This window comes from Corylus avellana, chromosome 10, assembly GCF_965113065.1.
Source record: "Corylus avellana chromosome 10, dhCorAvel1.hap1.2, whole genome shotgun sequence".
Taxonomy (NCBI): Eukaryota; Viridiplantae; Streptophyta; class Magnoliopsida; order Fagales; family Betulaceae; genus Corylus; species Corylus avellana.
In genome coordinates, this window is record NC_142499.1 from 18,778,515 (window position 1) to 18,848,823 (window position 70,309).

Genomic DNA, 70,309 nt, shown 5'->3' on the forward strand with positions numbered 1-70,309 from the left:
ATGTAATTTCAAAACGTAAAAATGCAAATTAAAAAAATATAGCTAAGCGTATGATAAAATCGTGGTTTGACATTTAACTTTAAAAATCGTATATTTTTTAAAATAAACTCTTTTACATATAATTTGAAAAGGTGCATTTTTCACCCTTTTTTTATTTATGTATTTTTTGTCAAATGCACCTTCATAGGTAATACTTTTCACAATTTTAATTGTAACAAGGTATTCTCCAAAGTACTACCATCTAATTGACAATTATTTTTCTAATTTTTTGATAATTTAGGGAAATATTGTCAAAAGTTTATGAGACATTACCAATTGAGTATTAATTTAAAAGAAGTACATGGACCTTTTCACTAAAGAAAAAAAAAATCACGACAAGCGACGTCGTTTGTTATTACAATATTTAGCCGACTCCACTCTAGAGCGAGCCGACTCATATAAATTGCGGAGACGGAGACCACCACCTGTCGTATGTAATGGAAACGTGGCGTCACTCCATTGGGCCAACGGTAATCCACACGCTCCTATCGTAGTCGTATGCCACGATACTAATCTTTAGTACACAGAGATCGCTGCCAAATTGGAGTTGGGAGATTATAAAGGGCTTCAGCGTATTTAGGAGAGAGCCTTCGTTGGAGGGGTCTCTTTGCCTATATCTTCTTCTCCTCGTTCTCGATCGTGCTCTCTATCAAGTGCGCCCAAAAGAGACGAACAAAATGGTCAGTCTTCTACTCTATCATCTTCATTTTGCTCTGCTAGGGTTTTTGACTTCACTTATACACTCCGTTTGGTTGCTTAGAAATCTCGGGAAATTGGAAAGAGAACTCCGATTTCTGCGATTATATCTTCCGAGTCTTCTTTTTACTGTTCTTGCGGTTTCTTATCTACCAAACGGATCTTCATTTTTTCTTGAAAAGTTTTCGTAGTCGGTGTTTGATCGATGGTTGATCTGATTATCGGAACTGAATTGGTTCGAATTTTTGAAATCTGTGTAGATTTATACTTCGTCACGTGTTTGGTTGTGCGTCTTTAGCTTGCAGATCTGATTTGTTGCGATGTTTACGCTACGAATCGCGATTTCTGTGCGGATTGTGGATCTGCTGCCATTAGCCAATGGATCGTGCTGACTTTGCTGTGCATTTTGTTTGTATATTCTTACTAGATTAGAGTCTTCTATGTTTGTTATCCTGGGACAAAGTACTACGGCTGACTTTGAGTGCGTGTTAGATTTTATTACTGTTATGGATTTTGGATGATTAGAGTATTTTAGTGATTGTTATGGAACTAAATGCTTGTTTAATTTTAATTTTACGTCTGTTTCCGGGGTTTTCTACCTTAAGCGCAACTAGGCTGCTTAGGAAATGTAAAAGGACAAGGAGGCCAATTTTTTATTGTTGGAACTGTCCATTTCCGCATGGTCGAGTTGATTTCTTCTTCTTCTTCTTCTGGGGGTTGAAAAGGATGGATCAAGTTAGGCTAGAATTATTTGTATTGTGATTGATCGTGTTAACTATCAATGGGTTATTTTATTGTGTTAACTATTTTATCACTATGATGGTCATGCGATTCGTCAGGCCAACGCAGCTTCTGGTATGGCTGTGCATGATGAATGCAAGTTGAAGTTTTTGGAGCTTAAGGCAAAAAGGACGCATCGGTCCATAGTTTTCAAGATTGAGGAGAAGCAAAAGCAAGTTATTGTGGAGAAGGTTGGTGAGCCAGCCCAAAGTTACGAGGATTTCACTGCAAGCCTTCCTGCTGATGAGTGTCGTTATGCTGTCTATGATTTTGATTTTGTCACCGCAGAGAATTGCCAAAAGAGCAGGATTTTCTTCATTGCTTGGTAGTCTTAATTATCTAGTCGTTAATTGATCTTCTGTGGTGCCATGTTGTTGGTTTTTATATCTACTTATGACTTTCATGTTCCATGAAGGTCTCCTGATACAGCAAGAGTTAGAAGCAAGATGATTTATGCAAGCTCCAAAGATAGATTCAAGAGAGAGCTTGATGGAATTCAGATCGAGTTGCAAGCAACCGATCCAACTGAGATGGGTCTCGATGTCATTAAGAGCCGCGCCACCTGAATTCAAATCATGGGCCTTGCATCAGGGAGTTCCTCCCTTCAGCCCTTCTTTACTCCAGTGAATTGTTTATAGTTTGTGGGATGGTGAACTTGGCTAATTATGGTATCAATTTCCAAGTTTTGCCGCAGAGTCTTTTGTTCATCTTGGACAATAGTCTCTGGTTTCTGGTATATCATGCGATTTGTTATCTATGGAACTTATGTACTGTTGAGTGGCTTTTTACAGTTCTATTTCTAGCCGCTAATATGTAACTGCATGTGGGGGGTTAGACGGCGCCTTTAGTTCATTTCAAGTTATAAATTGATCCTGGTCATTTAACTTTGAAGTGCTAAAGGGAAATGCTTTTAAGACTTTTGAAGTTGATCATTTACTGGCTTGTTTTTGTATCACATAGATAAATATATCAAGAGAACTGATATTTTTTTCTTGCAAACCTGTTGAGTTTTTTGATGAGTTCTATATTCTACTTGGTAAATTTTCTTAAGAGTTATTGTAGTTAGCAAAACAGGATTTGGTTACTTGTACACCCTTTATGAACTAAATCCACAGTTTTCATTAAGGGGCTAAGATGTTTATGTTCATGCACCAGTCAATTCCTAAATGATGGGGTGCTTGTCTGTGTCTCTGGGTGTCCACCGCTTATACTATTTCCGTAACCAGGCAAAATGATTTTGATGATGACCTGGCCATGGTGAACAAATTTACCTTAGTAGGAATGAGGCTAGGAGCCCCTATTCTTCATCATCGTCTTTGTCTTATTGTCTGAGTTGTGTTGTACTAGTAATGTCGGTTTATTTGTTTCTAGTCTTTCTAGGTTTTTCTCCACTTCAGTTTGTTGCCTCTTTAATGAGCAAATCGAGTTGTGCGTCGGCAGTGATGCTTTGCCTAGGTAGGTGTCTTCGTGATACTTGAGCTTTCATAGCTAGTGCTTGAATGCAAAAACTTGTATAATTTATGAAGGCGTGGAAGCCTCAAGGATGTGGTCTTTAAAAGCCAGTGGAATTGGTCACGTTATTAGCAATCTTCCCTTTAATGATCCGTATGCTTGAATGTACTAAAGTTACCGTATTCATTCTTCCCAGGGAAAAAATAAACAAGTGAGCATGTTTTTGTGCGGTCAGTAGTCAATGTTAACCAAAGAAAAATGCAAGGAAAAGATGCTTGGAAGAGGAAGTATAAACGTAAGAAACACATGTCAAGGGTTTAGATATTAATAGAAGATATCATCATGATTAGCAGTCCATGGTAACTGTCGAACTGTGGTATTCATTTATTTGAAAACTAGCATGGTTATCAACTGAAATTTAGCCTTTTCTTTTGATTAGAATGTCTAACTTGAAGTTGAATAGAATGTCTAACTTGAAGTTGAAGCCATGTTAATTGCATAACACCTGAGATTTAAGTTGTTTCAGTTATTTAGTTATATTTTACTTGATTTCCAAAATAAAAAACAAAATATGTGTAATTGTTTTTGCAAAAATTATTAAAATTCAAAATAAATGAAATGCTTGATAGCAAAGCAAGTTGATCACTATGGGAATGGTGAGAAAGATATATTTTACGTCTTAGAAGGGGTATAATTGGAGATATCATTAGAAGGGCTATAATCGGAGATATCATTGTTTCTAGTAAAAAAATTCCTATAAAAATGAAAAATGCCATTCCTTTAAATTTGGTTTGAACTATTGATTGTCTATAATTGATTTATTCTATTTTATAATAATTGATAGGGCCTCATTGGTAAGTGCTATAAAATCTAGTACATTAGAATCTATGGACCCGAATCCATTAGCATGAAACATTTTATTTTTCAAGTGAAATTCCCTAGTAAATGAAAGAGTGAACAAATGCTTTTGTTGTTGTGGAATAAGAAGCTTATTGCATGTATTTAATTTATTCGGAGCTAGTAGAGTGGGATATGCTTTTTGGGAATATGGGTCGAAGAATAACAATAATATTGCTAGTAGAATGTCTTTCATAATTCTTGGAGAGATAATTCACTAATATCCTGAGGATTAAGTAATTCGACTTAATTACATCTAGATCATGAATGCTTTGGAAATTGGGATCCATTTTATGTGAGGAAAATCTCTGTTTTTAGAAAAGATAAAGCATTGAAACCATAAAAAGAGGATACACTCAGATTCTACTAGCTACTAATTAAACACATTCTCTTCTCTCTCACGTTCTCTATTCCATTTTTTTCAAAGAATCCTTACTGATACTATTTTTTTGTTTTTGTTTTACAAGTGAGTTATTGTTCGTTTGACCGTTTAAAACTGTGCTTCAATAAATAATGTAAATATGAGGTTTTATTAAGAATTTTATAAAAAAAGACATTTTATATATACATTTTTTGTTCATCTCTCATGCATCTCTTTTTTTGAATAACTATTGGGTTGTATATCCAACGGTTAATTTGAAAAAGAAATGTACGAAGATGTACCAAAAATGTACGTATAGAAGCTGAAAAACATATACAAAGAAACTGGGCAATTCTCTTTTAAAAGCCGTATGTCGCTTATGTCATCTTTGATCACAAAATCATCTGAGCTGTGGAAACGATGGGTCGTTTAGTACCTACCTTGTCAATCACAAGGGATTTGCCTATTCTCTAGCTTGAGATGCTCTAAACAGTGAATCCTATCTGCTCTTTCACCCGCCTCTGAAAAACTCACTCGCACCTTCACATGTTTGTCAAAAATTGCCCAAATGGCTTTCTCCTCCTGTCTGAAATGCTATCCTTACTCTCTCCCGCATACCATAAACCACCAACACCACCACCACCCACTGCCTCACTCTTTTTCTCACAAACCCACCTCCAATATCTTCAAATCCTGCGCCTCCACGCAACGCCATGACCAGCTCACAGCCGCATCTCCACTCTCCAAATCAAATCCAACAAATCAGCTCCTTCCAGACTTCACCGCAAACCAACTCCTCGACACGCTTCGTCGTCAGAACGACGAGTCTTCAGCACTTCGCATATTCGAATGGGCCTCAAAGCAACCCAATTTCGCACCCAATTCGTCGATATACGAAGAAGTTCTTCGCAAGCTTGGAAAGGTGGGGTCTTTTGAATCGATGAGGAGTGTCTTGGAAGAGATGAAGCTCGCGGGCTGTGAGATTAGTACAGGTACTTTCTTGATTTTTGTTGAGAGCTACGCCGAGTTTGAATTATATGATGAAGTTCTTGGTGTTGTGGAAACGATGCAAGATGAATTTGGCTTGAAACCCAACACGCATTTTTGTAATTTCTTGTTGAATGTTCTTGTTGATGGTAACAAGCTTAAACTTGTTGAAGACCTGCATTCAAGTATGGTGAGTAGAGGAATTAAGCCGGACGTTTCGACATTTAATATATTGATAAAGGCTCTCTGTAAAGCCCATCAAATTAGGCCGGCCATTTTGATGATGGAAGAGATGCCAAGCTATGGTTTGTCGCCCGATGAGAAAACTTTCACTACGCTAATGCAAGGGTATATTGAGGAAGGTAATATGAGTGGTGCATTGAGAATTAGAGAACAGATGGTAGAATCTGGGTGCCCATGTACTAGTGTGACGGTTAATGTTTTAATTAATGGGTTTTGTAAAGAGGGTAGGATAGAAGAAGCATTGAGTTTTATACAGGAGATGTCCAATCAGGGCTTCAATCCTGATCAGTTTACGTTCAATACATTGGTTAACGGTTTGTGCAGGGCGGGGCATGTCAAGCATGCTTTAGAGGTTATGGATTTAATGCTCGAGGAGGGGTTCGATCCAGATATATTTACATATAACTCTTTGATTTCTGGGTTGTGTAAATTGGGTGAAGCTGAAGAGGCAGTGGAAGTTCTCAATCAGATGATTTCAAGGGATTGTTCCCCTAACACTGTCACTTACAACACTCTAATTAGCACCTTGTGTAAGGAGAACAAAATTGAAGAGGCCACTGAACTTGCTCGTGTTCTCACAAGCAAGGGAATTTTACCTGATGTGTGTACGTTTAACTCTCTTATACAAGGTCTCTGCTTGACCAGTAATCATAGAATTGCCATGGAGCTGTTTGAGGAGATGAAGAACAAAGGATGTAAACCTGATGAGTTTACTTACAGTATTTTGATTGACAGCCTTTGTTCTAGAAGGAAACTTGAGAAAGCTTTGAGCCTGCTGAAAGAAATGGAGTCGAGTGGCTGTGCACGGAATGTAGTTGTATACAATACTTTGATAGCTGGGTTTTGCAAAAACAAGAGAATTGAGGACGCAGAGGAGATTTTTGACCAGATGGAACTCCTAGGGGTTTCAAGAAATTCGGTGACCTACAATAGCCTTATTGATGGTCTTTGTAAGAGCAGGAGGGTGGAAGAGGCTGCTCAGCTTATGGACCAGATGATAATGGAAGGACTGAAGCCTGACAAGTTCACGTACAATTCCCTGCTCACACACTTCTGCAGGGCAGGGGATATAAAAAAGGCAGCAGATATAGTTCAAAGTATGACTTCAAATGGGTGTGAACCAGACATTGTCACCTATGGGACTCTTATTGGGGGCCTTTGTAGGGCTGGTAGAATTGAGGTTGCAAATAGGCTCCTCAGAACTGTTCAGATGAAAGGAATGGTCCTGACTCCTCAGGCTTATAATCCTGTACTTCAAGCACTATTTAAGCGAAAGAGAACAAAAGAAGGCATGATGCTTTTTAGAGAAATGATGGAGAAGGCTGATCCTCCAGATGCTTTATCGTATAAAATTGTTTGTCGTGGGCTTTGCAATGGTGGAGGACCAATTGGAGAAGCTGTAGATTTTACGGTTGAGATGATGGAGAGAGGATTTGTTCCGGAATTCTCATCATTTGTATTTCTGGCTGAAGGACTTTGTGCTTTATCCATGGAGGACACCCTAATTAAGCTTGTTGATATGGTCATGGAGAAAGCTGGCTCCTCAGACAGCGAAGTTTCCATGATAAGGGGTTTTCTCAGGATCCGTAAATTTCAAGATGCATTGGCTACTCTTGGTAATATCTTAGATAGGCAACAGCCCAGAAAAGCCTACAGGTTAAGATGAAATTAGAATGCTGTTGTGTTAATTGGCAAGAGGCTATAGACCACGCTTCCTGGTTGCTAATATGAAGCTTTTGGATCACCCTTCAGTCCAGCGGATGATGCAGTGCAAAGGTATGGAAGATTATTAAGGGATTTTAGAAGGTGCTATGCTTGAGTCAATAGTTTATAGTAATATTGGTTCCCTTTGGCTTGCCTTGTGTAGGAGATTCCCTCATACAACTCTTAGTGTCAATATTTGCAGAGGAAGAGGACCTAGGGATTTTTGTTGTGTAAGATGGCATCTGTTTCATTTCTTAACGGATAGCATTGTTTCTGGCACTGAATTTCTAGTAATGATATATGAGTGCATTCAGGCTGCAGGATTAACTTGGATTATTTTTCAACTAAACTGCCCACCAACAGGGTCGAGCTTCTATTATTTTTTTATTTTTTTATTTTTTATGTCGGGGAACCTCTCTAAGGCAGGGCCCTTCGGACCTACCCCTGCAAAGTAAACCCCAGTCTTGTGCACCGCACCCACGAAAGTTTTCCGACACGGAATTGGTTAAATCGCTGACTTTTCACTAGGAGGTGTGGCCCCAAGAGATTGTTTACACCCATGAAGTGTTGAACCTTGAACTTTGAAGGGAGCAAACTTTAAGACCAAGGCTTCCTCTACTTGGGCTAACCCCAAGGGGTTCGAGCTTCTATTTACACCTTCATTAGGGTGTTTATATGTAAATTAGACATGGAGAATAAAATAGAATGAATTTAGCAATCTTGACATGGGAAGACTTCCTAAGCATGTTGTATGTATAAGGCATTAGTCCCTTCTCTTCTATGCCTAGGTTGTTAGTTGCTAACTGTTTATAGTTAGGAAAAAAATGGTTCAGGGTCCTAAGGTGTGACTTTTTATCGAATCACTTTTAGCCAAAATTTGGTTAAATTTTACAAAAAAAAAAACAAGCTCTCTATTCCCTTCTCCATTTCAGGGCTTGTCAAACTTTTCTCAACATTTGGAGAACAAAATCCATTCTCTACTCTATTTTTTTTATGTTTTTATATTTCTCCTCACACATTCTCTCTCTTACTTTTATGGGTTTGTGGGGTGCTCTTGAGAATAAAAAATGAATGAAGATGGAATAAAAATTATATTAGAGTTTATTATTTATTACTCTTAAGGTTCAAAGTGTTATCAAATAGATCCTTCCATTTAAAAATTATTACTCTATTCTATTTAAAAATTATATTTAAATAGAATAGAGTAAAATTTAGAGAGTTTATTATTATTACTTTTGCATAGTTGTTAGTTAAACTAGAAAAAGTGGAGTTTATTGCCAGATTTTAGCTAAAAAATAGAGAGGTCATTGAGGATGCTCTTAAGGTTCAAAGTGTTATCAAATAGATCCTTCCATCTACCTGTCATTCGAAGGCGAACCTTGAAAAAAAAACAAAGGTGGGGTTGGATGCGTGAGCCACGCAAGCGGCTACCCCATGCTTGGGTTGGGCCCCCACCTATATATATATATAATTTTGACAAATCCACACTATTGAATTGCCACTTTCTTTTTTGTCATGCTTGCATTTTTAAAATCCATTAGAGATTTGGATGCTTTCCTCACAAGTTGGGTAAGGTGACTAAACAACCCCCCATACATCACATAATTTATCCTGAATCACAAATTTCTAGCCCCAACCGCCATGAGTTCAACATCTTCATCGTCTAATATATATCTTGCACCTCCATGATGTGAATAAATTTCTCATTCTCCAAGTAGCTTTTTTGTAGATTCCTCCCGCACATACTTTATGCATCCCTTGCCGCGAGCAACTCTACAATATATGCCCGGTAGTCTCTACTTCTAAGCCACATATAGGGCATAGCGGATTCCTTTGACTATTTTCCTTTTGAGCAAATTTGGTTTTGTGGGCAACACATCATTACAATCCTTCAACATAAACATCTTTATTATTGTATTAAGAACATTCATCTTTCATAGTCTTTTCCATTCACTGCTTTGCTTTCTTGCATAAGAGCATTCCCCTTTATTATTAATTTGTTGCGATAGTCTTATCTAAGTGATAGGCGCTCCTCACTTAGAATTCATCATTCTCTGTGCATCTCCTAATTTGTTGGTCCCTACTATTAAAAGTGCTAATAGGGATATGACAAATTTATGTTGTTTCGTCCTCTGCAAACACGTCTTTAATTAGAGAGGTATTCCACAATCTAATATCATTGTCTATAATATCAGCCACAACATCTCTTAATAGAACACTTCATGTACATATCCAAATATATCCTTCCATATTTTATGTTGGTCCCTACTATTAAATGTGCTAGCAGGGATTTGACAGATTTATGTTGCTTCATGCTACGCAAACAACTCTTTAATTAGAGATGTATTCCACCATCGAATATCATTGTCTATAGTATTAGCCACAACAACATTTTTTTTTTTAATACAACACTTGGCGACCGGGCAAGATAGGATGTAGATTTTGAAAGCCATATATCCTTCCATATTTTAGGTTGCATTTGGTACGCATAATGATTATTCTATTATAAAAAATAAATAAGTTTTATTAGGAATAGAATAGCCATGGAGAATTTATGATAAGGATAGAATCTCACGAAAATAGCTATTCTAATACTATTTTATTTTTATTCCACTTTCTTCCATTCCCAATAAAAACTATTAATTTTCCTAATAAGACCAAACTTACCCTTTATATTTTCTCCATTCCCTACCCGTCACATAAGTCCTCCTTTAATAAATCCCTAGTTGTCCATATGTATAGCAGGGTCTTTTCTCAAGTTCACGTCGGTGATAGAGTCATGAGGGTAGTATTTAGAATCTTGGCAAACCAAACACTTGGGCTCAGTTGGTTAAACATCGCCTTTCTTTAAATGCTATTCACTTCATTTTTTTCAAAAAAAATTAATATAAAAATATTTTCACTTTTATCCACCTCAGTGTTTTGAAGTACTTTTTCAGCAGTGTCGCCAACAATGCTTTATTAAAACTTTTTAGATCATGAAATTCTAGGCCCCATTTGCATTTTGAATTTTCCATTTTCACCCAGTTTACCCAATTGATCTTTACTTTCCTTTTATTTTATTTTATTTATTGTTCCCACCACAATCTCTACATCATAGAGTTAATATCACTGCACAATCTTTAGGCAACTTAAAAATGTTTATAGTATAAGTAGGGATGACTTGGAATACTGCTTCCAATAATATGTCTTTCCCTGCTTGTGAGAAAAACTTCACCTTACAGTTGCTAATCTTATTCCAAATTATGTATTTAATGCCCCTGAAAGTTAGGCATTGTTTGTTAAATAACATGGCAACATGGCATTGCTCATTTTGATTAAATTAAATAATAATAATAATGATTGGTATAGAAAAGTGAAAAAGTAGTATTGAAAAATGGTAAAATTTTGTTTTATAGTAATTTTTTTATTTGAATAATAGTAAAAAGTAAATTATATAATATAAAAAATAAATGATGTGATATAAAAAGTGATAATATTTTGATGTTTATTTTAAAAAAAAAAAATTGAAATAAATATTGTTTAGTGAAATTGTGGTGTTTTTTATTTTCCCACCATTACTAGTAGACTGAAATATTTTTCATTGCATTCGGTAGTTTAGACTCCTCGTGGCTCGTATAGTGGAGAAGGCATTCATTATTTTATTTTATTTTTTATTTTTTGACATGTCCACACAAGGGAGGGGGATTCGAACTAGTGACCTCCGCTTCATGAGACGTGGTTCACAATTGATTGAGCTACCTCTTAAGAACAAAGACTTTCATTATTAAGTACTTTCTTTGTGACAAAAGGTCAACTTGACCTAAAATTAAATAAACTTCATTGTCTCACTTTTAATATTTAAAATATTTCTGCAAAAAAAAAGAAAAGAATAAAGTTTAAAATCTGACGAAGGAGTTCAAATTAACTGCAATTAAAAGTTCATTAGTTCAGATTGAGAGGTTTTGAAGTTCAGGAAGTGCTTATTAAATCGCGTGGTAATTCAGGGGTCTAAAATGAAGTTGCTCAAAAAAGAAAGAAAAATTATTTTTATAATTAAAAAGATGCGAATGACTCAATTGGACCAATGTTATCCAAGAAAGCCAGTAATAACCTGCGAAAGTTGTGACTTATGAGAGCAGGACAAGGATCCTCTCCAGTCCAAAATGAACTGGAGAGGATCCAGTTCATGACTAGGATCTATTCTTAGAGATCCTAAGGCTATCGACCTGCCATGTGGCACATTAAAAAAATATTATTATTTTATTATTTTACTTTTAAAAATAAATAAAAAAACAAAATAATAAAAAATTAAAAACAAATATAAAAAAAAAGAAGGCTCGCTGACCACCCCATGATGGCCACAGGGGGTGGCCGGCCACCACATTTTCGTGCATGGGGGTGGCGTCGAAGGGCCGGTCGAAGCCACCCCCATGGCCCTTGGGGGTGGCTCGGTAAAATAATAAAATAATATTATTTTTTTTAATACCCCACATGGCGGGTTGATGGCCTTAGGATCTCTTCTTATAGATCCTAGCCATGAACTGGATCCTCTCCGGTTCATTTTGGACCGGAGAGGATCCTTGTCCATGAGAGCTAAGGTGGAGGCATGAATGAGAATTAGTTTACAATTTTTGTGCCGTATTCGATATTACACAATTGAGGGGGTCACCAAAGAAATAAAAAAGAAGAACGGATTTTTTCATTATTTCAGTTGCACCCTGACTCTAACTCTTTTCCAAGTTTGATTTGGATACGCTGATTATATAATAAGTAAGGCTCAAGAGCTCCATTCATTTCGTCATCTTCGGCTTCTAGGGCATTCTCGGCTGACAGATCCTGTGCTCAACGAGCAGCGTAAGCCCAGGTCTCTCTCTCAAACTCTCTTTCTCTCTCTGTGTCTTTCTGTCTCTGGAGAACTAACGTGAATGAACAGATCCGATGGTTATGAAAAAAATATTAAAAAAATGGTACCCAATTGGAGGCTTCGATTATAACTCTGCAATATCATAATCGATACGTATTTCGAATTTGTAGGAATTGAAATTTTTCTTAGAATCTGATTCTGCGAAACCCAACATAGGCTAATCGCAATTGATAAGAGGAGAAGAGATATTGGTTTTGTTTTCAACTACGATAAAGTTGCGAGCTTTCTATTCCGTGCTGAACGTTAAGTCACAGTTCTTGGGAAAAGGGATTTTGTTTTTGTTTTGTTTGTTTGTTTGTTTGTTTATTTTTGAAGTTTTCTTCACAAGTGTTTCCTAATCACTTAGCGAGTTGAGCTCCAGGTTTACGAATTTTAGGCATATTTACTCACAATCTGCACTACCGGAAGCTATGATTTGATTCCGGATAGGGACCCAAGTACTGGAGTGCAATTTGCCCACCTTAAATGAACTTAATATACCTCATAAACTACAGTGTGGGTAATGATATAAGATTTGAAGTCAGGCTTTTCTTTGATGTGCTGATGGTTTTTTCAAGCTGCAGCCATCTGTGGGTTGACTACTGCAGGCTTTGAAAGTGTGGCCTTCCTCCGGTTTTAATGCAATGTTCTATGGTCGTTAGTACAAATAACTGGACAGAGTCGTTTCTCTATTTGTTACTTTTATGGCACTTCAAAAAGTTAACGGTTTGTCGTGGGAAATCATTGTGGCAGTTACATGTTTTCTGCGCTTTAGCACTATATAGACCCTGAATTTTCCTGTGTCGGGGCTGGCATATGCACAATGCTTTCTGCAGAAATCTTCTATATGGATTCTTTCTTATCTCTATATTAGCCCTTTAGGTAGGATCCTGAGTTTTTACGACCTGTTTTAGTTAGGCTGAATAAGTTTTTATAAAATAAACCAAGAAAGAGATACTCTAATTACGATCAATTTTCCAAACTATGCTTAGCCAGCAATCAAGAAGTTTTTCATTGACACTGAAGTAGTCTCATGACTCTCATTACTTCACTGATTTTAGTTAAAGAAATAGTATTATCCTTTAATGTCAAAGAAGGGGGTAAATGTGCCACGTAAATCAATTATCATAAGTGAATTGTGTTTCAGCTGATATTGAGAATGCTTTCTTCCTTTCTCTTGGATGTGAGTATGCATCAACTTGGCCTTTGTAACTAAGAATTTATTTCCTTTCTCGGGGTAATACAGTACACCTGCTTTTGTTTTTTTGTTTTTGTTTTTTTTTTCTTTCTTTGGCTGCTCTTGAGTTTAGGCCGAGAAGTAATACTACTTTATAAATAATATAGATGTCTTATTAATTTGACATTTCATGCTGTCCTTTGAGCAGGCAAGGGTCTGATTTGGTCGAATTGGTGGATATGGCAAGTTTTGCCAAGCCAGAAAATGCTTTGAAACGAGCCGAAGGTAAGTGACAGATATTTTCTGCTTTTGCTGTTGGGTGGTACTTTCTTTTGAGCTATAGTTGCTTAAAATGGTAACCTATGTCTTGAAGCATTACCGCATTTTCTTGAAACTATGGTTAAATACTTAAGGTCAATGAAATGAGAATATTAAGCTTATTTTTTATGATGTTATTCATGAGGGATCATGTTTTTATCCTTAGAACATTTATGTACCCTTTCTTTTGGCTTGGCAAGAAATTTCGAGTTGATTGAGGCTTAAAATCAGTGTTCCTTGTGGTTCTGAATACCAGATGGGTTGAGTGGCTCTTTTATTTAGTTGATAGATTCTTTGGCTCTCTTTTGTCATGTGGCTGTAGGTTGACATTGGAGATATACGTCTTTTGTTCTTCTCTAGTGCTTGAATTCTTCAGCCTTATTTATTTTAGCTTTTGATGTAGTTCATTCAACTTGTTTTGCCTGAATTTGACTTGGTCATATATTATGTTCTCAAACTGACACACTGTGTCATTCATGATGCAGAGTTGATTAATGTTGGGCAGAAGCAAGATGCTTTGCAAACGCTTCATGACCTTTTCACCTCAAGGAGACACAGAGCCTGGCAAAAGGCACTTGAGAGGAGTATGTTTAAGTATATAGAGCTGTGTGTGGACTTGCGGAGAGGTAGGTATGCCAAGGATGGACTCATTCAGTATCGTATCATATGTCAGCAAGTAAATGTTAGTTCTTTGGAGGAGGTGATCAAGCACTTCATGCATCTATCCACCGAGCGAGCCGAACAAGCTCGTAGCCAGGCACAAGCCTTAGAAGAAGCTCTTGATGTTGAAGATCTGGAAGCAGATAAAAGGCCGGAAGACTTAATGCTAAGCTATGTGAGTGGAGAGAAAGGAAAAGATAGATCTGATCGGGAGCTTGTTACCCCGTGGTTTAAATTTCTATGGGAAACGTATAGAACAGTGCTTGAAATCTTACGGAACAACTCAAAATTAGAAGCACTATATGCGGTTAGTAATAAAATCCTTCTTTTTGTCAATGTTGTTGCTGGTAGTTGTGTTTCAGCTCATTATATTTTTAACTACCTTCTGTGGATTATCATATCTTGCATGTATCTTGTGTCTATGGTCTTGCTTTGTTGTGAACTCGTGATGTCACAGTTATTTATCACGGCCCAAAGTAGATAATAATAATAATTGAACTTTTTAAAGTATCTTCAGTACATGCAAAGATTGGTCTTGTTTGTTGTTATTCTAAACCTTTTGTTTACTTTGGCTTAAGGAATAATGCTTTTCAAGTGATGAGTTTTACAGCCTGAAGGCCAGTCCAAGTGGAGTATGATTGCTTATTATTATTTTTATTTGGTTCTTGTGATTATATTGTTTAGGCATTAGACAAGGCAATGGCCTTGTGTGTGTTACATCTCACAGTAAAAAAAAATGTCTTCTTGATAACGCGGGTTAACAGTGATGACCCAAAACACTTAAAAGGCCAAAAGCCCATATAAAAAAAGCGGTTATAAAACCGCCGGTTATTGGTTTGAATAACCACTAACTGCCCAAGGTGGTTGCGGTTATTAAAAATCGATAACCGCCCAAGGCGGTTGCGGTTAGCGGTTATAGCCAATAACTGCTAACCGTAACCGCTTGTGCAGCCCTAAGCCAAACTTCCCCTTGACCTTATGTGGAAAAGAAAATTTGATATTTGAATTAAGTACTGCTTTTTCTTTCACAAACTATAATTATTGCATTGGTATATATGAAGCCTTATTTAACTGCAAATATTATGTGTAGATGACAGCACATCGAGCTTTCCAGTTTTGTAAGCAATACAAACGAACAACAGAGTTTCGCAGACTGTGTGAGATCATACGGAATCATTTGGCAAATCTCAACAAATATCGTGACCAGAGGGACCGGCCTGATCTGTCAACTCCTGAAAGCATGCAACTGTATCTTGACACAAGATTTGAGCAGCTAAAAGTTGCCACTGAACTCGAACTCTGGCAGGTTTGCTGTTTTTATTTTTTTACCATTCTGTGTATTTATACAGGCTTCTTATATGTAAACAAACAAGTGAGAGCACAGATTGCCTATTTGCCATGGTCAAAACTTCATATCTTTTTTTATTAACTTTTCTGGTCATTTTCTGCAGGAAGCATTTCGATCAATTGAAGATATCCATGGACTGATGTGCATGGTTAAAAAGACGCCCAAGTCATCCTTGATGGCTGTTTATTATGCTAAGCTAACTGAAATATTTTGGATTTCTGGTAGCCATCTATATCATGCTTATGCATGGTTCAAGCTTTTCTTATTACAGAAAAGTTTCAATAAGAACCTGAGCCAGAAGGATTTGCAATTGATAGCATCATCTGTAGTTTTGGCTGCACTTTCAGTGACCCCTTATGATCACACCCACGGTGCATCTCATTTGGATCTAGAGAATGAGAGAGAAAGAAACTTGAGGATGGCTAATCTCATAGGATTTAATCTCGAGTCTAAACTTGAGAGCAAAGAAGTGGTAATCTAAATTTTTGAACTGGATCTTGTCTCATGTTGGTTGATACATTCAGTTTTACAGTTCTGACTTCTTGCCTTCTACTCCTTTGTTCTTTTTTTTCTCCCAGCTTTCGAGGTCATCCCTTCTCTCTGAACTGGTAGGAATTCTTCTTTACTATGCTAAGCTTTTCTTTGTTCCTTTTTAATAATTAGTTGTCATGATTGTGGTAAATATGCATACTTTCTGATGTGGATGAAGTATAATATATGCTTGTATACTGTGGACTAGACTATTTTGTTTTAGATTATTGACATTCAGCTTAATTATGTCAGCTTAATTGGACTAGACGATACTGTTTAGTATTATTATTTTGGATTTCTTTCCTCTTTTTTTGGTCTTTTTCTTGGATTTCCCTTCTTGTTATCAATCAATGCCCTGTTTGTGGTAGAGTGTAATAAATTACCTTTTTATTTTATTCTTTTGGCATAGTCGTAGTTCCTCTTCATAGAATTGTGGACAAATCTCTTGACCAAAAAGTTATTCATAAAAGTTTATAATGTACTTCAGAAGTGTGGCAATGAGAGCTCCAGCTGACCTTGATAAAAAAAATGGCTATCCAAGTTGAATTAGGATTCTCTCCAGTTCATAAGTGAACTGGGATAATATCCAGTTAGTTATATTGGAGGGGTATTTTTTGTCCTATCAAAAAGTGAAAAGACAAAAATACCCCTCAAATATAACTAATTGGATATTATCCAGTTCAAATCAACTGGAGAGGATCCTGTTCCATCCAAATTATCCTTGTTTTTTTGGGATAAGTAGCCATATTATCTTATACATCTTGATCCTCTATGGGAGTCCTATTTTATGATCTTTATTTCTTTTTTCAGTGGGTTGGACATACTTGTACTTACTAATATGGCTATGCGATCATGCTTGAATATATCATATGATATTCTTATTAGTTGTGTTCTCTAACATCACTTCTCTGACATCTCTTTTTCTTTAGAATTGTTGTTTGCTCTGGTACATCCTTTTAGTTATAAAGAGACCCTTAATCTATAAGTTTTATAGGGAAGAGATCTAGGCTGTAATTTACTAATAAGAACTTTCCACGCATTCTTTTCAATTATTTTTCACATTATTTTGTCCTAAAATTAATTTTTTTATTCTGGGTGGTGCAGGTGGCCAAAGGTGTAATGTCTTGTGTAATTCAAGAAGTGAAAGATATTTACCATCTTTTAGAACATGAGTTTTCCCCTCTAGATCTTGCATCAAAAGTCCTGCCCTTGTTAACCAAAATTTCGAAATGTGGGGGCAAACTTTCTTCAGCTCCGTCTGTCCCAGAAGTACAATTGTCTCAATATGTTCCTGCCCTGGAAAAGCTTACTACCTTGAGATTGTTGCAGCAGGTTCATTTTTGTCTTTGTCTTGATTATTAATATTTTTTGGATACAAGTTTTCCACTTAAGCGCATTTCATCTTCTTGTCAATTTGCTGCTGTTTCGCTTTCCAGGTTTCCCAGGTGTACCAGACAATGAAGATTGAGAGTTTATCTAGGATGATCCCGTTTTTTGATTTTTCTGTTGCGGAAAAGATATTTGTGGATGCAGTCAAGCATAATTTTGTGGCCTTGAAAATTGACCATATGAAGGGTGTTGTTATTTTTGGTAATATGGTAAGCCTTATACTTGTGACTTTGAATTTTGTGCTTTTGATTGCCTCCCCAAACAGTTGTTTCCAAATTTTAATTTTTTGATAATAGGAGAAAATAATGAATTAATTAATGTGGCTGGGCTGAAATTTCTTAAAATGGTACAAATAAAGATGTTTATTTGTTTGATAGGTGGTAATTTGGGTAAATTTATTCATTTTCATTTTTCTTGAACATGAATCTCTGCTGGGAAAAATTGATGCTAATCAATGTTTTCTAAAGTGGATAGGACTTGGTCAACCCGTTGATGGGGGCCTGTACTTAATGGCCTAGTTCACCAAGAGTTTTGGTTTATTTGGGAACTTGGTGTGATTTTGTAAGAAATATTGTGGATCAGATGGTTTTGCTGATATTTGTACCCCCCCTTCCCTCCTATCCACCTATCCACTGCACGGTTGGTCTTGTATTTTCTTGCTCATATTATGGGGCTGCATGTATAACTCTTGCGTTAAGTTATATAGCTGGGAGTACTGATCAAATCCAATTGTCCTCAATGGGACTATTTCACGTTATATCTTACTGTCTTAATATGGAAAGCATGTTAGTTAGGCCATTTCAAGTTTAATTGTTGATTATACCATTAGATGCCTCAATTCACAGGTCATTGCTGTATCAAATGCATCTATTTAGGCCCTTTTTGGTGGGGCTCTTATTTAGGCTCCTCCTATGCTTCAGCTTTTAGAAAACAGTAGCACCTTGCATTTCTTTTGGTTAACCAAAGGAGCTTCAGCTTTTTGCCAGTTTTGCAAAGTGGCTTGTGCCTTTTTTAGGCGGCTTTTGAAAGCAGCGCAAAGGTTTGCTTCTCAAAGCAGCTGAATTTCTCATATTTTTTAAGAGCTGTAGTGTCCCACCTGGCCTTCGGTCTTGAGTTCGACATGGATCTTTTCTGAAGTCCAATAATTAGTTTGGTGGGTCAATCAGTATGGAATTCTTGAAAAACTGATGTTGAGCCCTATGCTTTTGCATGCATAAGTTTCAACATTCAGACCACGTTTCCATGTATCTACATCTTCAGCTGAGCTACTCCAGCTATTTTGCTATTATTTTTTTGTCTTTGTGTCGGGATGGATTTTGTTCTGCAATCTGATCACATTTCCCAACCATTGTTTGAGCTGCAATCTGAGCTATGGTCCTCCTGGCTTTGATTGACCTGAGAAAAAACTGATTCTATTTACTGAATAAAACCAATTTTACTCAAGTAATTAACATTCTGGAATTTTTATTGGCATAAAATTTATCGTTCCCATCAAAATCTCTTATAGGTGAATCATTCACTAGGAAAATAGATAAGCTTAACACAAAGGCGGAAAAATACTAGTCTGTTGGTCATGGATCTACTGTTAGGTAGGTACATTACGATTGGCATTGCTGAAGGCACTAAACTGATAAACAGGGTGTGCTCCCTAATTAGCAGATTTGAAGGCTATGGAAGAAGTGTAATGGAAACAATGTTTAAACAATTGTTTTTCAATTAGAGGTTTCAGGGGCCCCTCTAGAAGAGATGATACAAAAATTTCTACTTTTACCTCCTTAAATGAAGGTGGCTTTGTATTGTTCATAATGTGGATGCAGCTTACATGTGGCTGTTTTTGTTTCAGGGTCTTGAGTCTGAGATTTTGAGGGTTCACTTGACCAGCCTTGCAGCAAATTTGAATAAAGCTAGAGCAATGATTTATCCTCCTGCTAGAAATGCCTCAAAACTTGATGAATTGCTTCCCAGTTTACCTGAGGTTGTGGATAAGGAACATAAGAGACTGCTTGCTCGAAAATCCATAATTGAGAAACGCAAAGAAGATGAGGAGCGCAAGCTTCTGGAGAGGGTACTTTTTAAACTAATATTCTGGCGTATAGAACACAGCTTGATGTTTTAGTAATCTTTGAGGTAAATATATCGTTTCCTGTTGAACTGTTCTTTTTTTTTCTTGAAGGAACGCATGGAAGAGTCGAAGAGGGTAGAACTACAGAAGATAACTGAGGAAGCAGAAAAAAAAAGACTGGCTTCTGAGTATGAGGAGAGGAAGAATGAAAGGATCCGTAGGGAAATAGAGGAGCGTGAACTTGCAGAAGCCCAAGCTTTGCTTCAGGAAGCTGCACAACGTATTAAATGGAAAGGAAAGAAGCCGGTCATAGAGGGAGTGAGTTGGATTTTTTTGTTTTTTCATATTTCATTAGGATTGGAAAGGAAAGTATTGACAGTTTCTATATGCAGGACAAACTTACCAAGCAAACCGTGATGGAGTTGACTTTGAGCGAGCAACTCCGAGAAAGGCAGGAAATGGAAAAAAAATTACAGAAACTTGCAAAAACTATGGATTATTTGGAGAGAGCAAAAAGAGAAGAGGCTGCTCCCTTGGTTGAAGCTGCATATCAACAGCGTTTAGTAGAAGAGAAGGCCCTCCATGAACACGAGCAACAGGTATTTTTAAGATTTTGCTAGTGTCTGAACTGATTGCTTATGGAGATGTTTTTTTTTTTTCCTGGAGAAGTTCCATCTTGTATCTTTCCCTTTTTTTTTTTTTTTTTTTTTTTTCTGATAAGAAAAAAAGTAACATTGTATCATGTCCTTTGAATTGACTGCCCCTTTTTGTGTAAAATTTACTTGCCGCCCCTTCCACCTCTCTCCCTTCAAAATTTTATATTGAACCTGAGATGTTTGCACACTATGCTTACTGGGTGTCCCATGCTACTCTGCAGCAAGAGATTGAGCTTAGCAGACTGCGCCATGACACAGAGCTAAAGGAGAAGGAGAGGCTGGCTCGGATTAAGAACAATAAGGTCAGTACCCAGTTTTGTCTGTATTTGATTTAGGTCTGTTTTGTTGTCAGAAATTTTAGTGTTTTGCTGTAACTTGTAGTCACTCGCCAAATTCATGAGTGCATTATGCTGATGGTTATCAGAGAAAACCTAGAGCAAAATACAGAAAATGACACATCTGGGGAACATTAGACATTCAAAGACTGTTCAGTATATTGATTATAAATCGAGTGGGTCTCGATGTTTTTCAGAATTTACTGTGGTGTTCCTTTAGTTTTTCCAGATCATTCTTCTGATTTCTTACTTGATGTTGTGTTTTATGACTTTACCCACAATGTGTCTGGACATCATGAGTTTTTCATGGCTTTTGGCTGTACCTTGACAAACTATGGATTTCTTGATTTGTTTGTGCAGGAAATATTTCAAGAAAGGGTTGTCAGTCGTCGGGAAGAAGAATTTACCAGATTGAGAAGGGAGAGGGAGGAGAGACTCTCACAAATCCTGCAGTCCAGGAGACAAGAAAGAGAAAAGTTGAGGAAGTTGAAGTTTTATTTGAGTTCAGAAGAGGAGAGGCAGAGGAAATTGCAAGAGCAGGAGGAAGCACGGAAACTTGAAGGTAAATTTTTTTAATCTTTTTTTTCCAGCCATAAGCTGTTAAAAAAAGAAAGGGATATTTTTCTTAACCCCCCTAAACTTCCTTCACATGGAAGTTCAGGGAATTAAGTAAAGTTTTTTTTTTTTTTCAAAAAAAAAAGTTTCATCGCAGTCAGATTGAATACTCATTTGCTGATGCGAAAGCTTATTGGATCCTGCATTTCCTTGTTTTGTGCAAATGTGAGTCGTCTTTCTTAGTCTATTTAAAATGGTACATATCTTGTGGTTTTGGAACTTGCAGAAGCTGAGAGGCAAAAGAAAGAGCAGGCTGAACGCAAAGCAAAACTGGACGAGATTGCTGAAAAGCAGAGGCAAAGAGAACGAGAGCTGGAAGAAAAAGAGAGGCAAAGAAGAGAAGCGCTTTTGGGGAGATCCACTGTGGGATCTTTGAAGCCTTCTGAACCTCTTGTTGCGGCCCGCCCATTGGAGTCGGTATCTGCTGTTCCAGTTGCTGTTGCATCAGGAGCGGCAGGAGCCGGAGCTGCTGCACCATCATCCGGAAAGTATGTCCCGAGGTTCAGGCGGGAGAGAACTGAGAGCTCAGGGAAGGCTCCACCTCCAGAATCTGATCGGTGGGGTAGCAGCAGGCAGGATGATCGACCTGGTGACAAGTGGCATAGCGATGACCGCAGATCCTCTGGTGGGTCCTCATTTGGTGGTTCAAGGTCGGCTTCAACATGGTCTTCTCAAGGATCCGCGGTGGGTCTGAAACGTTGATTTTAAATTGAAGTAGAGCCAGCATTGGAGGTAGCTATAGGGCTTTGCTGCAGAAATGTGGTTGTGGTTTTTTGCCGGATTTGCTTCTTTATTTATTCTGCTTCCTTTTCCTGACTTTTCTGATTGAATTTTTTCTGTTTGTTTCCTTCCCATCATTTCTGTATTTGGATTTTTTTGTTTTCATGAAGACTTTACTTGATGGGGTTCTATGAATGTACAAGATGTCAAGATGGATTGGGAATGAACGTAGAAAGGGAAGGGGAATTGCTATTTTGTGTTCTCATCCATCTCTTTTATACCATTGGATTTTTAACCTGTTGAAACTTGCCTAACATGTGGGATTGTATCTAAAGGGGAGTGTCAGAAAAAAAAAAGAAAAAGAAAAAAAAGGGACTTTCTATTTTGTATTTTCTCATCTTTTCTGTTTTTTTTTTTTTTTTTTTTTTTTTTTTTTTAAATAAATAAATAAACCATTGAATTTGTAAGATGTATCTTCACTCATGTGGATATTACAGATCCAATGGTTAATTTAATTTATTATTATTATTATTTTTTTTTTAAAAAAAAAAAAAAAAAAGAAGAAGAAGAAGAATAAGATAACACAAAATGACTATCCTAAAAAAAATACAAAAAAGATGCAATGTTGCTGCTAATTGAATAGTTGAAAAAGGCCCTTGGGTACTAAAAGTTTATTTTCATAAGAAAAAAAAAAAAATCAACAAAAAAGTAAAAATAAATTAGAAGGGAAAATTTAGAAAGAAAAAGTGAAAGGATCAACAGTTCCCAACTTCCTGTGATTGATCTTATAACTGTAAAAAAGTTTGAAAAAAATAACAATTAGATAATTGTAACTTTAATGGATATGATTTATTTTATGGTTCATATTAAATTTTATATATATATATTAAATTGTAAAAATATTTTCATATTATTTAAAATTTATAAATAATATGTTACGTGTTTTTTTTTTTGGTGATTTAATTTTAAAAATAATACTTTTATTCTGTCTACCTTTATCTCACGGCCAACGTAACCATGTCAATGAGCCATGGCTGACCTGTCACCGAGCAGAGGGGAAGAAATTAGAATTGTGGCTAGAGTTAACCATCAAAATTACTCGAAGTTTTTGCCTCTAACGACAAACTCCCTTTCCCTAATGTCAGCAACGAATCGAATTATGAGATTCCATTGACTAAAATAATCGAAACTCCTACCCTTTCTTATATGTCTTGTGATGGTCGATTCGAAGCCGGCACTCGTCGTGTTCTACCTCACTCTTTTGAGACACATTTCTGGGCTCTTATATAGCGCTCTGATTCTGCAATCAATTGGGTCGACAGTCCCAAGGCCACGATGGATTCCCACGACGAGGAGTCGCCGTTGGTTGCGGATAGTTCGCCGGTTCAAACCCCAAAGCAAAACCACGCCAGAGATGTTCATATTCTCAGCTCTGCCTTCCTCTTGATCTTTCTTGCCTATGGAGCCGCTCAGAATTTGGAGAGTACCCTCAACACGGTGAGTCTCCGTCCTGTGTTTGGCATTACCCAGTTGGAATTTTTGTCATTCTATTTTTGGTTTGGCAGTTTGCTGAGAAAATAGAGGAAAAACAGAGGAAGATTGAAAGTTCTGTATCTCGTTCTTGACATCTTGGTTATCTTTTCTCTGTTTTTGTTTCTGAGAGAGCTGGAAAGAATGGGAAACAAAAAGTTGTGAATATGACGATGCTCCTTTTTCTTTTTTTTTTTGGTTGAATTTGGTAATGTTTTGGCTGAGTTTGATGGTTTTTGAGTATGAATTTCAAATCAGGAAGAGGATTTGGGTATGACTTCGCTTGGGATATTGTATTTGTCATTCACATTTTTCTCATTAGTGGCTTCTGTGGTGGTTAGAAGACTGGGGACAAAGAATGCTTTGGTTCTTGGGACTACTGGTTACTGGTTGTTCATAGCTGCTAATTTGAAGCCAACATGGTAATTATTATTAAATTGGACCATTAATGCCTTTATTTTTTGGATTTTCCTGTGCTTAAATTAGTTTATACACTGCGTTGTAGTGGCTGAAAATGACGAAAATGGTGAATCTTGTTGAATTAATAATGGCTATGCCTATATGGACTGTGAAGTTATAAATGGCATTGAGAATTGAATGATTGATAAAAATGAGTTGCTTCTCCTGTAGGTATACAATGGTTCCAGCTTCTGTGTACCTTGGCTTTTCTGCTTCAATTATATGGGTTGGGCAGGTGAAATTCCATGCTTCAGATTTTTACGTTTCTTGATATATTACACCAATAGTTTGCAGTGCCAAAAGATCTTTTTTAACCTTCATATGGCCTATCAGGGTACGTATCTCACTTCCACTGCCCGCAGTCATGCAAAAGATTGCAACTTACATGAAGGGACAGTAATTGGTAACTTTAATGGAGAATTTTGGGGAATGTTTGCGAGTAACCAGGTGAACAATTTTTTGTAACAAATCTATTTATGTGCTGTTTTGATAAGAATGAATTTCTTTTATCAGTCACTTTTAATTCGCTGATGTGGAGCTTCAATCTGTGATATGGTTTTTGTTCGACATTTCTGCAGTTTGTTGGAAATCTTATTTCACTTGCAATGTTGAGCGATGGGACGGTACGCATTTTCCTCATGGTTGAATTTGGCTGTTGTGGTCCGTCATTCTGGTTTTACTGTTAAGTTACTATATCTTTTTCGCTGTTAAAGATTACTTGATCCTTCCATCCACCAGCCCCTAGAGGTTTTTTCTTTATTCATCTCCTTTGTTGTCTCCAATCAGATATTAGATAGTATTCAAATGTAACAAGAAAAAAAGAACTTGAAATATATAGAATTAACCTTTTATTTTCTGTTAACGTGCATAAAAATTAGAGAAAAATAATTATGAGGAAGAATTGGTCCTTCAACAGAGTAGTCATAGAATAGTCAAGTAAATAATTCAAGATCATGTACATAAATACAGAATTACGCAGGTGTAACATATTTTGTGCATATTTTCCAATGACAGCACACCAGTGTGCTTATTTTGCTTTGCCTCTTCGGCTTACTGATTAAAAATACCGTGATGCTAGTGTTTTTCAATTTCTTTTCCTTTCCATTATTTTAATTTTATTTCTATTTGCCTGAGAAGCAGATTTTAGTCTGTTTAGTACAGAAAATTTTTAAGTCATTAAGGACATATACGTGCAAGCATGGCCTGAGTTTCAATCCCCACGTATGAAGGCCCATAGTAAAACATTCCCTAGGCAGGTGCCATCATGTATATACGTTCTCTTGATTTAGGAAATTTTTCTAGCATATGCATAGCACGTATAATTTATAGTTTGCAATTTTTATTCTTTCATTCAATGGTTTTATTTTGTATTACATCACTGCAGGAGGGAAGTACCAGTGGCACAACTTTGTTGTTTGTTGTGTTCCTTTGCAGTATGACCTTAGGTACCATACTTATGTGCTTCTTAACAAAAAGGAACCATAACGCAGAGGATGGGACTCAAGATTCTTCCGTTGGCGTATATTCTACCGTGGTTTCTCTGTCAAAGTCTTTAGTCACTCTCTTGTTTGATGCACGGATGCTATTGACCATCCCCCTTATTGCGTATTCAGGATTACAACAGGCGTTTGTATGGTAATTACTGGATGAGTTTATGAAGAATAGTTTCTTTCTGCCATCCCAGTATCAATTCATATCTTTCCAAGTTCTCAATACCCTTCCAATTTCTCTTATTAACGTGGGATATTATTGCAATCTTAGGGCTGAATTCACCAAGGATATTGTAACTCCAGCACTCGGTGTGTCTGGTGTGGGTGGTGCAATGGCAGTGTATGGAGCTTTTGATGCAATAGTAAGTGTGAGATGCAGAAATGAGGAGTTGCTTACCTTTCAATCTGCTTCAACTGAAATAGCTTGCCGAAATAGTAAATTAGTTTCGCATCTTTCATATTATCACAGCTTTGCCTATTATTCATGGATGAAACTTCAAAGATAAGGAAACAGTTTTGTCCCCACCAGCCCTTTTCCACAACCAAAAAAGAAGAGAGAAAAATCCTTCTGATTTTCTGTCTCCTTTAGCAATTATAAACTTTGTAATTCTTTTTAACTCCTCAGCAGCAGTGCATTTTCCTGTGGTCTGACTTTTAACATGATGTGCTACCCAGTTGTTATAACAATATTTTACTTGCGACCTCTGTTACACATTGTATGATATATCTTTCTTAAAGCAAGCTGAAATTTTTCTTTGTATCTTATGCAAAAGCTCAATTCGGGTGTTAAGGTGGTAATTAAATTGAAGTTGTAATAGTCCATGCTGGAAGTGCAGGATTGTGAATGTATATTGTTTAATTGAATTGTTTCTCTAAATTTGTTGTTGGAACTTGTGCTAGTGTTCACTGGCAGCTGGTCGACTCACCTCCGGTCTCACGTCAATCACTTTGATAGTTTCTGGTGGTGCCTTAATTCAGGCTGTTGTATTCCTGTGGCTCCTGCTAATATACAGGTACTAAGCACTTAATTATTCTAAATTTTCTTCAAACCTGAGTTTTTATTCTATTGATTAATTTGAAGCCATATTTACTTTGCCATGTCATGATTCAGGTTAACTAGCGGAGTACTTGGCATTATGTACCCACTTCTCATGGCTGCCATGTTGGGTATTGGTGATGGAGTATTTAATACACAACTTAATGCTTTGCTTGGGATACTCTTCAAGCATGATACGGTACTAATTAAACATATTAATAATATGCCTTTGATGTTTAACAACTTACCTAGATATTCATATCTTGGTATTCTCAATGTACACAGCAAAGGGTAAGATTAGCCACTTTCTGGATAAACGTTTCCATATTTTCTCAATGGTTTATGCATAATTTCACACTGCAAATTCTTCTCTATCTACACTGCCAATACCAGTGGTATTTGGCTTGCAAAGTCTTCCAAATCATTCAACAGCCCCATAAGACAATTTCTTCTCATTGCACCTGAAGTTCTAACCAGGTGTTATGATCTTGGAAACAGGAAGGAGCATTTGCACAGCTCAAGGTCTGGCAGAGTGGTTCCATCGCAGTCGTGTTTTTCGTGAGTCCATACATCTCATTGAAGGCAATGCTGGTGGTTATGCTCGCCGCGCTCTGCCTCTCATATGCTGGGTTTCTGCTTTTAACTCTCAAGGTAGAGAAAGCATTCTCCTCCAGTTCCTGAAATCAATCTCTGTTGTAGCTTGCCTGTAATATATATCCTATTACAAATCTTTTTGTGAAATATTCGTGTCATATGCTTCAAGGCAATAATTTTTTTTTTTTTTTTTTGAAGAAGAAGAATTATAAGCACAAGTGCCTTGTTCCATTCTGTTCCATAACTAAAGTGGTGCATAGGTTAGTAGAAGTTGAGGTCATAAATAATACTTTATTGTTATAATTTTTTTATTGTATTTATGATTCTGTAACCTCATAACATGTAGTTATGATTTATCAGAACTTTATGCTCTTTGTAACCTCATAGCTTTTAGCTATAATTTATCAGAGCTTTATGCTATGTGATGTAAAAGCTTTATGCTCTTGACCTTTTATCAATGAATTCTAAGTGATTCCCGTTAAAAAAAAAAAAAAAAAAAATGCCTTGTTCCATAATATCTTTAGGGTGATAAAATAGTTGTGCATAATCAAAAGTTGTTGGCCCCTCCCAAAGTAGGAAAGTAGGTATTAAGCAAGTCCTTGTGATGTGGATCTTTTAACTTTTCTAGCATACATATCCCTTGTGATGATATAGTTTACGCCGGCGTGCATCAACAGTGATGCACACCAGGCGTAAATTTTTTTTTTTTTTTTAATTAAAATAATAAAATAATAATAAATAAAAAATTTACGCCTGGCGTGCATCACTGTTGATGCACGCCGGGCGTAAACTATATCATTACCCACCAACCAAAGATGTGAATAGAAATGTGAAGAGATTGAAAAGGATGAACTGAATTGACTAGTTGGAGGATAGTCAAACCTCCATATACAAGAATGCATTAATTGGGTTGTGGACTATGAACAATTGCAAGATTGAGGTTTTTATACAATGAAAGGGGCTGCCGACCCTTTTTCTACTTCAACAAACTCACTCAATCTCTGTTAAAGAAAAACAGAAGAAATATGCTTAGATCTATAATTCTTTTACAACTTTCTAACACATGTTAGAATGCAATTAGAGTGTTAAATTTTTAACTTTAGCTCCAATCACATGTTAACACATGTAAGCAATTTATAAAAGTGATAAAAGAGAGAGAACAAAAAAATGATAACTTCACTTAGGACCTCTGAACTATCACATGTTTTGAGAAGATCTTCTCAAATTTTAAAAATTCTCAATTTCACCCTCCTGAACTTCAATTTGATGCAATTAACCCCCTTTGTCAATTTTTGTCGTTAAACCCTAACAGAAACCACTACAAAGACTAAATTATCCTTCAATTTTTTTTATTTTTTTATTTTTTCAATTTGAAATTAAGGGTAACTTTGAAATTTTAGAAAAGTTACAGGGGTATAAAGGTCATTTCATTACTTTTAACGTCCAAAAATTGACAGATGGGGTAGATTGCATCAAATTAAAAGTTCGAGGGTAAAATTGAGAAGTTTTGAAATTTGAAGGGGTCTTTTCAAATCACGTGTTAGTTCAAGGCTCCTTTGTGAAGTTTCTAAAAATAATAAAAAAAGGAAAGAAAATTTTACCCTACACCCAAATTTTAAAGGACCTTTAACTGTATTTGAGATTACTAACACATTTTTTGATATTCCAGTAGACTATCACCTTATAAAAGAAAATGACAGATTTACACGAAGTCGTTTAGCACTTTTAAAGTTTTACAATTCTCTAGAATCAGAATTTGGTTTTGAAAGCACTTTTCTAAAAATCATGGACCCATTAAAAAAACACTTGTCCAACCATCCAACCAATTAAATTTCCTCCTTAATTAGTGTTTTGACAATTTGTGATTGCGTGTAGTGTAAGAAATTATCATCTTTCATATTTTGTGTAGGATTCGTAGTATGTCAAGGCAAGAATATAACCCGTTTAATTAATCAGAAGAAACTTTTCAAACCTAACTTATTAATTTTATATTATAAAAATCTGTCAGGCCATGGTCCAAAGACCATTATGTTCGTATAACTCCAAACGGTTGAGCAACCATCATTGATTTTGGTCTCACCATTCCCACCTCTTCGGTCCCACCGAATGCGATAACAACTAGAATAAAAGAATGGCAAAGATCATGGGAATGAAAAGAGAAGAGAAAGAGGATAACCCTTTGTCAGACATATCTTCGTGAGGAGAATTAATATGATTCACACGTTATATGTACAAGAGTTTTATTTCAATTTAATAAACATTATGTTTTTTTTTTTTTTTCTAATCAAATACGGGAAAAGGTTACAGGGGAATAAACATTATGTTATGAATAATAGAAAATGATAGTTACTAAATACTACATAAGAACAAGTATTCATTCTAATCATAATTTTTAGGATTGAGATTTCCTCTTATCAGAAATTCGGTTGGTTTAAGAGAAGTAGTTGTGGAGTCCATTTGTCCCAAGCAGATAGGTCTAGCATCTTCGGCTATTTGGAGCAAGTGGATCTTGCAGCCATTTTCTTAGACGAATCAAATTTCTATAAAATTCGAATAACCTAATAAGAATTTTGATCCATGATAGGGGTTGACTTATTATTTTAAAATATTAGAAAAGAGAAGGATACCCCAATGAAAGATAGAGATGGTTGGGCAGCCACCCTAATTAAATTAGAGTTGTTTTGCATTTACCATTTTTTTTTAAATAAGAATTAGGATTTCATATATCAACTACTGACAGAGTAGATTATTCAATCAAAATAATATCACAAATATAATCAAGAGTTTCCTCCAACTAAATCATATCTATGACTTGTTGTGTAGCGGCATTTGCTAGCTTTAGCTTATGAGCAGCATTAATTATTTGCTTATCTACTTACAAAACAACATTGCCAGCTTTGTAGGGATTGCAAATCCCTTTGCATATCCTCCACTAGATGGCCAAAGCGGGTCCAACTTTCTTCCATGGGTGTCACTGACTACACCACTTGTAGAGAGTCACCCTCCAAAATAATGTTGGAAATGCCGATCTCACGACAAAAACTAGCCCCAGTGTAAGCTCCTACAGCCTCTGCAGCCACCATTCTCCGTTGAGGATGAAGGTGAGCTCCACACTTATTTGTTCAATAGAAACATATTTAGTCTTTGGTTCTTTAAAAACACAACAATTTTTAAAAATATCAAACAATCTTCATATGTGGACTAAAAAAAACATTTTTTTTTTTTTAAAAAAAATGTACATCTCACCATTTTTTTTTTTTTTTCTTAAGAGCCTATACTATTAAGTCCATCCTGATAACACCTTTTTTGTAGCCTTCAATTACTATGTGACACATCATCAATTTAAGAAAAATGCATAAAATAAAAGTGAGAACAATCACACCAAATCAAAAAAAAAAAAAACCGTAGCCAACAAGACTCAGGCCAGACCCACGGGTCTGGCTGGCGGTGAATGCCTCAAATCCCACCGACCGTGACCTGCCTCAAAACCCGTTTCTAATGCCTCAAAACTCGTTTTTGGATTCATAACTAAAACCTAGAGATGAAAGGTTAATCGTTTAGGAATTTTATCACCCTAAAATCTAGTGTATTTTGGTTCAACTTATTTTTGTACACTTTTTATGTTTTTGCTTATATGTCGGTTATTAATTGAGGACTATAAAAGAGGTGTTATCAGGATGGTCCTCATAAAATGTTTTTTCTTTTTATTTATTTTTTAATTTTTTTTAAAAGATATGGAGCATAGTTATTTATTTGCTATAAAATAATAATTTGATCATTCAAGTCTCACGCTTTTTAGAAATGACAGACAATTCAAACTTTTAAATGTATTTAATCCATAAAATAAAATAAAAAATTTAAAAAAACCATTAACAAACTTGATCTTGAGTTTCTCCTTGACAAATGCTATAGAAGTTTAACTCTTGACGCCCGTATTTGAGACGTATATTCCAAAGCCAAAAGCTCAAGTTCTTGTCAATGGAATCGCTCTCCTGAAACCAACGCACTCCCATTTCCAATTTCCAAACCTCACCAATCGCCGAAACCAAACACCATCTCTCTTCAGCTCACTGTTCCAACATTACCCACTATGTTTTTCACCTCCATGCTCACCCGCCTTGCCTACTGGTGGCCGGTCCTCGTCTATGCCGTCGCGTGGACAACCATTCTAACGCTGACGGTTGCGGTGGCGTCGTTCCCTCTGAAGGTTGCCTTCCTGTCGGCGATATCCTCGTCCTCTTCGTTCTCCAAAACGTGCGTGACGGAAGGGTTCGTTAGAGTGCCGTTAGACTCGCCGGCGGGGGAGATGTTCTGCTTCCCGGCTCACCTGTTGGGCAAGTCTAAGTTTGATCTCATCCTCCCTACGGTCTTCGCCGCAGTTGTGGTGGGTTGGTCTGCTTGCCTTGTGCGGGCCGTGGGCCTTTGGGAGGCCGATCCGGTCCATTAGATTTTTATTTTATTTTATTTATTTATTACACTCATTTAATATGATTGTTAATTTGTTATGCTATATTTTCAGTGTTTTTTTTTTTTTTTTTTTTATCTATTTTTTTAAATAGATAACTCATCTCATAAAACCGGTTTTATAGAAGAGAGTTATCAATTTCTTATAAACATGCCTAAGGTTTTTTTCACGGGCAATAATTATTCCTCAACACCCTCCTTCACGCTCCTTGTCACGAGGTAAGTAGTGTGAGCCCCCTTTGTCCTGATACCATAAAAAAATTTGTGGGCCTAACTCATCTTATAGAACCGGTTCTATAAGATATGGTTGCTTATTTCTTATAAACATGCTCAAGGTCTTGTCCACCGACAATGTGAAATTATTCTTCAACAAGAAGAGCAATATTACTCAAATTAAATATTGGAAAAAGCTGGTAGTGAAAACGACTGATATCAAGATTCAACAACAATAGAAAAAGTTAATAGAAAATGCATAACCTTTTTATTAAATCAATTTGCATTGGGCAACAGAGAAAGGGAATTAAGGTCCAAATTCATAAATAAGAAAAATAAAAAAAGGCATAAAATCAAATTCATTGGAAAGAAACTGGAAATTCTTCACAAATATCAAAGCAACAATCAATCAATCGATCAATCGATTGCTTCAGGCAAATATCAAGGGGAAATGAAGCAGCCATTGTTAAGGCTTTGAAGCAGAATCAACCAACTTGTTGCTGAAGTCCCAGAGCTTTTTAGCCAACACTGCATCTCTAGCAAACCCACTTGGCTGCATCTCATTGCAGTCCACGTAGTACTTTCCACCCACACCTTTCACACGTGGGTGGAGTGCAACATAGCAAGTCGTGGCTGCTCCCTGTAACACATATAACTCCGTTACCCTAATTTTTTTTTTTTTTTAGAATTTATTTTCAAAACAACAATATCTCTCTGAGATCACATATTTACATACCACTTTATATAAGAATTTAAATTTATATAAAATAAAATTAAAAAAAAAACTTTATTTAATCCTTCTAAATTGTCGCAGCTTTTAAAATTATCTCCATAAACTTCAAAAATTCTTAATTTAGTATATCAATTTTTTTTTTCAAATTTACCTCTCCGTTAGGATTTTCTGTTAAATCCTGTCAAAATTCTCAAAACCCTAAATTCAAATATTCAAGAGTGTATTTTTGCAAATTCCGTTAAATCTTGACCAATGCCTAAATCTTTGTAATTTTTTTTCTTTCTTTTTTTCCTAAAAGAAAAAAAAAATGATATTTTGAAAATTTTGACACCCATCCGTTAGGATTTTTAAACACTGTTAATTGAAATTGAAAAAAAAAAAGAAATATTAATACATTAAAATAAGAGTTCTTAAAGTTTATGGAGGTAATAAAGTTTTTAAGAGTTAAGTGAATTTTTTCCTAAAAATTATTATTATTTTATCACGAAATAAATTACATTAAAATGTGTTAATTTACCTGAGGTACGTTCTTCCATATGAAAAAGGTGAACACCTGCAGCATCCCTGCATATATATAACACCAAATTAAAAGAAGAAAGAAAAAGTTTGGTTTGAAGTTTAATTTGAGAAGTTTTTTTTTAAAAAAAATAAATAAATAAGAATTAATATCCATATTTGTTTTGTATGTTTTTTTAATATATATATATATATATATCTATATTAAAAAAAAAAAAAAACTATATTATATATAGAATATAGAGCGTACTCATCATAACGGCAGAATGTCTCATGAGGGGAGTCATTATCAATCCTGGGTGGACTGAATTGGCTGTAATGTTTACACCTTCTTCCTGCATTTGATTTCAGAAATATGATCAATGAATTAATTGAAAATTATTGACGTGGAAATTAAATCTTTGGCCTGCTCTAATGATCACCTTGCATTTAATTAATCCCCCAAATATATATATATATAATTAAAAAAAAAAAAATCAGCTTACAAGTTTGATAAAATTATTAGAGTAGGATTATTATACCTGCAAACGACGAGACAGCTCATTAGCATGTAATATGTTTGCTAATTTGGATTGGCCATAAGCCCTTTTGTCAGAATAACTGAAGCAAAGAAGATGAAGGGCAACATCACTAAGTCGCTCGATTATGAGTATGTTACTGATATTTATATCTTAAATTTGATAAATAAATAAATATAATATAAAATTAAAGTAACATTATTATTATTATTTTTTTTTATTTTAAGATCCAGAACCATTATCAAACATACCCTAACAGTGGGTACACGTGTATGGTCCCAGATCAAGCGATCAGGGATGCCCATATCACCTAAAGAAAGAAAAAGAAAATAGGACATACCCAATTCTATCATTCATCTTCTCAAATCTTATTCCACTCTGGTAAGTGTGGGCGTGGGCTATTGATGACAGATTGACAATCCTGCCCTCCACACCGGTTGCTCTCGCTGTGCGCTTCATTTTCTCAAGAAGAAGATTTGTCAAGAGAAAATGACCTGCACAGTGGAGATTACCCATTAGTGGCTGGATCCAATTTCTTAAGACATGCATTTACCATAAACAACAAGACACTTTTTAACATATATTGAATCAAATTCTTTTATATATATATATATATATATTAGATATGTGCAGATTATGCTAAGGGTCAATAAGTTTTTTATATTTGGTCTATATTCTCTTACAAATTTAATAGATTAGTTTATGTGAAGTCCACGTTAATTAACAAATCTAATAGTTGATTTGTAATATGAAATTAGTCAAATATGAAAAAAAATATTGACCGATAGCTTTTTCTCTTCGATATTTCTGTTTACTTTAATACCCACCCAGATGATTTGTTGCAAATTGGATCTCCATCCCATCTTCTGAAAGCTGGAATGGGCAGAACATGACACCGGCATTGTTTCTGCAGGGCGATAAATTTATTAGTTTGGCACCAACGCAGATAGAGAGTGAGAGAGGGAGAGAGAGAGAGAGATCACATCAAAATGTTAAGAGGAACGTCAAGAGCGTTAAAGCTATGAACAAATGCTCTGATGGACTTCAAGGAGCACAGATCGAGCTTCAGAACATCCACGCGTGCCGTTTCGTTGTCTTTAAGAATGTGCTGTTTTGCCGCATTTGCAGATTCCATGTTCCTGGCAGCAATGATGACATGAGCTCTCCGAAGAGCCAACACTCTTGCTGTCTCCAACCCAATTCCGCTTGCCCCTCCTGCAATTTTTCCTCAACAAAGTTCACAAACTTTTACAGTTTTCAATCTTAAAATAAAAAAAAATAAAATTTTTCCCAGTTGGTGAGAGCACTAAAGGCATGATGAGCTAACTCCTGAAGAACAAGCCCCACCTGCAATAAGCTTGCCTTGTAGGCTATAAATAAAAAAATAAAAAAATCTTACAAGAAGACAAAAAAGAATCATTGAGAAATATAGTTACAAAGGGTAAATTTAAAAAATTACAATGATGACCCAACAAAAAAAAATTTGACAGATCAAAAACTGAAGCGTCGAAACCAGCAATTGCTGACAAATTGAGAGAATATGGCAGCTGTTCTGGTTAGTGAACATGGAAAAACAAAACAACAATAACATTGAATGTAAAAGAATCAGACATAGCATGGAGAAGTCAAAAACATTCAGATAGACTAGAGTAGAATACGTTGATTAATTTATTGAGTTATGAGCATTAGATCAAGTACAGAAATTCAATTAAATGGCATTGATAAGTTCCATTTTGGGATTATGAGACAGTAAAAAAGGAAAAAGAAATGCACAGAGGGCTGACCGGTGACAATGGCAGTGAGGTTACTTGCATCAATCCCTGCAGTAACCTGTTCAGCCGTTGAAGCTGATCCGAACCCACTTGGGCCTGCCCTCCCTGTGATCAATGAGAAGATCCCCATTTCCTTGAATCGCACAAAAAAACAAGCAAAACCTCAAAACTTATCCTTCTGTCGGCTGTCGCCCCACTATTCGATCATATGTCTGAGAGAGAGACACAAACTAACAATCGAGAGAGAGAGAGAGAGATTATTTTGTCTTCTTTAAGAAAAAAGTAGAGCAAGGCAGGGACGGAGAAAGAGGAAGCCCATATGCATGACAATAAATATGGAGTTTGGAGTGTTGTAGGTGATAAATTCGTTTCATTCAGACAGAAAGAGAGGTGTATAATTAATGCTCGCCGGTGAAGGGCTGTTAATACCCTCAACGTTCTTTCTACTATTTTTCATCTTTCCTTCCTTCGGAATAGGATCATCTTTATTTCAAAATCCCTCCATTTCTTCTATTTAGTGCATTTTGAAGGATATTGCATTTAATGAATTACCCTTATTAAAACTTTTGGACAACACTACCCTTCATCCCATCACTACCATTAGTATGTGTACACGGGGCAGCCTTGGAATGAAGCTGGTGAAGTAGACATAATTGTTCAACTTTTTTTTGGGTCTATTTTGTCTCCCTCCCAAGTCCCAAACAATAAAAGACGTTCTGCAATTTGCATGGGTGGATTTTGAATTGGACAAGACGGTGGGGGTTATGAACCCACCCACCCGGCCTGCTTCTGCGGCTGCTTTGGGGCCCAAATCTCATTGCTCTATTCTCGTAGAAAAGGATCATTTTCCGTCTAAAATAACATAAAAATATTAAATTTATCGCTAGGATTTCTTTTTAGAATCATAAATGAAACACATGTCTTATTAACAAAAAATAATAATAAAATATTATTTAAAATTAAAAAAATAATAAATTAATTAATAAAAAAAATATGGGGTAATTGGCTACCCCATCTTGGCCATAGGGGGTGGTCGGACCACCCCATGCCCTGGGGAGTGGTACGGCCACCCCCAAGGGCCAAACAAATTTTTTATTTTTTTATTTTTTCGTTTGCCTCTTGGGGTGGCCGAGCCACCCCTGTTGGGCCTAGGGTGGCTTCGGCCACCCCCAAGGGCCAATTTTTTTTTTTTTTTCTTTTTTCTTTAAATCATTTGGCCCTTGGGGTTGGCTCGTGGCCGGACCACTCCCAAGGGCCCACGGATCACCTCCAAGGGCCATGGGGTGCTCCAGCGACCCCTGGCTAGCCATTGGGGGTGGCTTGAAGCTAAAATGGGGTGGTTCGGCCACCCCGTATGGCGTATGACCAAGATAGGGTGTCCAACCATCCCTTATTTTTTTATTAATTTATTTTTAATTTTTTTAATCTTAAATAATTTTTTTTATTATTTTTTGTTAGTAGGATGGGTGTCCCATTTGTGGCTCTATAATTTCTTAGAATAAATCATAACCATGAACTGGATATTCTTCAGTCCAAAAATGGATTGGAGAAGATCTTATTTCTATTCTCCCATGCTTTAAGTAGGGTTCACAATTATAACATGATTAGCGAACTTTCCACGAATCTAGCTCGAAATTAATGGGTTTGATTTTAGTAAAATAGATTTCGAAATGAACAGCGTCAACCCGATTAGGCAAAATTATTAAACAAATGAGTTTTGGGTCAACTTCCTTAACCCACAGGTGACTACACAACTCTTATAAATTAAAACATTTTTTTAAAAAGAAAAAATTTCAACTAAAAAATTAGGAAAAATTTCACAAAACCTCTCTAAACTTCCACTCATTTTAACACTACCCTTCAAAATTTAAAAACTTTCAATTAAGGGTATCAAACTTTCAATTACCTTATTCCGTTAGTTAAATTTTGTTAAAATTTTCAAAATATCTATTTTTTTAATTAAAAAAAAATTGCAAAGATGTTTTATTATTAAAAAAATAAACAATCTTTACAATATTTTATTTTATTTTTCTCTAATAAAAAAAATAATTGGATATTTTGAAAATTTTGACAAGATTTAACAAAAATTCTAACGAAACGAGATAATAATAAAAATTCGATATTTTTTTCATCTCATCTTACAAATCAACCTACAAGGTCATGCACAACGGCACTAACTGTAGTGTGAGCCATGTGTGGCTTCTTACAGCGACATGTGTGGTCGTCACACTTAAATCATGTCGTAGATGTTCTATCACATGAAACGGAACATGCCGAAAGTATGGAACCATTGGGTCTTTCAAGAAATAGACGGGGTGGCGTAGTCACCTCCAAATTGGACGGGGGTGGAGTGGCCACCCCCAAAACTGCTTGGACGTGGCTTGGCAACCCCCAAAAATTGCTCGAGGGTGGCTGAACACCTAGAGGTAGTCCGGCCACCACTCCTAGTTTTTTTTTTTTTTTTTCAGGAAAAAAAATTTTGAATTGGGTTGAATTAATTTGAGTTGGGTTGAAATAATACCCGAACATGAGTTGGGTTAAATTAATTGTCTTTTGTTCATTTGTGGAAATTTGAGGCATTCCGTATTCATACGAGGAAAATGGGGAAGGGATATCGTGGAAGATGAATTTGAAGAGATTCTGGAATCTATATATATAGTCGACATGATGATAAAGAGCAGAGAGGGTAATTGAAGAAAAGCCTCAATGAAACAAAGGAAGAAAACATAAAATTCTGGTCATTTGGCTTTCATACCATAAAGAGTTTTAACATGGTTTGATTGAATTGTTTTTCCCATGATATTGTGAGATTTCTGTATTGGTATTTATTTGAGAAATGCTATGTATTTTCTTGATTGTTTTTTTTAGTGTTCTCATTGTCTTGGGTAGATATCATTTCTTAAAAATCGGATGAGAGAAATAAGGACCAGTTTTTTTATTTTTTATTTATTTAGAAAATAATATCTACTATGATCAGGAGAACACTCAGCATTTCTCTATTTATAACTACTTTACAATCATTCAACATTGGGGAATTTCCTCGTAGTGTTCTCCTGATCACGTGTGAATATTGTTTTTCTTTTTTTCTTTTAATGAGAAATTGGTGAGGTGAGGTTTTTTTTTATTTTTATATCTGCATAGGATCAGGAGAACACTAGAAAGAACGATAATATTTATCTTTTTAAGGTACACACTACAAATCTACAATTATGAATGATTACAACCATTCATCTCCTATAAAATAATTGGATTCGGCTTCTATGGGGTAGTGGTCCACTACCGCATAGCTGCAGCTATCGAAAACTTTACTGTCAGTATAAAAATGGTGTAGTTTTGGAAAGTGAAAGTGAAAGTGAAAAAAAAAAAAAAAAAACTAATAATTAAAAACTAACAATTAAACAACTTAAAAAATTAAAATTAAAAATAAACATGGCCGGTATGGGGGTGGACTGCCACCCCTAAAAGGCCAAAAGAAAAAAAAAAATATATATATATATATATATATATATATATGGTTTTGTTTTTGGGGATGGTCAGACTACCCCTAAGAGCTTCAGGCACTCCCAAAAACCATACCTTTTAATTTTTTTTTGTCTTTTGGGGATGATCGGTCCACTCTCATACCAGCCATGGGAGGTGGCTCCAGCCACCCCTTTGGCCAAAATGGGGTGGCCGAGGGGCCACCCCTCTACTTTTTATTTATTTATTTGTGGGTTTTTAGTTGTTTTAATATTTTTAGTTTTTTAATTTTTAGTTTTTTTTATATTTTTTAATTTCGAAATAGTTTTTTTTTATTATTATTAGATTTTTTTTTAAAAAAAAAATCATACTTTTCCACTTCCCAAAACTGCGCCGTTTTTATCCAAATAGTGCAGTTTTGGATAACTGCAACTATGCGCCCACTACCGCATAGTAGCTGAATCCATAATAATTATCTTCAACTATACATCTTCCAATGATCCCAATAAAAATCAAATACAGACAAATTGATAAACTCCACTTCATATGAGAGTGAAACTACATCCAATACATTAATATAATTTGCAACTTTTATTATGTCACTAACATTAACTTCCCTATGGATTAACAATCATTAAAAACTGTAGCCCTTAGGCTTGATAAACTCGCTCTCTGAGCTCCTCTAGAAACTTTTGCTTCTCCTCCTGCCTTTGAACTTCAGCCTGCTTCCAACCTTTCCATCATGGATCCTCCACAAACAGAAATGGAATCTCTCATTGCCCAAACTGAAGCTCTATCCTGGGAGGACCCCTCCACCCAGTTAGAAACCCTCCCCCTCAAGCAAGTAACTGATGAATATCTTCCCCTTGTAGGACATATCATTTCTCAGAAAACTCATAACAACCAATCTGTTAATGCTTCCCTCACCAAAGCCTGGTCTTTTGCCGTCCCTTTCTCCTTTGCTGTGCTTGGACCAAATCTTTTTCTTTTCAAATTTTCAAAACAGGAGCATATCACCAGGATACTAGTTCAGACCACCTGGAATGTCAATGGTTCCCTTCTAGCTCTTCAAAAGTGGTCTCCTACTGCTACAATAGGAGAACTAATCCTGAAAGAAGTTCCTTTTTGGATACAAGTGCATAGGCTGCCACTATGCAATATGACATCCAGAAATGCAGTAGCCATTGGGAAAGGATTGGGCCATCTCCTGAAAGTTGATGAGGTCAATGGCGCAACATCAACTTTTCGAAGCTACCTCAGGATTCTGGTAGAGATAGACTCTTCAAAGCCTCTGAATCCAGGTTTCTCTTTTGCAAGACCTGATGGTGGAGTTACTTGGGTGAGCCTAAAGTATGAAAGGCTTGACGTTTACTGCACTGAATGTGGCTTGATTGGGCACAAACAGCACACCTGCCTCACTCCTCAAGCTGATAGAACACCAGCCAGGTACAAATCCTCCCTCAAAGTCAATATGCTCTCCAATCTCCTTCCCACTCAATCCTATGAACATCGTACAGTTAACACAACCCTTCTGGGTTCTTCTCACGAGTTAAGCAGTAGCCATGAGTCAACCCAGCTCCAAGCTCGTCAACCTGAACACTCCCTCAAGCCCATGTCTAACCTGACATCCCACTACCCCAAGCCCTCCTCAAACACGCCTCAGTCAGCTCACCACCCATCACAAACAGCCTCTCCTACCAAACATGTCAGCAACTCCACCTCCACTACTACAGGAAACATGGACATACCCCTTCACATCCCATTAAATGCTCTCTCTATTTCTCAAAAACCCATATCACCACCTGTCAACAACAAGTTGGATATCGACCAATATCCTGAATCCTCCTTAATGGACCTTACTCCTCCCAGGCCCATTATAGCCCACTTAGACTTCTCCGCCCAACACCTTCAGCCCAAGTCTACTCAAACCCTCTCTCCTGTCCCAACGAAATTAACAGACACTGATCATTTGGTCACTCCCGCCAAAAAAATCCTCACTTCAACCAGAAAAGCTTCCCATGCCCCTAAAATTCCCTCTCTCACTATCTCGGATAAAATCCCGCTCTCTAACACCAGCTCCCCCATTTCCTCCCCCAGCTCTCCCTCCTCCTCTCCAAAGAATAAGAAAAGAACAAGATCAAATGTTCTGCTCACCCCCTCAAAAAAAGGTCCTGGATCTCTCACTGACCAAGAAACCCTCACACCCCAACCAAAAGACTATCCTATGCCCTTTGCTCCAGGTCTTTCTGGAAAGACCCCAGCTAGAGCAATGTTCAAAGCAGCTCGCAAAGGAAAAAACAAAATGGTCATTGCAGGGGAGAATGCTGAAGTTGATGTAAACTTGAAGGGAGGCTGTGTCAAGCCTCCCCAGCACAAATGAAGATCCTTTCTTGGAACTGCAGGGGGCTCTCCAGGCCTGCTGCAGTTCGTAGTTTGAGGGTGCTGATCCGTGATCACTCCCCAGATGTTCTTTTTCTCTCAGAAACCAAAACTCCCCCTCCCCAAGTATCTGCTACTTTGAACAGACTTGGTTTTTTTCAAATGACTCAAGTTGCTGCGTGTGGTGCTAGTGGTGGATTAGTTGTTACATGGAGGACTGGTGTGGACCTTGATTGCTTCATCACAAACAAGAACAACATCTCTGCATGGTGTTACTCTGATCCTCCACATACTCCTTGGATTCTCTCTTGTATCTATGGCCCCCCTTACAGAAATGACAAGCAGGCCTTCTGGGATTCTTTCACCTCTGTTGGTGAATTTTTTGAGGCCCCATGGCTGTGTATTGGAGACTTCAACTCCATTTTGAACCAGTCAGAAAAACTTGGTGGTAGACCTGTTGTTAATTCTGGTAACTCCTACTTCAGAAATTTCATTAATCAATTTGGTTTGATTGATCTTGGGTTTGCTGGAAACCCCTACACCTGGTGTAATCACAGACATGGTCCTGATATCATCAAAGAAAGACTAGACAGAGGTCTAGCATCCCCAAATTGGACCCACTTACACCCCGAATACTCCCTCCTTCATATTCCAGCTTTCAACTCTGATCACAATCCCATATCCCTAAACACAAATAACCACTCCTTTTTCCTCCCTAGGCCTTTCAGATTTGAGGAGTTTTGGTCCAAAGACCCCTCTTGTGGGAAGGTGATAGAAACGGCTTGGAAAGCTCCTGTTTATGGTAATCCAGCCATCTATCTTCCCAAAAAGCTCAAACATACAAAAAATGCTCTGTTGAAATGGAATGCTTCTCACTTTGGTAACATCCAGAAAAACATAAAGGCCACTCTTCTTAAGCTTGACCAAATTCAGCAAACTCCTCCTTGCAATTTCTCTGTTGATAAGGAAATACAATTGAAGCTTGAGTTAGAGCAGCTTCTCAAGCATGAAGAGACTCTGTGGCGTTCTAAATCCAGGGATTCCTGGCTGACTTGCAAAGATCTTAATACAAAATACTTCCACACCTCTACTATCATTAGAAGGAGGTCAAATGCTGTCAACTTTCTCAAAACAGATTCTGGTGATTGGGTGTCCTCAAGGGCAGATATTGGGAGTTCTTTCACCAATCACTTCACCTCTCTTTTTTCCACCTCTAACCCCAACATTGAAGTTGAAATGCTGGACCTCTTTTCAAAGGTCATCACTGAGGAGGACAACTCAATCATCTGCTCAATTCCCACTGAATTGGAAGTAATTCAAGCTCTGGCCAGTCTAGGATCCTCCAAAGCCCCGGGTCCTGATGGTTTCCCTGCCCTCTTCTACAAGAAATACTGGAGTTATGTTAAGGATGATGTTATGAAATTTATTTGGAACTTCTTCATGCATAATCACTTGCCTAGGGAGCAAAACCACACTTTCTTAGCCCTCATTCCAAAGGTTAGTGGGTCTCATACTGCTCATCAATTTAGACCTATAAGCCTTTGTAACATTGTCTACAAAATCATCTCAAAAATCTTGGCCAATAGATTAAAACCCCTGCTCCATAAATTCATCTCCCCCAACCAGTCGGCCTTCATCCCCAAAAGAAATATCCAGGATAACACCATTATGGCCCATGAGCTTCTTCATACATTTAGGAGCAAGAAAGGTAAAGGGGGGTTTTTGTTTCTAAAAATGGACATGGAAAAGGCCTTTGATAGAATGGAATGGAATTTTCTTCTTGCTATCATGGAGAAACTGGGTTTCTGTTCAAACTGGATCACCTGGATTAGAGCCTGCATCTCTTCTACTTCCTTCTCCATTCTCTTAAATGGCAGCCCCTTTGGTTTCTTCTCCCCTGAGAGAGGTTTGAGGCAAGGAGATCCTCTCTCTCCTTTCCTCTTCATCATTGGCTCAGAGGTCTTCTCTAGACTGATGTACAGAGAGGATTGTGCTGGTGCTATCAGAGGTTTGAAGATTTCTAGAAACAATGCAGCAATTCATCATTTGTTGTTTGCTGATGACCTGCTCATTTTTGGAAGAGCCAACCTAGCTGAAGCCACTAGCATAAAATCTTGCCTTGAGAAGTATTGTAGATGGTCTGGCCAGAAAATTAACTCCTTCAAGTCATCCATCCGTTTTAGCAAAAACACTAATCCTTCTTTAATCTCCTCCATCTCAGCCATTCTACCATACACTTCCAACCCAACAAAGTCACTTTACCTTGGCCTGCCTATTCTGATGGGAAACTCGAAAAGAGATGCTTTCAACTTTATCCTTGACAAGGTTTTAAGTAAGATGGAGGGCTGGAGAGCAAAAACACTATCCCAAGCAGGAAGACTGGTTCTTATCAAATCAGTTGCTGCTACCATTCCCTCCTATGCAATGAGTACATTTTTGCTCCCCTCTTCTTTCTGCTCTCAGCTGGATAGGAGTTTCAAAAACTTTTGGTGGGGTTTCCCTCCTGCAAAGTCCAGAAACCTCACTTTAAAAGCTTGGGACACTTTATGCATTCCAAAAGACTTGGGAGGTTTGGGAATCCGGAAGATGAGAGAGGTTAATCTTGCCCTGGTTTCAAAGCTAGGATGGAACCTCTTGTGCAAGACAGACTCGATGTGGGTGGCCCAACTCAGAGGTAAGTATCTTCACTCAAACTCTATTCTCACCCCCTCTCCCCTTTCTTCTTCCTCTTGGCTGTGGAAAGGCATCACAAATTCCATTTCTGTCATTTCAAAAGGTGCCTGTCTCAAAATTCACAGACAATCCTCTCTCCCCATCTGGAGCTCCCCGTGGATTCCCACTCTAAATTCCTATATCCCCACTCCCTCTCCTCATCTGATCCAGCCCCTCCCAAACCTTTTGATCACTGACCTCTTCTATCACACCTTAAATTCCCCTGAAACCTACTGGAACATCCCCTTGATAAACTATCTTTTTGATTCCTCTAGTGCTAGGGAGATACAGAAAATCAGGATATCAAACTCTCCTTCTGAAGAGTACATTTGGACTCCCTCCCCATCTGGTTTGTTCACCTCAAAATCTGCTTACAAGCTCATAACCACCCCAAGAATCTCCACAGCTTCCTCTCCTTTAACCCCCACCCAATGGAAAGCCCTTTGGAAACTAAAGCTAATGGATAGACTAAAATTATTCCTATGGAAAGTTGCTTGGGACATTGTCCCCTCCAAGACTAGGATCAATACTGTTTTCCCCATTTCCCAGGCAGACTTAATCTGCCCCTTATGCAAAGAAGAAGAGGACTCTCTTCATCACCTCTTCTTCAGATGCTTTTTTGCTAGAATTTCTTGGAGATCTTCCCATTGGCCTCTTGATTCTCTGAAATGGTCCACTCTTACTTTGCCAAATTGGATTATCGGTATTCTTTCTCCTAACAAATATTTTGGTATCCCCTTAGTTGACACTCACCTCTTCCAAATATTTGCAACTGTTCTGTGTGATTCTCTTTGGTTTGCCAGGAATCAAGCTATTCACAATGGAGTTTTCCCCAAAGCTTCTAAATTTGCTGACAAAATCATGAGGCTCTCCTTAGAACACTATGCAGCCTGGAACAACACCTCTCAACCAATGAAAGAAAGCTGGAATCCCCCTCAACAAGGCAGTTACAAAGTCAACTTCGACATTGCTACTGCAGACCTTTTCTCTGTTCAAGCTGCTGTATGCAGAGATGCTAATGGCCAAATCATCAAGACCTTGTATCAATACAGCCCCACCTATGAGCACGCCTATGGAGAAGCTCAAGCAGCCCTGCTGGCTGCAAAACTGGCCACCTCTTTGAAGATAGATTCCTTTGTTTTAGAAGGAATTTCTGATATTGTAATTTCCTCTTTGCAGCAACCTTCCACTGTTTTGGATTGGCAAATAGATAGCTTAATTTCGGATGTTATTTCTCTTATTCCTTCCTCCTCTCACTGGGAGGCAAGGAAAGTTACCAGAAGTGCAAACTTCTGCGCCCATTACGTGGCATATTGGGCCGCGGCTAGAGTTTTCTCTGGCTGCATTCCCACTTTTTTTTCTCCCTTTTCTCCCCCCATTTCCATCCCCATCTGTAGTGGAAAAGATCCACCTCCCATCCTCCCCTCCTTGTGAGGGATGTGTTTTTGTTGTGTTTGTAGTCCTCTTGGTTTTTCTATGAAGCAGTTTGTTACCAAAAAAAAAAAAAAAACATTAACTTCCCTCACCCTCCTCCACATGATCCTATCATTTTCTAACATATTGTCATCAAGTATTGTGGGATCTCTTCAACTGTATAATTATTATTATCTTCAACTATATATACAACTTCTTATGAAATATGGATCTTTCAAACGTCTCAATAAACATTCAGTAAAGACAAGCACCAAGGAGTAGGCCTATGTAAAGAGTACGATGATCTTTTTTATTTGTTGTGTATTCTTATGTTACAAATTGAACAAGTATTCCCTTAAAAAAAAAAAAATTAAAAATTAAAAACAAGTATCAATAAACGACATTTATGTGTTATTGTAATGCCTGATTTTATGTTGACAAGATAATAAATAGCCGACATAAGGTGGGTAATCTATAAAGATAGTTGCGAGTACTAATTTTCATAGTGCTTTTTTTTTTTTTTTTTTTGACATGTCCGCACAAGAGGGGAGAGGGAGATTCGAACTAGTGACCTCCACTTCATTAAATGTGGTCCCAGCCGATTGAGCTACCTCTTGGGGACTTTTATAATGCTTAGTTATTAAGTGAAATTGGGCTCTATAAAGAATTCTATGAGCTCCAAAATGACTAGTTTTTTTTTGAGTTATAGCTCTGATGTAACTAGCGTTTTTTCGTAGGTCGTTATAAATAGTATCAGAGTCACCTACTAATGTCGGACCATATTGTACTGGAGCACTGCATGATGTAACCTTGAGTAATGTTATGGACCATCTTTTTATCCTCCTAAGTATGATTCATCTAAAATTTAATGGTGATTTTAAAAACTACATCAGCTTTAGGAGAATAAAAAGATGGTCCCTAGCATTACTCTGTGACCTTATGAGGATGTCAGAATTTTAAGGAGAATCTAGTTTCAACATTACCTAATTATTAAGTAAAACTGTGTTTTATAAAAAAAAAAATTAAAAAGCTTTAAATTGACTAATTTTTTTCGAGTAATAACAAAGTGTCAGTTTGACAACCCGTTTTGCCTTAGATAATGGAGTTGACACCGATGGATGCTGTATAAAGATTTGAATTTTTTATATTGAAAAATGAAAAAAAAAATTATTTTGTAATGATTTTTTTATTTGAATAATAGTAAAAAGTGAATGATGTATATAAAAAGTGAGAATATTTTTATGTTGATTTTTTTTTTTAGAAAAAAGTGACATGGACAGTTAGGAGAAAAAGAAAAGAAAAGAAGTGTGTTAGACATACCCTACAGATGTGACTAATGCTTTTTTCTAACTCGTTATAAATACCATGTGACATGTCTCCTTGTCATGGTCGGAAAATGATTTCGATTTCCTCAAATAAGAAGTAACTCTAAAAATCTGCTTGGCTGTTGACAATAAGATTTATTAGGCACATGGCTATACGTCACAAAGCACTAGATAACGTGTACCATCAAATGAAGGGCGTAATGTCTGTAGACCAAGGAAGACCAGAATTACGAATGTTACGTGCGAGAGCCCAAAACATCGTCTCACGTGATTTTAGGTATTTTTTGACTCGAAGAAATATCACTCATATTTATATCCTTTCCCCAAGTTTGGTAACCTACTCTTATCCTTTCCCTTATTCTTTTCCTTTTTTTTTTTTTTTAAAAAAAAAAAGTAAAAATATTAATGAATAAATTTTAATACAAAATACTTCAAATATAAAAATAAAAAACACGAAATTTTCATTTATGTCATGTTAAAACATTTAAAAAAAAAAAAAAAAAAAAAAAAAAAAAAAAAAAAACTCATAAAAAAGGTTATCAACAAAGCTAATTTTTCTAATAAAGTATAAAGAATAAGTGCAAATAATGATGAAATGTTGATAGAATTTGTGACAAAGATTGATGGTAGGCCACCCCAATAAAAGGGTTAGAGTGATCTGACCATATCTTTAGAAGTGATCGAGGGTGGTTGCACATCCACCATCCTCAAGGGGGGACCTCTCAAAAGGTGAAGAGCATTCGCATTGAGCTAACCAAAATAATTAAAAGCTAGCTCTATAGCAAAAAATTCTCAAAAAAGCTTTATATTTGACTAGTCAAAATAGCTTAAGATTTTTTGAGCTACTACAATGGTAAGAACATTTATATAAAAAATTTTAAAAATTTTAAAAAATCTTATTCTCTCTTCTTTGGAAATAGTGAAAAGAAATAATATTTTAAATGAAATATTACAAGTAAATAACTAAAATGCTAAGTAATATATATGTAAGCGCTTCGAAAAAGTGGGTAATAAAAATATGAAGAATTGTTTGTTAGAGCACTTTCAACATACTCCCCTAAATCTCATTTTAGATCTTCTCTAAATGTAGGGAAAAAAAATGCGAAAAAACACACTTAGCTTTCCCAAAGTTAAGAGAAACTCCAAGGAAGCCGCACTTTTGCTTCTTTTACCATTATTTTAATTTTAAAAAGGTTTTCTCTTTCCTCTATTTCATCCCTCTTTTTCCTAATATGTAATTGAAAAAAATATATTTAAATTGCTTTTTTTCTTTTAGCATTTATTTAAAAGACTATTTAGATAATATAGAAAAAGGATAAGAAAGGTTAATGTGAAAGTTATTTCGATAGGAAAGCTACTATTAGGCCTCTTTTGGTTTGCAGAAAGAGTATTTCACTAGGAAAGTAAATAATTATTACTAAAAAAATTGAATATGTATAATTATTCATATTCCTTAGTTTGATAATAATTCATATGCTTTAACTGAAATTGAAGCAAAATTATTAAAAACCCCATTTTATTTATTTCTTCTTCCTTTTTTTTTTTCAACTCAAATTAATAGAAGCGGATGGGGGTAGCCTTAGCCACCCTGGAATGCCACGAGGATGGTCGCACCACCATGAGGCGCTCTCTCTCTCTCTCTCTTTTTTAGTTTGAAATAAAATAAAAAATAATATGGGTTTTTTTTTTCTATCTAAATGCAATCTATTCGTTAAGGAATAAATATGAATAGGCCATACCAAACAAAACAATGGCTACTTCATAGAAATAGACATTATATTCAAGAGGTCTATTCGCAAGCCAAATGGGACATACTCTTAACTAAATTTTACCTAAATATTTATTGAGCATAACTTAATGGCCGAAGAAACAAAGCATTTTTTTTTTTTCGAAGACATTGCTGATTAAATTGAGATTGCGACACCAAAGAATTAGGGACCGCAATCCATAAATATGTTTTATATAATCCATAAATATGTTTTATATATATATATATATATATTGTTTTTGAAAAGAACATAACATTTCATTCAATAATATCACGAGCATAAAACTCTTACATCACAGAGTAAAGCTCTTAAGCAACCATAACATAAAGTTACAAGATTACGAGGTTTAGTACAAGATTCGAGACCAATCCACTAACCCATGACTAAAAGCAGATTTAATACTAGATCTGTGACAGATAAACTCAACCAAATGCATGGATAGCAATTATTCCTCGACCCTGAGAGCGGAACTCCCATGCTGAAACTCTTCCTCCTCAACCCGAAGGCCAGGATAATGATCACATCCATAATCCAAAGGTCTGGACCAAAACTAATTAACCCGAATGCGACATATATCAAGTGAGAGAGGAAATAACCTTATTACAAGCCGAACAAAACAAGAAAAAACTACACGCCAAAACAAAAATACATCTTAAAGAATCAACAAAATAGGGAAATAAAACAAGAAAAAAAAAAACAGCACACTCCGATCACGCACACGCCGGGAACCGAAAACCGGAGGGGAGTTGGAAGCTCATCGTGGTGGGGACGCGTCGAAAGGCCCAGCAGTAGACGGTGGGAGGCGAACAGGCGTGGAGAAGACCAGCAAAGCAGGACCTGAAAACAATCACAAACAAGAGGAAAAAAACAAACAAACAAACAACAACAACAACAACAAGGAACCACCAAAACAAGGAAAAAACAAGGAAAATGAGCACAAAGCGGGAAGACGGTAGCCGAAAGGGATTCGGACCCGTGTAGGTCGAAAATCGCCGCGTAAGGGGCGTGGGAGCTTGACACGATGGGGACGTATGAAAGAAAACCCTAATAACCAGTAGCGAAGCGGCGACACAGGTCGGCGGCAACCACAGACAAAATCTGGGGGGGTTGGAAAGAAAGCCCCTCACAAGCCGAACCCACAAAAAGCCAAAACAAGGCCAAAGAGCCCGCTACAGAAAATGAAGGCTAGAGAAGAAAAGCGGTAGGGAATGGGCAAAAACGAAGAAAACAGTGGGGGGAAAGGAGCGGCAAGGAAGGGGAAGAGAGGAGGCATCGGGGTTAGGGCATAGGTAAATAACTAGCACCGAAACGAGGAGGACGACTATGTGGGTAAGGGTTTTGCTTTTCTCTCTAGCAGTTAGTAAATAAGTTATATTTATTTCATGGGTCAAGCTTTAATTTGGGTTATAAATTGGGTACATACACATTTTCACATTTTCTTTAAGTGTTTACTTAAAAAAAAAAAAAAAAAAAAAAAAAAAAAACCCTTGAACTACCATGCATTTTGTGAAGACCCCCCAAATTAAAAAAACTCTCAATTTACCCCCATGAACTTTCAATTTGATGCAATGTATCCCCTCTGACGTCAAATTTTAAATGTTAAAAGTGGTAAAATAATCTTTATACACCTGAGTTTTTTATAAAATTCTAAATTTACTCTTAATTTTAAATTAAAAATTAAAAAAGAAAATCGAAAGATAATTTATTCTTTTTAGTCATTTTCGTTATGGGTTAACGCCTGAATCTGACGGATGATAGTCAATTGAATTAAATTGAAAGTTCTGTGGGTTAAATTTAGAGTTTTTGAAATTTGGAAAGTCTTTTTAAAACACATGATAGTTCAGGGGTTTAAAATGATGTTTTTCCCTCCTTTTTTTATATGGCACTAAAAATGTATTGTTTAATGAAAATATATGTAACATTATTTACCGGTAATGTATAAAGGTATTTTTACACATCATTTTTTTAACCAGCTTTTAATTATATATTTTTCTAAATCCAATGAATCCACCTTTAGATTTGTGGATCTCACACAAATTCAATTATTATTTTATCCATTCACTATAGAGAAATGGTTGAGATAATGATTTTTATCATTTCTCTACTATATATTAGTGGAAACTTCAGAAAACTCTCATAAATTTCTACTCATTTTGACATTACCCTTTGAAGTTTAAAAACTCTCAATTAAAGTATCGAACTTTTCTTTAAATTGCCCCATTCTTTTAGGATTTTCTGTTAATTTTTGTCAAAATGCTTAAAATGGAACTGGATCCAATCCTCCCGAGTTCATTTGAACTTGAGAGTATCAAATTTGTTATAAAAATTATTTTTATATTTTAGTTGTTTATTAGTATATTTGTCATGACGAAAAAAAAAAAAAAGAAAAAAAGAAAGAGAGCACAAACAATCGCATGACCAAAATCCTTGATGCTAACTCTGGCTTCATTTAATAAACCGAATTGCTTGGACAGCAGGCAGCAACAATATTAGGTAAAGGCTTCAATCACATATTGTTCCCTGGTTTTGGTTGAAGTTTGATTTATTTATTTATTAATTTTTTTTTTATCAAATCGCTTTAAATTATATCATTTTATTTTTTAAGGTTAGAACCGTTATCAAATAGATCATTTAGTTCACCTTATGTCAAATTTTTAACAGTGTTAACACGTTTTATTCAATTAGAAGGCAACATTATTCTATTTAGTAATTTAAAAAATAATAATAATAATAATGATAATAAAGGAAAATATAAAATGAAAATTATAAATGTTCAAAAAAAAAATTGAAAATGTCTCTGTCTATATAGGTAAAATATTACTTTTCATGGCCTTGACAAAAATTCAAAAGCTTGAACTTTTTACTGTAATTATTATTAAATTTGGATATAATGTTAAAAAGTATATACTTAAAAAAATGTGATATATATATATATATATCATTTCGTTGAGGAAATTTTATGGCAACATTTTATAGCAATTTATTTACATATATAGATAATATTAAATATTAGATTGTCGTGCTCAAGAAGGAAAGTCTATGTCTATCGGTATGGGATTTAGTATAATTAGTTTATGAGAAATGATTCAATTCATTCTCTTATCCTTCTACTTTTATAGAATTAAGCTATACAGAAACGTTGTAATAATAAAAGATTCGTAAATGATGTCAACAAAGGGTCCATAGCTCAGTGGTAGAGCATTTGACTGCAGATCAAGAGGTCACCGGTTCGAACCCGGTTGGGCCCTTTTTCGCAGGTTTTTTTTTTTTTAGTCAGCGCCCATTTGAGCAATCTTATGGGCCTATTTGTTGCAATATTACGAATAGATGAAGAATTATCTTATCATTTTACAAGCTGCTGAACTAACAATTTTTCGAGAAAAGCTTCCAAGATATTTGAATGTCGGAAAGATATATTTTTGGAATTCACAAATTTAATGGTAATTTTTTTTATAAAAAAAAAAAAATAGACAAAAGATATGTAAGAGAATAACACCAAACACATTTCTTTCTTTTATAAATAAGCTTGTGCCTTTAGGGTTGTTGAAGAAAGAGAAAAAAAAAACATATTTAGCACTTAAGTTTTCATATAATTTGGATTTAGCCATTGAGTTTTCAATTTCATGAGTAAAGTTTTTAGGTTGTGCCCAAATTTTAAATTGGTCTCTTTATCACTTTTTTGTCAAAGTTAACATTTTTCATTTGCCACGTGTCTCATTTGACACACCATGGTCCATGTCAGCACCCAATATTAATGCCAGTGTCCATGTCAATGTTAAAGTTAGGGCTGACAATTTAGACACGACTCGCGAACTCGACACGAACACAACACGAAGTTAACAGGTATTGGGTTTGAGCTTATCGGGTTCGGGTCTTAATCGGGAGACACGATTAAATTCGTGTCTGGTGGGTCGACCCGCCAGACACATTTAATAAATGGGTTTGGCGGGTCAACCGGGTCTGTCGGGTCAATCGGGTCTGGTGGGTCAACCGGGTCTGGCGGGTCAATCGGGCCTGGCGGGTCTCGGGTGACCCGCCATACCCATTTAATTTTTTATTATTATTATTTTTTTATAAAAAAACTTATGTCTAAGTTCTAACTAAGTTAACCCTAACACTTACTGACTCACTTACGGCTTCATTTCACTCTTCACTTCACGACTTCACAGTTTTCACTGCACTGGCCTATTCCTTGTTTTTCCGTTACTTTTTCTATGTGGGTCTATATATTAAAACATTATCTTTTAAATCATTATTTATATATTAAAACATTCTCTTTTAAAAATTTTTATTCTTCTTGGATGGTTAGGATAAATTTGATTAGTTCTTTGGCCTAAGAGATCCCTTTATTAAATATTTTTTTTTCAATTTTGATTAAGGTTTTTTTTTAAAAAAAAACGGGTCGGGTTGGGTCATGTCGTGTCGTGTCTACCCGATATGACCCGGTTATGTTAAACGGGTTAAGCGGATCGTGTCGGGTTACCCGAATATTTTTCGTGTTATAATCGTGTCAGACTCGCTAACCTATTTAGCTAAATGGGTCGTATTCGTATTTTTGATAATCGGGTCGCGGGTCTTAACGGGTCTTAATCAGGTCTACCCGATTACCCGTTTTGCCAACCCTAGTTAAAGTTAACAATTTTCACTTTAATGCTACAAATCCAAAAGATAAGGATAATGATGAAGATGGTTTTTGGGTTTTGAAATTGTTTTTATTTTTTTTATTTTTTTATTATTTTTTAATGGATGGCTTCGCGCTTAATGATATAGAGTGCATCTTCTATATGGTTGTGGTGTTTTTGCCCACCAATAAATAAGTGACAAATCAGATTATCACAAATTACAAAATGAGCTTGTCTGCACCATATAATATCCCAAACATCAAACGAAAACAACAAAAGCTTACAAAATGGTATGAACCCAAATGTATTCCCAAACTTCACGCCACCACTGCCAGGCCACACCGACCACGCTGACCAGACCACGCTGCCCAGCCGACTCTGCCAAGCCGACGCCGCCTAGGTATGCTACCCATCCCACCGCCTAGATTCGATCCCCACGCCTAGCCCAATGCTATCCATCACATTTTTGCACCACAAATTGATGTAAAAGCAACAAAATAAAACAAAATAAAATCTGAGAAATCTATGTTGATTTGCTAACTATGATCACCGTACAAATCAATCTACTGCAACTATATAAATCACCAAAGGCAAATCAAAAACAACAGGAGCAACGGTGGTGTACAATCAGAGCAACCATGGCCATGGTGGGGTTCGAATCTGGGCAGTGGCCCCTAGGGATCGTAGACTGGGCGGTGGGCTGGGAAGCGTGGGTGGCAGCCTGCTGGGCAGTGGGCTCGGCATATGAAATATATATAATATAAAAAAACTTGATATATATTGACGTGTCTAATTTTACCATGTCAATAAATATTTAAATATTAAGTTATTTAAATAAAATTTTAAAAAATTACATTGAATTAAAATTTGACACGTCAGGAAATCCTAACGTGTTGAATGTGCCACGTTAATAAATATTGACGTGGCACATTCAACACGTCAAAAAAAATTTGTTGACGTGCCACTTTTGGCACGTCAATAATTACTGACGTGGCAAAATTTAGTTATTGTTTGCCATGTCAGAAACCATCTGATTTTTTGTAGTGTTTGTAATTATTGCAGATCTTGGTCATGGACATCGATAGAGAAAACTACAAGCTTGGCCTGCCGACCATCCAAAAAGCCGATGTTGCCCATAAGATCGACTTCAGATAAGGCCTTGCTCTCCCACTTCTTGACCAATTAAGCTACCATACATTTTTAGGGGGTGATCGGCCACCATCCAAGGGTGGTCCGACACCCCTGTTTCGCTTTTAATTTTTTTTATTCTTTTTAATTTTTTTTTTTTTTTTTTTTTATAAATTTTAGTATTTTTTTTTATTATTATTTTTATTTTAGTAAGGGTAATTTCGTTATTTTGTTAGAATTTGTGGTACATTGTCATTATTTTAGTAATTTGAAAGGTAAATTGTCGCAATTGATAGTTTGAAGGGTAGATTATCATTGATGTGGTAGTTTGAGGGGGTTAAGAGGACTTTACCCAAAATAAAAATACTAATTTTTTTTTTTTTTTTTCAAAATTTTAAAGGTATTTTTGTCTTATTGAAAATTATATAGGGGTAATTTCGTCATTTTGTTAGCACTGTGGGTTACATTGCTATTGTTTTGGTAGTTTGTGGGGTAAATTGTCGTAATTGATAATTTAGGGGGAGATTGTCATTGGGCTGGTAGTTTGAGGGGGTTAAGTGGACTTTACCCTTTTTGTTTTGAGTAAAATGTTTCTTCTCTCTAGATCTGCCCTCATGAGTGAGGAAAAATAATTAGGTGTGGGAGATTATTTCTCATGGCCTGAATAATTAGGTGTGAAGGGTTATCTCTCACGACCGATTTAAATAAATTATATTAGGAAATTTGACTACTCATGTCTTAAATATAGTTTGCTCGGAGCAGATTTGTTCTTTTACTGTATTTGTACATGAGTTAGCGAAATATTAAAGTCATAAAAAGCACATGATTATAAGAATTTTTGTTTGTATCTATGATTTTGTAATCTCATGGCATGTGGTTATAATTTTTACAGAGCTTTATAATTTGTGCTGTAAGAGCTTTTTGCTCTACTCTGTAAGAACTTTATGCTCATGATATTTAATAAATGAAATCTTCAGATTTCCATTCAAAAAAAAAAAAAAAATGAATACTCTCTATTTGAAATGGAAATGATCCGTTTCCATTTGCGTTCATGTATTGTACGTTGCTTTAATGACGGATCTTAATTTATAACCATATCAATTTCATTATAATGTACTTTAATATAATTGCAAGAATATTTACATTATGATACATTGTACATCACAGATATCATAAATGATTTACATGTTGGTACATTTACATAAATGACTAGGGTCAGGTTTCCTCTCTAGTGAGTTCCCTTAGTCCCATCTCTCTTCCCTCCCCCTTCCCCCCCCCCCCCCCCCCCTCTTTTGCTTTCTATGCACCATTTTTTTTTTCTTTTTCTTTTTTGGCCCCATCACCGGCCTCAGCAGCAGCCACGCCACCTTGTTGACTCACTGCCTCATTCGGTCGTTGCATTTTTCCTTTCTTTGGTCGCCTTGGGGTTTTTTAGATTCGGTCGGACCAATATGCTCTAAGCTAGATCTGCTCCTTTCGGGATTGCTAGGCCAATGACACGCCTCTCCCCCGCCTTCTCCAACCTCTCCGCCACCTGTTGCCACCCTCATCGTCACAACACTACCACCACACACCAGTGCGTGGCCTACATGAGCCGATGTGCGTGCTCTACACGAGTCGGGTTTTGCGTTGCCACCATCGATGTTGTTGTCTGCTAGTTTTTGTATTATTTTTTTTTTCTTTTCTTTTTGCAGTTTCTTTGTAACTGTTTTAAATATTTGTCCAGACCCTTAGTTGTGAATGTGAGCAGTATCTTGGCTTTCGGGTTTAAGAGGATGAGTTTTAGCATGGGGTTTTCTGCTTCTAGGGTCAAGGAATATGAGCTACCTATGTATTGGATTGAGTCTGTCTAAAGCAGATCTGTTGTTACAATTGAAGATTAGTCATAGGTTAGTGGATGATGATGTCATAGATAGGTCTTTAATATAATATTGTTATGTATGTATCTACAATGTTGTAACCTCGTAGCTTCGACTATAATTTTTTTAGAACTTTTATGCTCTGTAATGCAAGAGCTTTATGCTCGTGATTCTTCATCAATTAATGAAATTGTAATGATTTTTCCTTCAAAATAAATAAATAAATGATTGCGGTCAACCCACACAGAATGTCTTTATCCATATATATGTATATATACATTTATGTAAAATAAAAATAGATAAGTCTTAAATTTAATTCTATGCTAAGTTGTGTGTCATATTTATATACAAAACTTACACATTCATAAAAAGCAACTTAATTTAAGTTTGTTACGCTAGTTCGAGTTATAGGTTGGCTGTAGTCAAAGAGAAATGTTACATATCAATCTTTTGTTTATCTCTTCTTCATTTTTTTATAAATTCACAATTCATTACGTGGAATCTACTATAAATTTAATGGTGAACTTTTTATTCTCTTGCACGTAAATGAACAAGAGACGAGTAAAATATGAAAACCAAACATTTATCATGGTCAAAAGGTAGGTAATTGATATAGTCAAAACTATTTCTTGAACTAATGGTGGGGTTTTGCCGCCAGATATTCAAAATCCTTTAAATTCTCAAGACTGGAGAGTAAGATACTTCGATTTGGAGAGAGTGGAAAGTGGGGAGGAAGATGAGGGTGGTTCCCTGGTGCTATCACTGCTATGTATGGTATTATGGATGGAATGGGCCCTTAGGAAGCCCACAAGATCAATTCCTATTGGACCACAACGGTGACCCAAGGAAATAAGAGACCGTTGGAATTGGCCCTAGGAGAGGAGACCCACAAAATCAATTCCCTTTGGTCTACAACTATGACCCAAGGGAATGAGGGACTATTGGAATTGAGACCCAAAAGATCAATCTCCATTGAGCCATAACTGTAACCCAAAGGAATGATGGACTACTTAAATTGGCCCCTCATAATCCTATAGGAAAAGACACTTTCTCAGCGGGTTAAACAATACACTTTTCACAAATTGTCTAAAATCACACTTTTAACTTGCGAAATCATAAGTTCAAACAAACTCTAAATCAAGGTTAAATACAGATCACACCTTCATGATGAGGCATGACAATTCCTCTCTTCCCCCCCCTCCCCCCGCGTTTATGTTATCAGGTGTATTTTTATTAAAAATTTAAAACAAGTGGGGGATTGTTGGAGTATTTTAATAAATTTATTATTATGAAAAGTTTCTATCCCATTAAATCAAATGGTTGTTACAAATTATTTATACCCTTAACTATTCTATTTTGTGATTTATCTCTCCATTATGTACTGTAACTTACAAGTATCTATATAATCTGTGATTCTTGACGTAGAGTGTATGTGTAGAGTAGAGATAAATAATGTCTAAATATTATGTGATAGATTGTAAGTTATATGGAGATATTATTTTATATATGTTATTTCACGCCTAGTGAACCTTCTGTATCGATTAAAATGTATTTTTGAAATATTCTCTCGTGATGGTGCAAAACACCTAAAAGAGAACGGAGTATCGGTGTATCAATGTCTCAACCAAATTATATTATCTTGTGATTTATCATTTGTTATAAGCTCGTTGCAATGTTATGGATCATTGGATGATCTTGTTATTTTATAAACTGCATAACTAACAAACGATAATTTTGCTTTGATTTGGTCGGACATGGTTGAGTCATTATATCATTGGCTAACTTATAAGCTACTTCATTACCCTCCCTCATGACACCTTCTAGTTCTGCAAGCTATATATTCAACATAATTATTATGCCATCAATTAATTGACCATATATGCACAAATTCTTCTCCTCCTTCCTTAAAGCCTGCACAAATTGTACAACACCTACTTCTAATTCCACCTTTTTGATAACCAAGTTCCTTACTAAAGATAGCAGCCCTCAATGCTGCCATGACTTCAATAACAATCGGATAAGTGATGTGTTGTCTCAGAGCACTCAACGACGCCAACACTTCTTCCTCAAAGTCTCTAACAATCACACTAATCTGTGTCTTTTTATTGTCTCTATCCACAACTACATCCCAATTCACCTTCAAAAAAATCCAAAGAATGAACTGCCCATTTAGGAGTCAATTCGATTCCACATATTTTTTTGTTCGGCCACCTCTCATTAGCAGTTTTGAATTCTTGCTAATGCCTGTCTTTCTATTGTTTCTATCCACAATTGCATCCCAATTCACCTTCAAAAAAACCCAAAGAATGAACTGCCCATTTAAGAGTCAATTCGGTTCCACATGTTTTTTTGTTCGGCCACCTCTCATTAGCAGTTTTGAATTTTTGCTAATGCCTATCTTTCTATTATCTCTGTCTGTAACTGCATCCCAATTCATCTTAAAAAAAACCCAAAGAATGAACTACCCATTTAGGAGTCAATTCGATTCCACACGTTTTTTTGTTCGGCCACCCCTCATTAGCAGTTTTGAATTCTTGCAAGGATCTCAATGATTTTCTCACAATTTGCGTGGGATGAGTAAACACTCCTCCAAATATCACGGAGTTCCTTTTAAGCCATAGGTTTTGAGCCACAATCGTCATAAGATCAATATCCTCGTCGTCTAGTTTATTTTGTAAGCCCTCTACCGCATGAAAAAAAATAAAAAATAAATAAAAATTTCATGGTGTCAAGGCAATTCTTTTGTAATTTCCTACCATACATATTCCATGCATCTCTCGTAAGTGCCGATTTTTAGTTTGAAGGTGATTGATGTGATATAAAGTAGATAGATTGAATTTTTTATATAAAAAAGTTAAAAAAATTATTTAATAATAAAAAGTAATTAATATAATATAAAAAATAAAAATACTTAAAATTTGATTTTTTCTTTTTAAATTGAAATTTGTATAGTCTTTTACCAAACAAGGCTATTGGGTCTTCCACAATCTTCCTTTTCGTCGGGTCAACTTTTGTGAGCAACCCACTCCACTAAAAAAACCTTTCACTACATTAAGAACTTGCTTGCCACAAGGCCCACAACCGTCTACAAACAGAAATTTGTCTCCTTGTAGAAGAACAGTCCTTTTTTTTTTTTGTTGTGAGTTCTTTCCTTTTTACTGTTGTTTCAGTATCAAACAATTGTATGAATTTGAAGAGATAAATATAATGATATTTTAAAAAGTATAAGTAATTATGGATAAACTAAACACAAAAATTTTATATTTTTCAAAAATCATTTCAGTTTTTAAATATAATCTTATTGAGTAATACTAGGTACTATCTTTTTATCCTCTTAAAATTATTATAAAACTGATGTATCTTTTAAAATATTATTGGATCAAAATTCAAGTATGATTCATCTAAAATTTAATGATGATTTTAAAAGCCACATCAGATTTAGGAGAATTTTAATAAGATAAAAAGATGGTACTTAGCATTACTCAATATCATTTCTAATTCTAAACTTAAATTTAATCGGTTCTAATTCTCAAATATCATCATATTTCTAAAAATATAAAGACAAAAATGCTAGAGTTTCGAATCAAACGGCAAGTAAGTTCTCAAAAAAGAAAAAAAAAAGTGTCGTTGTGATCCAGACCTGTCAATTAGAGTTGGAGCTGGCACAAAACGCACGTGTCCCACTTACCGAAAAAAACAAAAACAAAAAAAAGAAAAAAAGAAAAAAAAAAAGAAAAGAAAAACAGAATTAGGGAAATCGTAATAAGCTTCCCAAAAAAGGGAGATTTGACTGATTGAGTAATTGTGCAGCAGCACCAGCCCCTAAAACGCTTTCACGAAATTGACGGTGTCGGTGATCCCCAGTTTCTCTCCCACAAGGCAATAGAAACAAAGAGAACCGGTATGCCCAAACCTCTCTCTTACTCTCTCTCTATATCTAAACACAGCTTTATAGCCCAAAGCTATCTAATTTTTATTTTTTTCGAAATTCTCCTCTCATTTCAATCCATTTTTTTGATTTCTTGTATTTTGTTCGTCTTCTAAATTTTCCGATCCTTTTTGTTAAGAATCCGGTTGAGAAGGGTCGGATCGGACAGGAATGGCGGCATCGAGGCGGCTCCGGGACCTACAATCGCAAGCGGGGAACAAGATCTGCGTGGACTGTGCCCAAAAGAACCCGCAGTGGGCGTCGGTGTCCTACGGCGTCTTTATGTGCTTAGAGTGCTCCGGCAAGCACCGCGGCCTCGGTGTTCACATCTCCTTTGTCCGATCCGTGACCATGGACTCCTGGTCCGAGATCCAGATCAAAAAGATGGAGGCCGGCGGGAACGAGCGGCTCAACGCGTTCCTCGCCCAGTACGGCGTCCCCAAGGAGACCGATATCGTCACCAAGTACAACACTAAAGCCGCCAGCATCTACAGAGACCGAATCCAAGCCCTAGCCGAGGGACGACCCTGGCGGGACCCTCAGGTCGTTAAGGAGAGCCTCGGGGTCGGGAAGTCCAAGCCCCCGCTGGCGCAGGGCAGGAACGGTAGTTACGGGAACACCGGAGGCTGGGATAGTTGGGACAACGAAGACGGGTCCAGATCCTCTTCCACCAACGATTTGAGGCGGAACCAGTCGACGGGCGACGTTAGAGGTGCCCCGGGCGTGGGCGGCGCGCCGGTGAGGTCGAAGTCGACGGAGGACATTTACACGCGGTCGCAGTTGGAGGCCTCTGCCGCGAACAAGGAGAGCTTCTTCGCAAGGAAGATGGTCGAGAACGATTCCCGCCCCGAGGGACTTCCGCCCTCGCAAGGGGGCAAGTACGTCGGCTTTGGATCCTCTGCCGCGCCTCCGCCGAGGAACGATTCGCAAGGCGATATGTTTTCCGTTGTTTCTCAGGTCACAATTTGATGGTTTTCTATTATATTTCTGTGTGAAAGTATTTTTAGTGTATAACTAATTTGATCTGATTCGTGTAGGGGATCGGTAAGCTATCTTTGGTTGCTGCGACTGCGGCTCAGTCGGCCGCGAATGTTGTCCAAGCTGGCACAAAAGACCTTACTTCTAAGGTATTTGGAATTAATTAAATCCGTTTGGAAAGATATTCATTTAGCAAAAAGTTGATTACTTTGTTTGTGTTAGGCCATGCCCTTTGGTCTTTGATGTCAAATTTTGATCTTGTCTATAACAAGTCGGTGTCGTTGGAGTAAATTATAGCTTAATTCTAAAAGAAATACGATTGGCACAAAGGGTTATGCCCACACTTTTCTTAATGATCTAAAATGCCCATCTATGTGGAGCTGCAGCATCTGTGGAGAGTTTAAAATTTATAGTTTATAACTCTTGCTTTGCCGGTGATGTGTCCCTACTTACTGCATCTTGAACAAACTAATAATTGCAGCAATGTCTTCTCTAATCACATACATGTTTTAAATAGGCCCCTTTGAACGTGTGTTGTCCAATGTAATGGAGGTTGATGGAAGTTCCCAATTTGCATTTCATTTACAGTTTTGATTTTGATTATTGGGAAGGATCTTGTTAATTCGGGGTTCATGGTAAATTATGGAATGGTAAATTATGGTCAAATGGAGAGAGAGCGAATAGAAGGCTAGATGGAGAAGGAGGGATCCAATCGAGGTGATCCTGAGAACTGAGTTTGATTATTGTTGATGACCTAAAATAATTGAAATTTTTTACAGACATCATGCCTCGCGCTGCACATTGGTAATGAATCATAATTGTAAACTGTGAGACTGCTATATAACTCACAGTTGAAACTTCTTGCATGCAGAAGTTTTCTCTTACAGTAACAAGCTTGTAAGTAGGGAAATCTGTGTTAAGAATCATTAGTTCCACACTATAAACAATAGCATATCTATACCAGTTGAAGATTATAAACTTCTTATAAGACTTGTTTGAATTTCAGTGTTCCTCATATCGACATACCATGTGTACGTTTATTTTCACATACAATGATGTGATATTGTTTCTTCATAAAACATTTCTTACAGATGGACAGACTTATTTGACTTGTTTAATCTAAAAGCTAGCATACTTTGTTTTGGGTTTCTGAGTTGAAAGAGGTAGTCATATAGTTTTTGGCAAACAAGTGGTTGTAGTGGTGTTCGAATAACACCAAATTTCCCAGGACTTGAGATTGCCTGATCAACCCTTATTTGGCCAGTCATTCATTAGATTAATGAGAGAAGGTCCGAGGGAGGGGATTAGGAACTGTGAGCAGAACAGTAAGAATTGTTAATGTGTTGAGGAGAAGTGGGTGACTATGATTGCCTGATCAATCCTTATTTGGCCAGTCATTCATCAGATTAATGAGAGAAGGTCTGTGGGAGGGGATTAGGAACTGTGAGTAGAACAGTAAGAATTGTTGATGGGTTGAGGAGAAGTGGGTGACTATGAGAATAATGAAGCTGATTTGGATGACGTTGTTTGAGAGATGAAGGTACCTGGAGCTAGTGGTTACTAACATCAGTGATTGAACAGCTCTAAAGTTGTTGCTCTGCAACAAACAATGGTGGCTGTGACAGCGACATATGCGGTTAGGGGACTACCTAAAGGTTACCAAGAGCATAATTGTTTTGGGTTTCTGAATTGAAAGAGGTAGTCATATAGTTTTTGGCCCAGAGAAGACCTGGCAAATTTGTGGCAAACAAGTGGTTGTAGTGGTGTTAGACTAACACTAAATTTCCCAGGACTTGAGATTGCCTGATCAACCCTTATTTGGCCAGTCATTCATCAGATTAATGAGAGAAGGTCTGGGGGAGGGGATTAGGAACTGTGAGCAGAACAGTAAGAATTGTTAATGTGTTAGAGGAGAAGTGGGAAACTATGATTGCCTGATCAATCCTTATTTGGCCAGTCATTCATCAGATTAATGAGAGAAGGTCTGAGGGAGGGGATTAGGAACTGTGAGTAGAACAGTAAGAATTGTTGGTGGGTTTAGGAGAAGTGGGTGACTATGAGAATTATGAATCTGATTTGGATGACGTTGTTTGAGAGATGCAGGTACCTGGAGCTAGTGGTTACTAACATCAGTGATTGAACAGCTCTAAAGTTGTTGCTCTGCAACAAAGAATGGTGGCTGTGACAGCGACAGATGCAGTTAGAGGACTACCTAAAGGTTACCAAGAGGGAATGGGAAATGATGCTGGGTTGACAATGGTATTATTTTATTTCTGTCTCAGGTTAACTGTTGGTGACAGTGGTAGCTCTCTGTTTACTGGAAATTATGGTATTATTCTTGTGGTGTTGCGTGTTATGTAGTTTGCGGGGATAGTGCGAGGTTAGGATGTGATTTGGTGACATATGGGGTGATTGTTAGTCTAGAGGGTCGATAGACTTGGGAATTAGCCATTGTGATTGAGATCAGTTTCTGGTGCGAGCCTGTAAGGTATTTTGGGGGTTAACAAGTTACAAGCTGTTGATAGACAAGCTCTATGAGAAGCATATTTTGGTGTCTGCTATGTTGGATCCATTTCTTTTAAACATATTTATATTTAATATATTTTTAACTTGCACATTTATCTAATAAGGCCATTATATGGATCTCAGAAACAACAAGGTAAAAAGGAAATCATGTCAGCATATAAGTTATTGGCTTTTTCTTACAATGATTCGTGAAGGTCATCTGGACTATGCAAAAAAAATTGGAATTTCCCTTTTATTTATTTGTATATCTTAGCTTTTTTTATTGCATTCAAGTTTAAGTTTTTTCAGGTTTGGGTCTTAGTACGGTGTAAAATCACTTCTTTGCTTAAAATTAGCGGATTCTGTTTGCATAGCATTTATTCTTTTGTTATAGTTATCCCTATATTCCCCGCCCTCCAGTAGAGATCTTAAGGATAGCTAATATATGAAATCAAACAAACAAGGTGCATGAATAAACAACATTTACTCTTGTATACTTTTTGTGTACTTGGGGGCGCCTTACGCTTTTAATGATATTTTGATTATTTATATATAAAAAAAAAAGGTGCATGAATAAACATTTGTCACAGGTGAAGGAAGGTGGTTATGATCACAAGGTAAATGAGACTGTGAATGTTGTCACTGCAAAGACATCAGAGATTGGGCAGAAGACATGGGGGATCATGAAGGGTGTCATGGCAATGGCTTCACAGAAAGTTGAAGAGTACACTAAAGAAGGTGTGAATAGCTGGCAACGGAATGATAGTGAGAGAAATGGATTTTATCAGGAGTTTAAACAGGAGAACCAAGGATGGAATTCTTCTTCTGGAGGAGCCCAGTCGTCGTCGACTGGGTATAATTCTTACAGTTCGGGTTCTTGGGATGATTGGGACAGCAAAGACAATAGGAAGGAAGAATCGACAAAGGGAGCTGCATCCCATGCATCTCATAACAGTGACAGTTGGGCTGGCTGGGATGATGCCAAAGATGATGGATATGAGAACTTCTACCAGAGTGCCTCAGATAAAAATGCTGTTGGTCACAATGGGAAATCAGATTCAACATGGACTGGTGGAGGCTTTCTCTAAGGTTAGTAGATGATGAAAAACTCCTCTCTCTCTCTCTCTCTCTCTCTCTCTCTCCTTACCTTCATTTTACATTTAAAAAGCTTTCAATGACTTGTTCGAAAGGGGTTGTCTTTTAAAGTAGTTTTTTTATTTACAACTATCAACATGGAAGGCAAATAAGATAGTTTTGTGTGATTGTGAGAAGCATGTGTTTGTGGCTATAAAATTCAAAGTTGGTTTTGATTTTTGACTGGCTATTTATTATACAGTTTCATTCTTCGTATCATCTTTTGTGTGCTTCATTTGAAATTGTACAAACTCTTGTGTTGCCAGGTGAATGATTTCACGATTTTACTGAAATCCTGGTTTACACATAAATCGGTGGACAAAAATTATAGTAGCATTAAAACTGGTGGCTGGCTTTGGCGATTTGAGAAATGATGAATACGAAAATTAGAATGCAGCTGACAAGAAAGTTGTTGGTTGCTATTGGATCAGATCCCATGTGGATGGTTGTTGCTTTTTCAAGGTTAGCATATTTTCAGCAAGCCACTTCCTTAGTTTATATTTTAAATGTTTTAAAAGTTCTAATGTAATTTCTGGGAACGTCTTTGTGTGTTTGAGAATAGTTTATATCTGTACAACTGTTATCAGGAAGGGCAATTGCCCAATCAGAAAGAGGACTTCTGTGGGTGTGTGAGGACTGTTATTTGTGACTTAAAAATTCAAAATTGCTTTTGATTTGTAATGACAAATTGTTCTCTCAATATTTTTTGATTTGTGTCCTCCATATTGAATTCTCTGCAATAAGAAGTCATTTTGCATTGTAATTTTTTTTTTTTATATTAAAATCATTATTATCTACTGTGGCCACTCTGAATGTTTCAGATCATCTGCAAAATACTGGTCTACCTTTATCTTGTTCCCTAATTGATGGAAGTTAAAGATCATCAGAAAGAACTAAACAAAAAAGCCCCGGAGAAACCTGGATAGGATATTAATATCTTTGTGCCCCCTTCATGCTTTTCCTCCTTTACCAGCCAGAAAAGAAAACGGTTCAGTGCAGGCTAAAGATGCTCCAGCCCTAGAGGTTTTCACCACAGAAATTAGGTCAAAGTGAAACCCAAGTGAAGCCACTTGGGGAGCTAGCCTAGGGATATGGTCCTCCAGCTCCCCGTAATGTGGGATAGTGTGTAAAGTCGCATCTTATATTTGGCTTGCAACGTGTAAAAACGTGGCTTTACACAGAGAATCGGTCATGCTGTATAAGGGAAATACTAGGTGTTCTTCTAGTGTTCTCTTGGTGTCTTCCTAATTGTGATGTGGCTTTTAAAATCACTAATAGATTAGAAGTCAATAATAATAATTTTAAATTCAACGATAGTTTTAAAAGTCACATTATAATTGGGAGGACACTAAGAGAACACTAAAATAATACCTAACATTTTTTAGCCGTATAAACTTGGATTTTTGCACTAGAGATTTGTTTGATGTCATTTTTTTGCACATCTATTGTCCATCTTGTAATAAGAGATGTACAAATATGAGACCTATCTATGTGATGGACATGGACAAGAGATTTGCAAGAGAATCAAAGCAAACATTTCTCTTTGCATAATTTCAAAATTTTGACTGATAATGTGTTGGCCTATAGTTTCTAATCATGAAATCAATTTTGAAAGTATTTTGATATCAAATAGTTACCTCGGTTTTAATAACTATCGAAAGTGGTAGATACAGTTTTCTCATTTTCTGTTTTATTCCTTCTGTCTCCATATTTTGGCAAGAAACTAAACACCCGCTATTTACGTTAAAGCCTTTCAACATCAGTCATGTGTCTTCAATGTCATGTTAGCGTTACTTAAAAATGAAATAAATAAATAATAATAATACTAATAATATTAATTAATTAATTAATTATTATTAATTATTATTATTTTTAAATGATAGAGATCAACTTATGCCACCCATCGAGATCCTCCCCCGAGTGGGTCTCTGGGTGGGATCTCACCCTTGGTCCCCGCAACCCACCGCGGGGTAGATCTTTCTCTCGACGTGGGTTCTCCACCCATTGGAGGTGGGATCTTCCCTGCCAGGGTGGTGGGGATGATTAGCCCAAGTTTAGTAATTAAATAAAGAAGAATTTTAGTAACTAAATTTTCTCCAATTAGAATAGTCACTATGGTCATGTCTTCCTGTCTTTTTTAATTAGGAAAAAAGTAGGATACCCATTATGTGACATCCATTTTAGTTGAAGTTTAGATCTATCTATTGGTTGGGAGTAGTGACTAGTTTTTTTGAATTCAACCGAATCATCTAAGTAGTTATACGTTTCTACCTTTATATTTAGGGAAATGTTAGGTGTTCTTCTAGTGTTCCTTTTATGTCCCCCCATCTATGATGTGACTTTTAAAATCACAAATAAATTAAAAGTCAATAATGATAATCTCAAATTCAATGATAATTTTAAAAGTCACATCACAGTTGGGAGGACATCAAGAGAACACTAGAAGAACTCCTAACATTTCCCATATATTTAAGTCAATGATCAACTAATTGTGTAAAATGGGATCTTCTCAATTTTAAGTGAAATAGAGAAAAGTTATTCTATGCTTAAGATTTTATTTTCTGGATCTAATGGTGTACATGATGCCATATGATGAATATGTTGTCATGTTATTTAAAAATTTTAAATGAAGTATACCATTATGTACATTGTTATAAGATGAAACAAAATAGAATCTTATGAATGAAATGATCATTCTCCATTTCACTTGAAATTAAGAGAATCTTGTTCGTGTTTCTAGTGAAAAATGAAAATTATGTTGTACGCAAAACTGAGCAACATAAGTGTTTTAGTACGAGTCATTGATTTGAAGTTTATAAATGTTTCCTAGCATTCTCTTTCATATCTTTGTACAAGAGATGTGCAAATTCATAATTAAATATGTGGGATCCACATGTGGGTTATACAAATTCACATGTGAGTTCTACATATTCAATAATAAATTTAAAAGAAAGATAGACAACAAACGTATATGAGAATGACATCAACCAAATCTCTTTGAAATTTTGCATGTATAAGGGTATAAAAAAAGATGAGAAATGTTAGGGGTATCAACTCTTTTATTAAAAAATAAATACCAAAATAATGTGGAGCTTATTCATGAGAGATGATCAAAATAATTAACTAAGAGAAATGCTATGGGTACCAATGAATAAAGTCCACGTCATTTTGATACTCATAGCATTTCTCAAAGAAGAGAAAGCTACACAAACTTGCAACTTTACAATTACTTGAAATAATTACTTCCTTTTGTGACACTAAAAATTATCATTAAATTTTGGATTCAATGGTGAATTTTACTACCACGTAAGAAAGTAAACATTTGGAAGCGTGCAGTGTTAGAATATTTTTCATATATATGTGCTTACAATCAAATTGTTGCTATCACATATCAAATCTTTGTGATTGATTATCAAATCGTTATAATTGATAATCAAATCGTTGTGATTTGATACTTTATTTGTATTATATTCACCTATCATATTTCCCTATAAGTAGGGATGATTTGTATTGTAAAATCAATCAATTGAATAAGAGTAAAATGTAGCATTAAGACTGTAGATCATAGACCGAACCATGTAAAATCTGTATATGTCACTTTTATAGATTAGGTTGAAGGAAATTCATCCAACCCAGTTTGAAAAAAAATTCTGTCCAATCTTTTGTGTCTCTTTTATTATTCCGCTATTATCTCCATTTTCTTATTTTATTATGAATTTCTTCATAAAGTTTGGAATTTGTATAGCATTTCTCAAGAAAGATCAAGAAAAATGTCTGAGATATTATAGCTTTTATTACAATTTTTTAATTGATAAAATAATTAAAAGTATACTATTAACATGCACCTACTAATCAATTAAATTAGCGAGCATGACTTTTTTGCTTAATTTCAACAATTATATACAGCTATATCAATTTGTTAAAAAAAAAAAAAATGTAAATATTATAGTATCGGGCAGCATTCAAAGAGTTTGTAAAAGTAGTTCGCAAAATATTAATAAAACAAAATAATTTATAATAAAAGCTATGTCATATCCAATTATTGAAAGAATAAAGTTGAAAGGTTGTCAAAGAATAAAGTTGAAGCTAATCGAGATTCATTGTACCCTAAAATCTTCTGGCTAGGATACTGTCTACTTAGGGAGGCGATGCGACAGCATATGATATGAGTATGAAGATGAATGTGGAAAATAATTCCAAAAAGTAATGAAAACCTATTACACTTTACGTCAGAAAAATTTTCTCAGCATTTTTTCAGCATACTCCATTAACATGACATGCTTAATTTACTCTTAGATCTAAAGGTGCACATTCGGACAGATATTAACTGTTCGTATCTGTTATTTACTATCCGCACATGTGAATGTAGATAACACGTGGATTTGGATGCGAATGCGGTTCGTAAAAACCATTATCTGCATATGTCGATGGATTTAGTAGTTTTAGAAAATGAAGATGTGTTTAATACCAAAATGAAGTTGTTTTGCATTATGTATAGGTTATGTTTACATTGTTTTCAAAAGTAATGTAAAGTCAATATATTTCAAAACATTAGTCTTAAAGAAAAATTAAAACAAGCTGAAAATACTAAAAATCGGGCCAAATTATTTTCAAAATTGAATAAAAATAAGCTCTAATAGAGACACAAATAAGGCCAAAAAGACTAAAATAGGCACAAAAAACTCATTACCTAAGATGCAAATAACAGAGAATAACCACATTTAGAGCATGGTTGAGATTGTTTTTGAGAAATAGAACTTTCAAGTCAAAAAAATATTTTTTAGCAAAAACTTCATTTTTAAGCTTTTGTCAAAAGTGCATTTTGGTCATTTTTTGACACTTAAAAGTGCTTTTAATTTTTTTACCAAATGGATATTTTTTAAGTGTTAAACGCATTTTAAACGCACACCTAAACAGACCTTTAATAACCATGCGAATGTAGTTAGTAAAAACATGATGTAGATGCAAATACGAATATCCAAAAGGGATATTTCAAATAATTGCATCTGCATGTACACACCTACTTAAATCAATATTAATTAAAATAAATAAAAAATTCAAAGGAGCACTATGAGCATGTTACGTAACTTAAGTTTGCAAAATATATATATATATACACCGAAAGAATGCAAAAACGATCTGTACTTGCCACTTGGCGTCTAACACGATAAGGTGACATGAGAAAATGGCGTGGCCCGCACCACTGAGGAAGCAAGGTGGATTGGGTAAAAAATTCCTAAGATTTAATTCACCATTCATTTATCGGTGGACAAGACACGAGGAACTCTTTAAAACAACAAAAAAAAAAAACAAAAAACATCTTTGTGAAAAGCACAAGGCTCCAAAGACCACAATATGTACTATGTCAATTGTGATGCAGCCGAACTTTACCCTAAAGATGAAAATGACATGACTATATGATGCAGCGTGGCTTAGTGAGTTGCAGCGAAGAATATCAATAAGCAACAGATATGTATTTCTAGAACTTGAGACTATCAAGTAATCAAAGAAATTTTCTTAACAAAAGTTAGGTACTCTTTAGATTTTGAAAGAAAAGAGAGGAATACACTCAACTCTGAGTATTCTCATTAATCAAAATTAATAATAAACAACAACTGATGAATTATAAGCTATAAGTATGTATTTATACCCTCAAGACTCATAAACCTAATAAAATATAACATAAATACCCTCAAAACCCTAAACTTAATAAAATAACGAAATATTAATTCTCAAAACCTTAATCCTACTAAAACAAGGAAATAAAGATGGCTTAACTTAATTAATACGCAGAAAATAACATAATGGTCCCGTGTGCGCTCGATCGCAGCACGCAGGCGATCGATCGTAGACTGAGCGCACGATTACAGTCACAACGTGCGCTCAATCGTAGTATCAGACACCTGACTGTTATCCAA

The 70,309-nt window shown here is 36.1% G+C and overlaps 7 protein-coding genes and 1 non-coding gene across 10 annotated transcripts; 7 read left to right on the plus strand and 1 right to left on the minus strand.

The window, feature by feature from the left end:
• The first annotated feature begins 580 nt into the window (after nt 1-580).
• Nucleotides 581-2,508, plus strand: LOC132192313 (actin-depolymerizing factor 1). The gene is made up of 3 exons (XM_059607610.2): nt 581-719; nt 1,575-1,840; nt 1,931-2,508. Exons 1-3 carry the CDS (start codon nt 717-719, stop codon nt 2,079-2,081), a joined length of 420 nt encoding a protein of 139 aa, XP_059463593.2. The 5' UTR covers nt 581-716; the 3' UTR covers nt 2,082-2,508.
• Nucleotides 2,509-4,713: 2,205 nt separating this feature from the next.
• MEE40 (Pentatricopeptide repeat (PPR) superfamily protein) lies at nt 4,714-7,479 on the plus strand. Its single transcript, XM_059572309.2, has 2 exons — nt 4,714-7,231; nt 7,323-7,479. The coding sequence occupies exon 1, from the start codon at nt 4,794-4,796 to the stop codon at nt 7,119-7,121; it is 2,328 nt and encodes a 775-aa protein (XP_059428292.2). The 5' UTR covers nt 4,714-4,793; the 3' UTR covers nt 7,122-7,231; nt 7,323-7,479.
• Nucleotides 7,480-11,901: 4,422 nt separating this feature from the next.
• On the plus strand, nt 11,902-22,152 carry LOC132191472 (eukaryotic translation initiation factor 3 subunit A). Its single transcript, XM_059606498.2, has 14 exons — nt 11,902-12,005; nt 13,430-13,506; nt 14,025-14,506; nt 15,290-15,505; nt 15,651-16,019; nt 16,126-16,155; nt 17,183-17,410; nt 17,515-17,676; nt 19,311-19,532; nt 19,641-19,847; nt 19,922-20,128; nt 20,407-20,487; nt 20,881-21,082; nt 21,362-22,152. Exons 2-14 carry the CDS (start codon nt 13,461-13,463, stop codon nt 21,835-21,837), a joined length of 2,928 nt encoding a protein of 975 aa, XP_059462481.1. The 5' UTR covers nt 11,902-12,005; nt 13,430-13,460; the 3' UTR covers nt 21,838-22,152.
• A 745-nt stretch (nt 22,153-22,897) lies between these two features.
• On the plus strand, nt 22,898-27,402 carry LOC132161982 (Major facilitator superfamily protein). 3 transcript variants are annotated; one of them, XM_059572217.2, is made up of 11 exons: nt 22,898-23,352; nt 23,644-23,807; nt 24,016-24,079; nt 24,178-24,291; nt 24,423-24,467; nt 25,229-25,479; nt 25,606-25,696; nt 26,235-26,347; nt 26,446-26,569; nt 26,869-27,021; nt 27,163-27,402. In XM_059572217.2, the coding sequence occupies exons 1-11, from the start codon at nt 23,191-23,193 to the stop codon at nt 27,265-27,267; spliced, it is 1,386 nt and encodes a 461-aa protein (XP_059428200.2). In that variant the 5' UTR covers nt 22,898-23,190; the 3' UTR covers nt 27,268-27,402. The 3 variants fall into 3 exon arrangements, with proteins under 3 accessions (XP_059428200.2, XP_059428201.2, XP_088367600.1); XM_059572218.2 differs by having other exon boundaries at nt 27,166-27,402; XM_088511474.1 differs by having other exon boundaries at nt 22,899-23,352; nt 26,869-27,348.
• A 3,483-nt stretch (nt 27,403-30,885) lies between these two features.
• LOC132162409 (uncharacterized) lies at nt 30,886-31,411 on the plus strand. Its single transcript, XM_059572642.2, has one exon. The coding sequence runs from the start codon at nt 31,055-31,057 to the stop codon at nt 31,409-31,411; it is 357 nt and encodes a 118-aa protein (XP_059428625.1). The 5' UTR covers nt 30,886-31,054.
• A 493-nt stretch (nt 31,412-31,904) lies between these two features.
• LOC132191571 (short-chain dehydrogenase TIC 32 B, chloroplastic) lies at nt 31,905-35,622 on the minus strand. The gene is made up of 8 exons (XM_059606663.2): nt 35,193-35,622; nt 34,392-34,623; nt 34,236-34,315; nt 33,749-33,902; nt 33,412-33,490; nt 33,141-33,225; nt 32,892-32,938; nt 31,905-32,281 (listed from the first exon to the last, which is right to left on the minus strand). The coding sequence occupies exons 1-8, from the start codon at nt 35,308-35,310 to the stop codon at nt 32,108-32,110; spliced, it is 969 nt and encodes a 322-aa protein (XP_059462646.1). The 5' UTR covers nt 35,311-35,622; the 3' UTR covers nt 31,905-32,107.
• Nucleotides 35,623-51,413: 15,791 nt separating this feature from the next.
• Nucleotides 51,414-51,485, plus strand: TRNAC-GCA (transfer RNA cysteine (anticodon GCA)). The gene has a single exon. It is a non-coding gene; the product is annotated as a tRNA-Cys (tRNA).
• An 8,147-nt stretch (nt 51,486-59,632) lies between these two features.
• Nucleotides 59,633-65,114, plus strand: LOC132191792 (putative ADP-ribosylation factor GTPase-activating protein AGD6). Its single transcript, XM_059606891.2, has 5 exons — nt 59,633-59,747; nt 59,914-60,731; nt 60,812-60,901; nt 63,848-64,346; nt 64,658-65,114. Exons 2-4 carry the CDS (start codon nt 59,946-59,948, stop codon nt 64,343-64,345), a joined length of 1,374 nt encoding a protein of 457 aa, XP_059462874.2. The 5' UTR covers nt 59,633-59,747; nt 59,914-59,945; the 3' UTR covers nt 64,346; nt 64,658-65,114.
• The last annotated feature ends 5,195 nt before the right edge of the window (nt 65,115-70,309 follow it).

Bases quoted from the DNA above. Each gene is read 5' to 3' on its own strand.
- LOC132192313 (XM_059607610.2), top strand. The intron at 1,841-1,930 runs GTAGTCTTAATT...TGTTCCATGAAG, and splicing joins AGGATTTTCTTCATTGCTTG to GTCTCCTGATACAGCAAGAG.
- MEE40 (XM_059572309.2), top strand. From the start codon at position 4,794: ATGGCTTTCTCCTCCTGTCTGAAATGCTATCCTTACTCTCTCCCGCAT.
- LOC132191472 (XM_059606498.2), top strand. From the start codon at position 13,461: ATGGCAAGTTTTGCCAAGCCAGAAAATGCTTTGAAACGAGCCGAAG. The intron at 19,533-19,640 runs GTACTTTTTAAA...TTTTTCTTGAAG, and splicing joins AGCGCAAGCTTCTGGAGAGG to GAACGCATGGAAGAGTCGAA. The intron at 20,129-20,406 runs GTATTTTTAAGA...GCTACTCTGCAG, and splicing joins TCCATGAACACGAGCAACAG to CAAGAGATTGAGCTTAGCAG.
- LOC132161982 (XM_059572217.2), top strand. From the start codon at position 23,191: ATGGATTCCCACGACGAGGAGTCGCCGTTGGTTGCGGATAGTTCGCCG. The intron at 24,080-24,177 runs GTGAAATTCCAT...ATGGCCTATCAG, and splicing joins CAATTATATGGGTTGGGCAG to GGTACGTATCTCACTTCCAC. The intron at 24,292-24,422 runs GTGAACAATTTT...ACATTTCTGCAG, and splicing joins GAATGTTTGCGAGTAACCAG to TTTGTTGGAAATCTTATTTC.
- LOC132162409 (XM_059572642.2), top strand. From the start codon at position 31,055: ATGTTTTTCACCTCCATGCTCACCCGCCTTGCCTACTGGTGGCCGGTC.
- LOC132191571 (XM_059606663.2), bottom strand. From the start codon at position 35,310: ATGGGGATCTTCTCATTGATCACAGGGAGGGCAGGCCCAAGTGGGTTC. The intron at 33,491-33,748 runs GTATGTCCTATT...TCTTTGCTTCAG, and splicing joins AAGATGAATGATAGAATTGG to TTATTCTGACAAAAGGGCTT. The intron at 32,282-32,891 runs GTAAATTAACAC...TATGTGTTACAG, and splicing joins TATGGAAGAACGTACCTCAG to GGAGCAGCCACGACTTGCTA.
- LOC132191792 (XM_059606891.2), top strand. From the start codon at position 59,946: ATGGCGGCATCGAGGCGGCTCCGGGACCTACAATCGCAAGCGGGGAAC. The intron at 60,732-60,811 runs GTCACAATTTGA...TGATTCGTGTAG, and splicing joins TGTTTTCCGTTGTTTCTCAG to GGGATCGGTAAGCTATCTTT. The intron at 60,902-63,847 runs GTATTTGGAATT...CATTTGTCACAG, and splicing joins CAAAAGACCTTACTTCTAAG to GTGAAGGAAGGTGGTTATGA.